Source organism: Pantherophis guttatus, chromosome 4 (assembly GCF_059756535.1).
Source record: "Pantherophis guttatus breed Tessera chromosome 4, ASM5975653v1, whole genome shotgun sequence".
In the NCBI taxonomy this organism is placed as follows: Eukaryota; Metazoa; Chordata; class Lepidosauria; order Squamata; family Colubridae; genus Pantherophis; species Pantherophis guttatus.
The window spans coordinates 136,463,671-136,521,241 of NC_142066.1; the positions used below are offsets into that span (position 1 = coordinate 136,463,671).

The following is a 57,571-nucleotide window of genomic DNA, read 5'->3' on the forward strand; positions in this document are numbered from 1 at the left end:
TATCAGAATCTCGATCATTATTCTGTTCTTTGCTAATATGTTCCTTACTTCACCAGCTAGGTGTGTTCTACTATTGCCATTTAAAGTCAGTGAAGATTCTCAAAACATACAGCCAAAATAAATGTTATTTGTTAAGTCTTTTAAAAAATCTGAAGCAGCCTTCTGTACTTTTACGATACATCATCTGTGCAAATATTTTTCTAGGGAGAGAACTAAGTAATCAACATTCAGTTGAACCACAAAAAATGGGCCCTGCACATGGAAAAACGCTAGGAAGGGGGGGGGCGGGAATGTAATACAGGCAATTGGGAATTTTTTATCAGAATTGCAGTATTGCTGGGGAAACAAGGATTAACCTTATTATGCCCGTGAATTATCATCACAATTAAATAATGTACATGTAGTTTCTTCTCATCTTTTCTTAAATGATGCCAGAATACCAGGTATATGTGAAAAATGTATTCATTACTCACCATCACTTTGTATATTATATTAAGAGTCCTCAGACAATGGAACATATATTATTATTTTGAATTATTTTCATATTTTACTTTATATTTGCAGTATTTAAATGCTTTTTGTAACAATTATTGCATAATAGATAATAAAATGTTTAAATAATTTTCTATCTTTAAAAACCAGTACTTGTTTGCTAGTATTGATATGGATGGCAAGAATAAAAAACTCCTTTTATTATTGCTATTATACCTATAGACTGGAAATTCATACAGATTAGAGATAGGATTGTTTAATTTGCTTTCTTCTGTTTTTAATAAAGCAGGACTGAATTCCTTAAAGCAGCAACATCTTTTTTTAGGTTTGAGCAATTGCTGTGCTCACATGATACTTAAGCACTTTTGAATCGTTGTTGATGGGTGCACAGCCATAACTACTAGACTGGTACTATGTTGCTATGTTACTATGTTGTAGGAAAGAGATTAAATAGGAAGCAGTGATTAACATAATTGTATATGAAACAGAAAGGGCTAAACTATTATCAATTAATTTGATTTTTGATTTTTAAATTAATTTTTGAGTATATTAACAGTCAAAACTCTAAAAAATTGAAGTGAAAAAAATGGTCCCCAAAAATTAAACAAGTCAATTTAAAGGGAAACTTTTAAATTCTTGTTTTTATCAGCCTTTTCTTCCATGATTTTTTTTCCTTTCCTTAGCCATGACTGACTTCTTGTATATGTTCTATACTTGGTATAATACTATATACTATATAATATACTATACCACATTTCAGGTGGTTGTTTCAATGCCTCTTAAATTTCACCATATTTAGAATATTAGATGTTAAAATATTTTACTCTTATAGTTGTGCCATAGCTGGCTTGAATCTAGGCAACCTATTAATATCAGTGGATCAGTTTTTGACTAAGTCTCAGATAAGCTCAAACATCCTTATTTGTTCACAACTTTCCTGCATTTTCTTTAAATATATTTAAAAAAATAATTAGAAATATGGTGAAAAAGTTGCAGAAAGGATTACCTACAGAAACATAAGTAAACTATCACCAAAAAATCCAAACAATTATCTTCCTAGTTATTAAATGACCTGAAACTATTTAGATTGTTTTCTAATATGATCTATCAAATACTTTTTATTCTGTTTCTTTCTGTTCTAACTATGAGTGGAGCAGCTAAACCTGAGTAAATCCTCAACATAATACAAAGTACATGTAACAACTATCAGTGCTGCCTCATCTTTGACCACTATGTAATGTTAGATATCTATAGTTATTATTAGACATAACAGGAATTTTTCAGGGTGCATTAGATTGAAATGAAGATAAACGTTTCTACTGTCCAGAGTCTATTACGGCTATAGCAAATTTAAATAAATCAATAAAATTCACAATGAAGGAAATTCCATCCCTGTAATTTCCAATAAAATTTATTAGTAAATTGTTGTTCCCCAAGAAGTACTATATGTTCCTTTGAATCAAGTAAGGCTTCTAAATAAATATATTTGGAATCAGATTGACTAGATTCTGTGAGCTGGTTTTCTATTATCAGATTCTCACAAGAAATATAAATACTTATGCTACAAAAGCTATTGCAAGTCCAGGATTTTTTATTTCCACTTGGTTGCAAATGCTCTGAAAATATTTTAACATTATATCACAGAATTTTTTAAGGAAAGTGTTCTTACAGAATTAAAAGCAGTTATTTTTCATATTAAAGAGAGATTAATTTATTTTAAATATACCAGATAATTAACTTGTATTTTTAGATAAAATAGCCACATTGAAATACAAATATGCTACATAGAATGTTATTACATATTGACTGCAGTTTTCAACCCACAAATGTACATTGTTTTTCATATGTACATGCCTTAAAAGCATACAAAGTAACAGAAGGATTGCAACCCAATTTATACAGTCAAAGTATATTTGACTTTAGTTCAAAGTCAAATATAGTTCAAAGCGAGTCCGTAGTATGACTCTAAGTTAACCAAAGTGTTCCTAGAATTAATACTTTTGCTAGATACTCAAATTTAATCGCCAAAATGTACATAACTAATTACTGTATACTATACTGTAAATACTGTATACTGTATACTGTATACTAATTATTATAAACTGTTCCTGCTCCAAGGTTATTTACCACAATGTGTTTGACTAAGAATGTGTTTTTGCTTAACAAAATAACAGAGTTGGAAGATACCTTAGAGCAGTGGTCCCCAACCTTTTTATCGCCGCGGCCCGCTGAGCGCGCGCAGGGGTGGGGACACGGCCCAGGAGCTTTTGCGCACGGCCCATTGCGCACGGCCCAGGAGCTTTTGCGCACGGCCCAGGAGTCTTTGCGCTGCAGCGTTCATGTCCCCCGGCCGCTGTGCGGCCCGGTGCCAGGTACTCCACGGCCCGGCACCGGTCCGCGGACCGGGGGTTGGGGACCACTGCCTTAGAGGTTTTCTAGTCCAACTCCCTGCTCCAGCAGGAAACTCTATACTGTTTCAGACAAATAGTTGTCCACTCTCTTCTTAATCTCTCTTAATTTCTTTTTACATATTCCTTATATTATTATATTCCTTATTTTTCTTATATTATGTGCTATTATAACAATTCCCAGGGCTTGTTAAGCTAATTTTGATTATATCTGACACAACCATTACCTTATAATATTGTCAAGCCATGATTTGTAGCTAAAGGACAATTTATTATAGCTTGTAAATTAATCTATTTTTTCCCCTTTGGATCTAACAGAAATGTGTGGAAATTTTCCATTATGCTGCGTGAAACGCAGGGAAGTACATAAGCAATTTAATATTCATACATTGCAGTATATGGGTCTAAGATCATTGTTAAACCAGGCCATTACACACACACACACACACACACCTGTCATTACCCAATATTTTCAATGAAACTAATATTATTGCCATATATTTTGAATTGAGTAAAAGCCATATAATAAATATAAATTGTTTATATACTTTTAGAAAACTTCAAATATTTTCGATTTCTAAAAATATAACTTTATTTCTCATTACAATGCATTATAATATTCTAACAGCGCTTAATGTATGTGTGATATTCAAAACAAAATTTCTATGCATAATATAATCCTTATAACTAACTTTGAATTTTAATTTTTCATAGCTGTAAATGATTGGTTTGTTTCATTCTGTGTTTAAACTGTGTCTTGATTAGTGTTATTCAACTCTTTTAATTTTGATTGTTATTTGTTTACTGCATCTAAAGAGTACATTAGAGTTGAATTTATGTCAGATAAATTGTTTTGTGATTCTACTGCATTTTATTAAATAGTGTCTATTTGATTGTACCAGTATAAATTCTGAAATGCGTGCCCATTCTTGAACAAATGTGTGATGTTACAATCATAATAAACTTCCTTTGTGAAACAGATTTTACATATTCAATATGCATTTGTAATTATTTACTATGGATTTATATTATGTTCAGTCCAATAATGTTGGAAGTAGTTTAATGCAACAAAAATTCAACATGAAAATAAAACATCGTATCAATAAAACACAGCAACATCATCCTAAGAAGTGGCTACTCATCCAATTTATAGCAGAAAGGTTCCTATCACTATTTTTTTGTTCTAAATCTCTCCATTCTGTAGAATACCAATACCTTCTGAATATGGCAATTTTTACAGGATTAGCTAGACATTATGGAGTGGAAGTGTTAAATTTGTTGAATGACATACGGATGTTGATATAAAACACAAATGTTCAGAAACATTCTAGGATGCACCAGGTCATGAAAGGAATTCTTGAATCCATCCTTCTAACAAGTTTCTTGTATTCTCTAAAGGTATAGCATGATCGAGGTAGAAGCAGAAATAAGAAGATCCTAATGCTGCTCACAAAGGTGAATGACCTCTGTAGATTAATGAATAATCATTAATCAATTACAGCTCAGGCTACGATGTTGGGATAATTTGACATTACCAATAACAGCTGAAGAAATATGTCTGATATATCTTTTCCGCTCCATTGAAGGTTGTTTCAGAGAGTTCTCACAGCCCATCCATCTCTGTTGTCTATCAGTCTATCAGAGATTTCATAGTGCATAAGGTTTGCTTGATCGAATGAACATGAGATAAATATGCTAAAGTTATGCTTTTAAAATCCACCAGTAGTCTGGTATTGTTGAGTGATGTTCACTTTGATCTAGTTTTGCATTTAAAAAAATTCCTAGCTATATTGCAATGGGCAAGCCTCGTGTAACAAATTTGTAGCAAAATCTTTTTGAAGACTCGTTTTAATGGCAAGTTTTCTAGGGCACATAAATTCTTAGATTTAAAAGAAGGAAATTGGAGGGTGACCTTTATTCCTAAATTGTGATTAGGAATGGATATCTATTCTGATTACTTGTGATCTGATGGAAGGTGTTTCATCAGGATTATCTATCGGTAAATGTGCATGAGACTCCCCATGTTTGGGTTTTTGTGTCCTCAATAATTTTTGTCTGCTTATTTTTATATGATTATACTTTTCCCCTTTTTGATTTATTGTGTTTATATTGTGTACTGTACTGAGCCACAGTTTGAGTTAGGTGAAAATAAATAAAGCCGAAATGACAAAGTATGGATTCACATTGCAAATCCCACCATTTCATATCTGCATTGCAATGGTGCGCAAAAGTAGGGATAGAAGAAGCTGTAGCCCCTTACACATTTATAGCCTGAAGCAACGAAATACCTAAAGAATAACTATAGAAAGAAAATACATATGCAGCATTTCTGAATAGGCCTGATGGTATTGCTGACATGTCATGAACCTATTCTGGAAAACGACTTAATTAGCATTTAGGACAAGTAAACACTGACATGGAAAACGTTGACACTCTTGAAGCAGAGGTTGAGGATCTTCAGGATTGAGAATCTTAACATTGCCTTAAATTACTTTGCACTATCAGAATCGGAGATTTTGAAACTTCAAGAGAAACTTTTCCTGATAAAGGCTTTCAGCGGGGAAGGGGGGGGGGGAACGGCTGCACAAATGCTTTTTAAAATTACGATGACGATTTCTCATGTTTGTATCCATTTCTAATAGCCAGGAACTGGATCGATGGGTGAGCTGGGACGAGCTTCTTCCTTTTTTAAAGCTGTCGACGACACTGCTAATGTCGCTAAGGTTACGGCGGGGTATTATTAGTGCAGTAATGTCGTTTTGGTGCCATTCCCTTGGGGTGCTTTTCTTACGGGCAATGAGCGTGCTTTGGCTCGAAGGGAGCCAAACTTTGGCTCCTTAGGGCCTTTCCCTTCCGCAAAACTATAAACACCTTAACCTAACGGCGTCTTCGTAGGGCATATGATAAATAACGAAGCAGCTGAGGTGGCGGGACGGAGCAATAATTTCGGGGTTGCAGCAGCCCGAGGCCTCTTCCCTGGGCAAGGGGACCCATCGCCCCAGCTGAGGGCTTTGGTCGAGGGCGGGCTGGGTTTCTTTTCTCTTCGTTTTTTCCTTTGCCTGCCGTCCGCTCCTCCCATGGGACCGCTAACGCTTCTCTCGCTCCCATGGCAACGGCGGCCGGTTTGTGTTTTCCTCAGTGGAAGCGGCAGCGCTGAAGCCTGAGTTGCCGATCCTTTTTCGGAGCCATGGCTTCTCCGGCTCTGCCGGAAGTTTCGCCGATTCTCATGGTTCCCTCTTTCAGCGAGAAACACAGGCATCTCTCCTCTTCCTCCAGGCTGGATAGCAAACTCAGCAACGGCCTCGAGCAGGTGAGAAAGTTAGAGATTCAATTCCCTCTGTTTCTGCCCAGTTCTGGAGCGTCTCCTCCTCCTCCTCTTCCTCCTCCTCTTCTTCTTCTCCTCCTCCTCCTCCTCCTTCTTTCTTCTTCTTCTTCTCCTCCTCCTTCTTACTCCTCCTCCTCCTCCTCCTTCCTCTTCTCCTCCTCCTCCTCCTCCTCCTCCTTCCTCTTCTCCTCCTCCTCCTCCTCCTCCTCCTCCTTCCTCTTCTTCTCCTCCTTCTCCTCCTCCTCCTCCTCCTCCTCCTTTTTTTCTCCTCCTCCTCCTCCTCTTCCTTCTCCTCCTCTTCCTCCTCCTCCTTTTTTCTTCTCCTCCTCCTCCTTCTCCTTTTTCTCCTCCTCCTCCTCCTTCTTCTTCTCCTCCTCCTTTCTTCTTCTTCTTCTCCTCCTCTTCCTTCTCCTCCTTCTCCTCCTCCTCCTTCTCTTTCTCCTCCTCCTCCTCCTTCTTTTTTTTCTTCTTCTCCTCCTCCTCCTCCTCCTCCTTCCTCCTCTTCTCCTCCTTCTCCTCCTCCTCGTCCTCCTCCTTTTTTTTCTTCTCCTCCTCCTCCTCCTCTTCCTTCTCCTCCTCCTCCTCCCCCTTCTCCTCCTCCTCCTCCTCCTCCTCCTTTTTTTTTTCCAATTATTTGGGCCATTTAGCCAGGACTGCCAGGCCTTGCGAAACGGGTCCTGTCAAATGCAAAAAGTGGCAGTCAAAAGAGCAAGTGTGTTTCTCTTTTTTCCCCCTATACCACTCTTGAAATGTGGGGTTTTTCTACTGCATTTATCAAAGAAGGGTTTGTTGCATTTGAATCTGCCTGAGGGGTGTTAAAATTTCCTGATGGTTAGAACAATTAATCAGTGGCAGGACTTGCCTCCAGAGGTTGTGGGTGCTCCCCACAGCTGGAGGTTTGTAAGAAAAGACTGAACAACCATTTCTCTTAAATGGTACAGGCTTTCCTGCCTGAGCAGGGGCTTGGACTAGAAGACTTCCAAGTCCCTTCCAATCCTGTTATTCTGTAATTAACAACGGCTACCCCTCTCTCTTTCTCCTGGGAATGGTTCTGGAGAAAACCATCCATGTTCTTCTCTGAGGAGACCCAAAACAGACAACAGACAGTGGAAGAAAATTTAGGCAAGGGTAAACAAAAGTGCACTTTTATTTTGTTGTGTACGATAGCACTTATGCAGGGTATAGGAACATAAAGTAGACCTTAAAAACATAAACTAAAAGTAACAAGTCAGAGTGGGCAGGATGTTGGTGCAGAAGCAAACTGAGGACCAATACTCATTTTTTGTGAGACAGAAACAACTGCAGGTAGTCCTCAATTTACAACTACAATTGAGCTCAAAAGTAGTCCTAGATTTATGATCACAATTGAGCGCAAAATGTTGCTAAATGAAACATTGGTTAAGTGAGTTTTGCCCCATTTTACAATTTTTCTTGCCATTGTTGTTAAGTGAATCATGCAATTGTTATGTTAGTAATCTGGTTGTTAAATGAATCTGACTTCCCCATTGCTTTTGCTTGTCAGAAGATCGCAAAAGCTGATCATGTGATCCCGGGACACTGCAATCGTCATAAATATGAACCATTTGCCAAGCTTCTGAATTTTGATCATGTAAATATAGGGATGCTGCAGCGGTCATAAGTGTGAAAAATGGTCATAAGTCACTTTTTCACTGCCTTTTTGAATGGTCACTAAATGAACTTCAAGGACTACCTGAATTTAATTTAAATGTGAGCATACATGTATTACAGAATGATACTTGTGTATATATACTTACAGATAAATTCCTTACAAGACTTTATTCTAAACACTGAAGCCTTTTATTTTTTAAATGCTGAGACCATATCTTTTTTTAAAAAAAATCTATAGGACATGACATACACAAACACAAAACATATATTCCCTTTTTACAACAATTTTGCAGCGGTAATCTTCTCTTATTTACATTTCCCCCTTACTCTTCTTTAAATATATTTTCCTTATTGTCCCATTATCCCATATTTCTATATATATTCCTTCACATATAATACTATAACTATCAATTATTTTACAGGCATTTATCCATTTGTGACCTTCCCTCATTAATTCTTATATACTATTTCTACTCTCCAGCCAATTATACCATTTGTTCCATACTGCATAGCAATCTATATCTTCTTTTTCTTTATCTCCTTTGTTAATTTATCCATCTCAGCACATTCCAGAATTTTCCTTATCAGTTCTTCTTCAGTTGGCATCTTATCATTTTTCCAGTTCTGTGCATATGATATTCTTGCAGCCATTATTATATGTAAAATTCGATATTGTATTTCAATATATTTCCTAGTAAATATTCCCAACAGAAATGTCTCCAGTTTCCAATCTGTGGGTTGGTCAATTATTTCTTCCAGCCATTTTCTGATTTTGGCCCATTTTTGCAAAAGGGCATGTCCACCATAGATGGTAATACATTCCATAAGCCTGTTTTTACTTGCAACATGTTGGTGAACTATTCAGAAACATCTTGGCAAGCCTTGCCTGAGGCAGATGCCATCTGTAAAACATCTTAAACTGGTTTTCTTTGAATGTCGCAGACATAGTCAATTTTATATTGTTTGCCACATTTTTCCCATCTCTCCAATTCTATATTATATCTAAAAAAGTTTGCCCATTTAATCATTGTTTCCTTGGCGACTTCCTCTTCCATCTTATCTCAATAAATATTTATATATTTACTAATTAATTTTTCCTCTGTTCCCTGTATAATTTTGTCCAATTCTTGCTGATCCATTTGTATTTCATATAGTTTTATGTCCTCTTTATATTTAGACTGAATTTGTGTGTATGTCCAATCTCCCTGCCTAAATCTTGTTCTAATTCTTGTTTTGTTTTCAAATTTCCCTGTTCATTTAACAAATAATTATATCTAATTACCTTTTCTATATTGATTAAATTTGGATGTTTCAATGCTTCTGTTGTGGATAGCCACATTGGAATTTTTGTATAATGCTGTTTTTTTTATTTTTTGCCAAATCTGTAAAAGTGCATTCCTTAATATATGCCTTTGAAAATAGCTATGTGTTTTATGTTTTTCATCCCATACGAAAGCATGCCATCCTACTGACAGGTCATGTCCTTCTATAGTTAAAACCCTTTTGTTCCTTAATTCCATCCAGTCTTTTAACCAAGTTAAAATAGATGCATGATAATATATTTCCCACTCCAGAAGTGCCAATCCCCCTTTGTTTTTCGTATCTTGTAAAAGTTTTAATTTAATCCTGAGTTTTTTCCCCTGCCATATAAATTTGGTAATTAATTTGTTTAAGGCTTCGAAAAATCTGAAACAGTATATTGTTATGCCTATTTAAGTTCTTATCTTTTTAACAAGACCAAAAGCATTTTTATTTTATTTATATTTGTTACAGCTGTGATTTGTGATCAAATGTATTTTGTAGTAAAAATAGATTAAAATCTTTTAGTTCCTAGAATTACTTAGTAAGAACTTTTGAAAACTTTTTAAAGATTAAATACAAAATACAAATTTCAAGAATAAAAGAATAAAACATGCGAAGAAAGAAAAACAAAACAAAAAGTAATTTGAAACTTATTTATTTACATTATTTGTGCTAAAATATTGCAGAGAGATTTGCCTTTGATTAAATAGAGATCAAACTACTTCAATGTTACTATACTAGGATAAGGCTTCTGGTAGCATAAATGAAGAATTCAACTATTCTTCAACAATATAGTTTGGTCATTATTCTCATTGAAGTACAAAATCCAGCTGTTAGAGATGACATCAGTCTTGCTCAAATTCAGGTAGTCTTTGAGTTATGGCTGAAATTGAGATCAGATTTGCTGTTCCTAAGAAGTGCATTCATAAAGTGCAGTGTCTTGTGACCACATCACTTTGCAGCAGCAGTCTAGATGTGAGAGCAGTCTGGGTATATACAAGCATGGGAAGGCCGAAGAAAGATATATGTTAGTGCAGCAGGGCTGGGGAAAGAGGATGGAGGGTGGCATGCTTTGGTGCAATCACAAGAACACTATACATTTGTAGTCATACCACAGGCTTTTTATAGTTTTATCTCAAAATAAGGTTCTGACATATCTTTGAATAAATGAACAAATACAGTTGGTATGAATTTATGGAATATTAAAATCTATGCATATTTATATTAGATGGGTGGGTGGGTGGATGGAAAGGTAGGTAGGTAGGTAGGTAGAATATTTTAACCCCATCCTTTGATTATTGTAGATCTTCTTTAATTGTTTACCTCCCCAGTTTAACTTCTAAGTTTTTATCTAGAGTTGCTTCATAATTATATCTGAAACCAAAACCATTCTCTGTTTGAATTTTATATTGAGACAACATGTAAAATTTACAAATACCATTTATTAAAAGTAAAAGAAACAAGTTTCTTTTCAGATTTTATAGGTAAACAAGTTAGAAATGGAAGAGCTGTTACCTTCATAGAAATTACTAACCATTACAATCTTATTTAAATGAATATTTTAGGGAAATCACTTCATATATGTGGACCTTAATCACGTGATCAAATTGCTTGAAGAAACTGACTCAGTAAGTATATTGGAGCAAATAATAAGTTTTAGAAATAAAACTTATTTCTATTTATTCCAGTAGAATTTAAAGCTAGTAATATATTCTGTATATATTGTATAGAGTGCTTAAAGAAATCTAGAAGATTCTTATTAGCTCTAGCATGATTGCAAATGCATACGTGCTGTTGTTGTTTTGGGATTATGCTTGCATGGTAAGCAAAACAGTAACTTTGTCTTGCTACTACTTAAAACTGATTGACATATTTTCCTCAAAACTAAGGGGAAAGCCACAAGACATGCAAAGCAATGCTGGTGACACATTGAATCTTCTATCTTCTTTGAAGAGCAGATTGTTGCAAATATTAAATACATGTTTTCCTTTTGCTACTCTCATTACTTTTTTTTAAGAATATAGAAGAACAAATCCAAGCATGTCAGAAGGTTGCAAAGCACTATGAATATGGAATCGTATCCTTTTCTCTTGTTTTGTTACATGCAAAATTAGAAGCCAAAAATACTTCTATTCCCTGAACAGAAAAAGACAAAATAATATTTATCAATTTTAAGTTTGTTTACTTTCTAAATTACATTGTAATATAATTATAATAATTATAATAATTAATAATTATATTGTAATCATTGTATAAAATAAAAATATATGAATAAAAATTGGATTACTACTAAAAAAATTAATCTGTACCACACCAATCTGGCTGTTCTGGGAATGGTCTAAGTCAGTAGGAACTGTTAAGCCTTCAAACCAAAGCCGATCCATATAGTTCATAATCTTAGTTAATACTCTTCGATATTAACACAAAAAGAGCCATCAACTTTATAAACCAATGTTCTTTATGAGTGTTTCAATGGGGTCTATGTTAACAATGTCCCCAGTATCTTGTACAGTACACAGATCTTCCTCTGAGATCTATTTCAGGAATTTTTTGTTCAAATCCATGTGCAGGATCTCATTTAAAGTCTTCCTGGTCAAGCTCGCCATTCTTTGGCTAAATGTCCAGCATTCAGTAGAAAGTGACAGAAATTAAATGTCTTGAACTGACAGTATTGTCATTGTATCAATTCATTTGCAACATTGTATTGTATATTCTCTCTTGTTTGAGAACATTTCTGTGAAGTGGTAAGATTGATGATAATGCCAGGTCTTTCAACTTCCTTGCTAGATCTTCAAAATCTATTATGATTTGACTATAATGTCATTTGCCATTTTACTTGTCCTGATGTATATTAGCAATAAAGGATTGTGGATTGGATCCGTCTTGACAGCTGCTATGTCACATTTCTAACCTATATTGCCAAGCAGCAAATTTCACAGGCTGGTAGGTTCAGTCACCACAGGCTTATTTCAGTTCTTCATTCTAATGAATTTGCCAAGTACTGCAAATCTTTTATATGTTGAAGGGCACAGCTGCGTCCCCTCTGCCCTTCAGGGCTCCTTCTTCCTGTCTTCTGTTCTGCAATGTGTGTGTTTGTAAATATATGTAAGTATGTTTTCTACTGAAGGCTGTTTCTTGTAAGCCCAGAGGTACAGAATATTTTATGTCTCTTATGTCTCTTACTTTTGGTAGCCTTTATCCATTGGGCTTTTTTCTTTGTATGATTCTTTTTTTCATGGACAATTGTTTTCTTAATCAGTTCCTATCATGCACTGCCAAATTCCTTTAGCATGCTCCCATTGTTTTATTTATATTCCCCTTACAATCTTTATGTAGGCTGTAAATCACTCTAATCCACAATTGGCATTTTCAGACACACCATTGCAATTAGCATTACTCTGGAGATTACCTTTTCAGCTCTCATTGTGAAGCTTCACACCAGAACATGTTAGTCTTAGCTCTCCAGACATTTAACTTTTCTAATTGGCCCAATTTTGCAGAAGATTGCCAGATATGAATAGTTTAAAATCTTTATTGCTAACAAGAATGAAGTCTTATATATAAGAAATGATCTGCCTTGCATAGTGCAGTCAATGCTTTATGGTTCAGAGTTCTTATCCAAATTAACAGTTCTCTGGTCATAGCCAGGGAAGACAGCTGAAATATTTTATAAAACACTTCTTATGAGTCTGAGTAATGTTGCTTAGTAGCTCACCAAATTTATCCTATATATTCAGCTGAACACACAGTTCCATAAAATATCCCGTTCTATGGTCATTTCCCTCTTTTTGTTGTGTCTTACTCCTTTTCATTGACAAAATCCTACTTGCTTTCTCTGTTCAATTGCTTGCATTATTTATATAGATTATCTCATAATATATCAAATAATGCAAGCAACTTCTATATATTGTGTGTAATGCAGAACAGAATAGGATCTACTTCTGCATATTTTATGTTAGGCAGAATCTCATATATGTAGTTATTTTATGATTGGTAATGGGGGAACATCATACAATCTAGGATTATTTTGCTACTATATGACCAATATGGCTAGTTTGGATGGCTGATGTCCATTAGAGCTGTCTCTTCCAATCTGGTGCACCTCAAATATATTAGATTATGGTTTGCAATTCCCAATAAGTATATTCAATGGACTGCTCTCTGAGAGCAATGAAAATTGTTTCTAGCTAATTTGGAAGGCACTAAATATATTTTAGAGTTGAGAGTCTACTCATCTATTTTCATTAATTATTAAAATATTATTTGGAAAAAAGGGTGTTACCCTGAGACTTGATATTAAGTAACTCTGAAAGATTTATTTATCTTCTTTACTATTAGAATTCTAGCACAGTTACCAACATAAAAATTGTTATTAATTTTACAACTAAAGTTTGGGATTTTGGTTTGTTTGTTTATTTTTAATTTGTTATGCAAAATGTTATGCAAAATTGTGCTTTCTGTAACCATTTTCCTTGACTGTTAATCATTATAAGCCTCTGAATGATTTAGCACAAATCTCTAAAATTTTAAACTTATGTGTGGAGAAAATTCAGACAATGGGCAATGTTTTTATAGAAATTACATGTGAAATTCTTAAATTGTATGGGTAAGTACTTAATTAATGCCTCTGTTTTATTCTGATATTAACAAGTCTTGTAGTTTTAGTGGCCAGAAATAATATGCATTTATTTTCATCTTAGCAAAAGCATATGACTTCAACATTTAGAATGTTATAATTATAATTTAGATATTGGGGAAAATATTCTCCACAAATTATGATTGTATTAAATAAACTGAGTAAAGATTATAATGTTACATTTCATTCAAAATTAATTTGAAAAAGAAAACCCTTCGTTTATATATCATTCAGATATATAAAACCTTTATCTAAATTTGTGGATTCAACTTTCATATAAAATTAATGAAAATCTAAGTAACAACAAATCAATAGAAAGTATTTCTAATCTATAAGACCCCATACTTTTATTAACTGTTGCAGGTATTTTAATAGGTTAAATGAATTTAATTAGCCCAACATCAAATATTTAGGAACTCAGTCAAGTAGTTCTGCTTGTTGTCCTATATATCACACTTAAACAGCAATTGTGTGCTAGTTTTCCTGAAACACAACCAATCATTCTTAGTAAATATTATGGATCTTAGTATAACTACTTATTAAAAGTGCTAAAGGTATTCTCAGTCTTGAATTTTTCAAATGTACTGAGATTATCCTTAAGTACCTTTAAGATTATGTCTTCTCCTCCACTTATATTGTTTAACTTTGCTGCCACATAGTGGGCATATACATATTCACTAATTATAATAATGCAGTTGCAAAATCTAAATATTTCATTGCTATTTCCTAAAGAGAGGAATGAACCAAAGTTTATTACTGTATGTTTTAAACATCTTAGTAGCATTAAAATATCCTTTAATGTTTTTCTTCAGTGCTTTTCAGGTTGTCCTTGATAGAACTGCTACACAGCTAGAGGATTGTACTATTTTAGAGTATTAGATTAAGATTGGAAAAGGCCATGGTCATATTCATAATCCAAACATGGATTAAGTTTATAATCCATATATAGTTGGCAGATCTATAAAATATTAAAATGAAATCAGTAGTTAGAAATAACATACATTTTTATCTTTTCATGAAAATTGTAGTCATCATTATTCAAGTATTTATCATTATTTCTCTCATGCTTTTTAAAAAACATCTGTAATAATTGATACATTTAATTCTGCAGGTTACCATTTTACAAAAAGAAGTTATCTGATGAAGGAAAGTATGCTAAAGAAGTTCAAGAATCAATTGCACAATTGGGTAATATTAGATGTTGACATACCTTCCTTATATAACTTGACCTCAAGTTAGGACCACAATTTGAAACTTGACTCATTGGGGTGATTGGACCCAATTATTTGACTTTTTGCAGTGTTCATGAGTGAATCATTGCAATGTTAAGAAAATCCATATTCATTAAACAAATGCAGTGCTTTTAATGTAAACCCATTCTTCTGAATTATGCCTTTTGCCAGAAATTGACAAAAAATGCTGGAAACTGGCAAAAAAACCTTCACAAATTTTGTTTATATGACCTCGGACATTGCAACCAGTTATAAAGATCAGCTAGTTGTTATTCTTCTGAATTAAGAGGCAGGGTGATGGCATTTTACAGTCAGAAATGCTATATGGGATGTACTGCACCTATTTGGAGCCCATCATATTTGGAATGACCATTAAATTATAATCATAAACTGAGGACTATACATCTTTCTGAACAGAATTCTCTTGATATATTGCATAATTGACTAATTGTTTTGAACTATCACAGCATATTGTAATAGAAGGAAACTTGTCAAGATACGTATGTCAAGAAAAATTTCCCAAAGAAAAAACCTGCATTCCTCAAATTATTAAGAAAGGCTGTGAGCTATGCTAACTGAATATCAAGGGAGTGGTAATCCAGCTCATCTAAGAAATACCAAATTGGATATGACAGTAGTAAGAATAGAATTTGCTTCTATTTAGGATTGTTTCATATTTTCAAATCAGTACTGATGATAAAAAGTGGAGAAGAGATTGAAAAAATAAAACTCCATTTTATGTACAGGTAGTCCTTGTTTACAATCACAATAGAGCTCAAAATTTCTGTTGCTAAGCATTAGAGTTATTAATTGACCAAGTCCCACTGTATGACCTTTTTAGAAATAGAAATAGAATAACAGAGTTGGAAGGGACCTTGTAAGTCTTCTAGTCCAACCCCCTGCCCAGGCAGGAAACTCTACACCACTTCAGACAAATGATTATCCAACATCTTCTTAAAAATTTCCAGTGATGGAGCATTCACAACTTCTGTAGGCAAGTTGTTCCACTTATTAATTGTTCTAATTGTCAGGAAATTTCTCCTTAGTTCTAAGTTTGTTTATTTATTTATTTATTTATTTATTTATTTATTTATTTATTATCAAATTTATATACCGCCCTTCTCCTGAAGGACTCAGAGCGGTGTACAGCCAAAGTAAAAAACATAGATACAAACATTAAAAACAATTTTAAAAGATATATATATGTTTGGCCCCATAATTAAAAGAACAATAACAAACCTATTAAAAACATTTTAAAAAGTGTTAAGCCAGCCCGGCTTGTTGAAAAAGAAAGGTCTTCAGGGCACGGTAGAAGGCACTGAGATCTTGAATTCTTCGTATCTCTGGGGGCAGTTGATTCCAGAGGGCAGGTGTCCCCACAGAGAAGGCCCTCCCCCTTGGGGCCACCAGTCTGCATTGCTTGGCCGATGGCACCCTGAGGAGGCTCTCTCTGTGGGAGCGCACAGGTCGATGGGAGGCCATTGATGGCAGCAGGCGGTCTCGAAGATATCCAGTCCTATGCCACGGAGCACTTTAAAGGTGATAAGCAACACCTGGAAGTGCACCTGGAAGACCACTGGGAGCCAGTGCAGCTCACGCAGGAGAGGTGTTATGTGGGAGCGACATGCAGCTCCCGTAACTACCCACGCGGCCGCATTCTGGACCAGCTGGAGTCTCCAAGTCCTCTTTAAGGGGAGCCCCATGTAGAAAGCATTGCCGTAGTCCAGGCGAGAGTGACGAGGGCATGGGTGACTGTGCACAAGGAATCCCGATCTAGGAAGGGCCGCAACTGGCGGATCAGGCGAACCTGATAAAAGGTCCCCCTGGCTACAGTCGTCAGATGTTCCTCCAAGGACAGCTGTGTATCCAGGAGGACACCCAAATTGCAAGCCCTCTCCATGGGGGCCAAGGACTCACCCCCAATAGTCAGTGATGGAGTCAACTGATTATATCGGGATTCCGGAAACCACAGCCACTCAGTCTTGGATGGGTTGAGTCTGAGCCTATTCCTCCCCATCCAGATCCGCATGGCCTCCAGGCACCGGGACATCACTTCAATGGCATCATTGGAGCGACCCGGGGTGGAGATGTACAGCTGGGTGTCATCAGCGTACTGGTGGTACTTCACCCCGAAGCCACGGATGATCTCACCCAGCGGCTTCACATAGATGTTGAACAAAAGGGGCGAGAAAACCAACCCCTGAGGCACCCCACATATGAGGCATCTTGAGGTCGACCTCTGCCCCCCTGCCAACACAAACTGCGACCGGTCCGAGAGAAAGGAGGAGAATCACCGTAACACGGTGCCCCCCATCCCCAACTCTTCCAACCGGTGCAGCATGATACCATGGTCGATGGTATCAAATGCCACTGAGAGGTCTAACAGGACCAGAACAGAGGAACAACCCCTGTCCCAAGCCCTCCAGAGATCATCTACCAATGTGACCAATGCCGTTTCCGTGCTGTATCCAGGCCTGAAGCCGACTGGAATGGATCTAGATAAGACGTTTCCTCCAGGTATTGTGGAAACTGTCATGCGACCACACTCTCAACAACCTTCGCCACAAAGCGAAGGTTGGAGACGGGACGGTAGTTGGCTAATACTGCTGGGTCCAGGGAAGGCTTCTTGAGGAGAGGCCTCATCACCGCCTCTTTCAAGGCTGTGGGGAGGTAACCCTCCTTCAATGAAGCGTTGATAATTCCCTGGAGCCAGCCTCGTGTAACCTCCTGGGAAGCCAGTACTAACCAGGAGGGACACGGATCCAGCAAACATGTGGCCACACTAAGTCTCCCCAAAATCTTGTCCACGTCATCAGGGGTCACAGAGTCAAACTCTTCCCAGATAACATTCTTAAGATTATTCCTCGCTACCCTGCCCGAATCTACCCAGTCAGAGTCCAAATCCCCCCAAATCTGTGCGATTTTGTCATATAGATATTTTCCGAATTCCTCGGCCCTGCCTTCCAGGGGGTCCTCCCGCACTCCCGGATGTAACAGGGAGTGGGTCACCCTGAACAGGGCGGCTGGACAATTATCTGATGACGCAATAAGGGCGGAAAAGTAATTAAACTTTGCTGCCTTTATCGCCACTAGGTAGGTCTTAATATGCGACCTTACCAGTGTTCGGTCAGATTCCGCGAGACTGGCCCTCCAACCGCTCTCTAGGCATCTTTTCTGGCGCTTCCTCTCCCTCAGCTCCTCGGTAAACCATGGAGCCCCACGGGATCGGCACTGGGTCAGAGGCCGCAAAGGCACGACTCGATCTAAAGCCCGCCCAGCCACCCGATCCCAGGCAGTACCAGGTCATCGACCGAGTCGTGTGCCAGGTCCTCAGGAAATGGCCCAAGCTCCGTCTGGAACCTATCCAGATCCATCAGGCACCTGGGGCAGACCCATCTTATTGGTTCCGCCTCCCTGCGATGGGGTGTAGCGGTTCGAAGGTCCAGGCGAAGGAGCGAGTGATCTGTCCATGACAAGGGTTCCATCTCTATATCCCCTATAAGAAGACCACCTAACCACTGGCCAGAGACAAAAATCAAGTCCAGAGTGTGTCCCCTCCCTGTGAGTGGGGCCATGAACTCCCGGGCCATCTTGGACATTTCACCAATGGATGGCAAGTTGAAATCACCCATGACCATAAGCCTGGGTGTATCAACTGCCACCGTGGCTATCATGTCGAGTAGCTCGGGTAGGGCCATTGCCACGTGGCAGGGAGCCAGGTATGTTAGCAACAAGCCCATCTGAACCCCCTGACCCCACCTCATAAAGAGGGACTCACATCTGGCAATCTGTGGCACAGTGGTCTCCCTCGGACCAAGACCTTCTTTAATAATAACCGCCACCCCACCCCTGCCCCTACCCTGGGCCCTTGGCTGATGGAATGCTCTGAAGCCTGGTGGGCACATCTCAACCAGAAGGACCCCTCCCTCTGGCCCAACCAGGTCTCCGTAATACCCGCCAGGTCCACTCCCCCCTCCTGTATAAGATCGTAGATGAGGGGGACTTATTTACCACGGACCTGACGTTGCACAGCATCAGCCGAAGGCCCGGTCCTGAGTATCTGTGCAACCTAGTACCCGAGAGGAGCATTGGGGACCGGGTTGCGCAAATGCTGTCAAACAGCAAGTGCACACCCCCGGCACATGGTATGGCCCCCTGCTCCCACCATATCTGCCCCTCCCATCCACCGTGCTGATAGAACAACCCTCATTAGGATGGACCTCCATCACCTCCCCAGACCCTCGTCCTGCACCCTCCAAACCGTTACCCCGTGCCGGGCTCGGCTCCGACCTTGGTGGATTACCTCCCCATCGCCCTTGGTCGTTCTCCCAGTTCCCCTTTAAAGATCATTAAAAGGCTGATTAAAAAACCCCTCAATCCCCGCTTTAGAACTTGCCACCTCTCGGGGCTCCAAAGCCCGTCCTTGAGGTAGGCCTTTGATAGAGTGGAAGGCCACCGCCGCGAGAGGGGAGCATCTCACAGTGCAAGCAGATCTGCCGAGGTGTAAGCCATATAAGTGTGATGAGGTAAGGGAGAGTAACTCTGGGTGTCAGTGATGGTCCTAGAGGCGTGAGATAGCAATACGGTTGGATATGAGCAAAGCTGGGGGCCCTCGCTCTCTCACAGCGATGGGGCATCTGGATCAAGTAGCTGCAGTGCAGGCAGATGGCCACAGCCATTCTTTCACAGCGGCTGGGTGACATAAAGCCAACAGAGTTCAACTCCTTTCCTGCAGATGGAGCAGCAGCCATTGTCCAGGACTCTCAGCTTCTCCCTCCAAACCTTTCCCCGAGCCAAGGCCAAAAGGCAGTAATTGGGAGGCAGGGATAAAACAACCAGCAACAAAGAAGACATAAAGATCAAACGGCACTAAGTCCAAAGAGGGTGGTAGTAAAGTCCCAGAGTCAGAGGTGATGGAAAAAATGACCCGACCACAAACAGAGAGTCTGGGCAGCAACAGGGGAAGAACATTTCATAAGGTGGAGAGTGAATCCAAGGGGGAGACCAGATGGCTATTCATTAATCCCCCTCTATCATTTCAACCTCCTTTCGATTTTCCGGACCAATTCACCCCCGAAATCATAATCAAGGAGAGAAGTTGCTTCTCTCCTTGATTAGTTTCCACCCATTGCTTCTTGTTCTACCCTCAGGTGCTTTGAAGAATAGTTTGACTCCCTCTTCTTTGTGGCAACCCCTGAGATATTGGAACACTGCTATCATGTCTCCCCTAGTCCTTCTTTTCATTAAACTAGACATACCCAGTTCCTGCAACCGTTCTTCATATGTTTTAGCCTCAAGTCCCCTAATCATCTTTGTTGCTCTTCTCTGCACTCTTTCTAGAGTCTCTACATCTTTTTTACATCGTGGCGACCAAAACTGGATGCAGTATTCCAAGTGTGGCCTTACCAAGGCATTATAAAGTGGTATTAATGCTTCACGTGATCTTGATTCTATCCCTCTGTTTTTTGCAATGGTTATTAAGCAAATCAGCACAGTTATTAACTGAATCATGCAGTTGTTAAGCAAATCTGTTCTCCCATTAACTTTGCTTGTCAGAAATTCCCTAGGAAAATTGCAAATGACAATTCCAGTACCCTCGGATGCTGCAACCATAATAAATACATGCCAATTGCCAAGCACTCGAACTTTGATCATATGACTGTGGGAATGCTGTAATGGTCATAAGCATGAGAAGAAGTCATAAGTCACTTTTTTCAGTACCATTGTAACTTTAAATAGTTATTAACCCAATGGTTATAATTTTAGAGAGAGAAAAAGAGAGAAATAGTATAATATAGTGGGATACTTTCTTCCTCCTTAGCTCTCGAAACAAAACATTGTAACATTGTAACTAAATACCGAGAAGAAATGCATATAATGTTCATATATAAATAAATGAATAAAACTCATGCAACAGAATGTCATAAAAGTATATTACAGTTTTCCTGTTGTTTCAGGTCACTTGATCAGAGTGCCATGCTCTCAAATAAGAATACAAATATGTAAGTGCATTATTAGCTTTTACCATGCTGAGCCATCAGTAAAAGAATTTGAAGGTAAGAATTATTTTATATTTTGATATATTTTAATAAAATTAGTTTACCACAATGTTAAAAATACGAACAGCCTATCTATATAGTAAATGAGAGAGCAACAAGTTGATTGAGGAAAATCTGTAACATATTGTAGAATACAGATATTTCATATGAAATCTTATATGCAAATGCAAGACGATAAATAGATACCACTTTGCTGGGAAGGTAACAGCGTTCTGTGCATGTCGGCATATAGTCATGTTGACCAATTATCATGGAAATTGTCTTTGGACAACATTGGCTCCCTCTGCTAAGAAGCAGAGATGAGCACTGCCCCCTAGAGTCAGATATGACTGGACAGAGGAAATATTTATCTTTACAAATATATTTCAACCACTATGCATCAGATGTCTGAATGAAATGTCACATAATATACTGTACTAGAAGTGTGATGAAGAAAATGTATGTAACCACTGTTTCTTTGCTATGGAGAAATGCTTATTTTGAGTAAAACTGAATTAGATCACAAACACATTTGTTACTTTGGTTTATAATAAAGTAATAAATTTAGTTTTACTTTACTAGACTACTTATCTTTCTCATATCTTGTTAAATTTAATTATTTCTAAAGAAGTTATTTTGTGTATTTTAAATATAATAGATCAGTCCTATTGAAAATCCATGTATTTCCAACATTGATGCATTGGATAGACAGATGCATTGGATAGTATTCATAATTTTATCTTTATGAAATATGCTGCTCATCTACAAGATGTCAGTCCCTGATTTCTAGAATCATTAATGTTTTTAATTATTAATTCTAATATTAAACAATTACTGGTAATTATTGTGCTGATTAACCTTAATAATGAGGTTCCTCCTATGTTACCATTTCTACATAGAAAACAATTATATGCACATTATTTGCACATAGGACTACATGAAAAAATCCTTGCGGTAGTGCTGTGCCCTGTTCCTAGGTTTTAATCCAGAGTAGGAAAGTACTATTAGTGAGAAATTTTTCATAGATTGGATTCCATATAATTCAATTATTTAGTGGTGTAGGTATCTGTAATAAACTGAAATTTCACCCCAAATTCATATTTAGTTGTCCTCTCTCAGTATAAAAAGTTCTGAGTATCAAAGAAGCGTAATTCCATATTTAGTGCTAATCTAACAGATCATGGAATATGGTATCCATGAAGAAGGAAATTTAATAACTGTTCCATAAATGCCAGCTTAGCCCTGAAAGGGCGGAAGGAATAAAACATAATAAGATTGCCTTGCCTTGACACTCTTTTGTATAAGAGGAATGAGAGAAAGACATTATATCTTTTAACAATAAAATAGAGTTCTAATAGTTCATGTAGTGCCAATTTCCTCTATCTTAAAGGGCTAAAAGATATATTAATGAATCACATGTGTATAAGGCTGTGAATTAACCATAGTTTACTTTCAGCATTGTGTTTACATGTATCCCTCTCTCCATTATTATCCTTCATTCTGTAAGGAATAAACAAGCTTAATATACTTCATGTTTAACCAAAACTAGTAATACAACTAGTAATACAATCAAGAAATAATATCCTAACTTTAATTAAGTAAAATACACTTTTGTTTATTCTGATAACATTTAATTATAAAATGTTTATAAAATTGTTTATTTGAAAACTAAGTTAATTATTATTGTCAGTGATCTTGATGCCTGGGAGTGCAGTGTGGTAGGTAAGGTGTTAAACTATAGGTAGTCCTTGACTTACAACAATCCATTTAGTGATTGTTCAAGGTTATAACAGCACTTTAAAAAGTGATTTAGCACTGTTTTTCACACAATCTTTGTAGCATCCCCATGTCACATAATCAAAATTCAGATGTTTAGCAACTGGTTCATAATAGTTGTAATATTCTGAAGTCATTTGATCAGCTTTTGTGACTTTCTGACAAGCAAAGTCAATGGGGAATTCACTTAACAACGTTACTAGCTTAATAACTACAATAATTCACTTAACTACTGTGGCAAGAAAGATTGTAAGTGGGGTAAAACTCACTTACAAATGTTTCAGTTAGCAACATAAATTTTGGGCTCAATAGTGGTCTCAGACATAGAAATTCATTTACCATGAATTCTTGGAGGACAGGAGGCTATACATCTAATGAATAAATAAAATCAGAAAAAAAATTAGTTTGTAATTAAAGTAATTTGATGGACTTCTTCCAATTTTCTTAATACAGGTTATCAACCTACAAGTGCAAATTATAAAAAGCAGATTGTAGAATTAGGAGGTTTAGCAGAGACTTTGGTTTTGTCACTAACACTTGTTGAAAATCATCTTTCTGAGAAATTATGGATCATTAAAACTTTGCAACATCTTTCTATTTCTGGTTAGTATGATTTATATTTTAAAAATATTGTAGCTAAGCCTTATCTATTTTACTTTCTTTTTCAGTAAAATGCTGGCAATTCAAAGGGAGCTAATTATCAATCCTTTTGTATTTCAGAAGCAAATTGTAAACTTATGATGAAAGCTCAAGCACCAAGAATATTATGTTCTCATCTGAATGATGTTGACTCCTCTGGGCAATTATTATTCCGTTCCTCAGAAATTCTTTGGAATTTATTAGAAAAAACCTCCAAGGACCAAATTGTTGAACAGCTCAGTAACTTGGAATGTGTACAGTTAAGCCTATTTAAACTACTATATATTAACCTAGATTTTACATGCTAGTTTATAAATTAGAAGCTGGCATTTTTATCTTCTACTTCTCATATACGTTAAAAACAAAGGTAGAACAAGCATTTTTTAAAACTAATGTTTCATTCTATTTGAATTATTTATTGATATAAAATAAATTATTTATTGCATTATTAAAATACTAAAATCAATAGATTATGGACTAACTACTTTCTGCCTTCTAAACCTTTGCTATGTAACATTTATTGGTTTGGTGTATATTAAACCAAAGAACAAAAATACAAAAAACATGACATGGAGATGCTGCAGTGACTGTAATTTAGAGGACTATAATTTAGAGGACAAGTGACTCTAAATTAGAGAACCTACCATTTGTTCAACACTGTCTTAAATTTGAACAGTCACTGAATAAATGTCTTTAAGTGAGTACTTAAAGTACTACTAAAGTACTGTTCAGAATTTCAGTATCTAGGAATGATATTATATATTCAATTAGAAAAGGTATAGGTATTAAAATATAGAATTGTGTTGTTTTACTTAGTGCTCTGAAGGAAGCATTTACAAATTTACTCATACACGGTTTCCGCCATTATGATCGTCAGTTAAGAAATGACATTTTGGTGATAGCTACCCTTGTTGCTCAGAACCCAGGAGCTCCAATGATTGTATGTATACTTGATTTTGAATTTTGGGCAATTAAAAGTAAATATTGAAAATTAGTTACATGTTCTGTTAACATCATTGTGCCAGCTTTTTTAATATAGCCACAGCCTTTCTTCCGTAAAACACATTGATCTTTTTCTAAATAATTATTTTTTGTCTTGGAATTCTATACTATAGAGAAAAACATATAATTATGTTTTCAGTTAAATATGGCAGGCATTATAAGGTCTTGCTTTACATTTTAAAAAAAGGTTTATTAAATGATAAGGTTTTAGAAGTTGTGACACAGAAGATAAGAAATTAACTCCTATGAAAATAGAATTAACACTGAAAAACTTGTAGAAGATATGGTAATCTTATAATCTTGACATTTTCTCTTACCTTAAAATGAGATTTAAATTTTACACCTAATAATTTTGCAAAATATCATTGGATCAAATATCAAGTTTTTCTTTTTTTTTCTTTATTACAAGTTTTTTATTTTTTTATTTTTTTACAAACATATCAATATGTGAACAATGTGGCATCTGGGTGTCATACATTCTAATACAAATAAAACTAGTAGAATTAATCATAGTTATTACATCCAATCAACATATATTTCTAATAATGATACACATTTATATTAAGTTGCAGTTTGTCGTTATTCAATTATTCCATATTTTCTCTTGTTATTGCTTTTATTTTATTATGTAAAGGTGTATACACTAATATTCCCCCTTCTATTATTTCTATCTCTTATTCTAACCTTAATTCATGTCACCCTATATTAAAAGACATTTTCTTTCTATCCTACCTAACTTCTAGTCATGTCACCTACCTAAAAAAAGAAAAGAAAGAGAAAGGAAAGGAAAAGCAAATCAGAACAACAACAAAAATAAATCATCTATCCATTGTCTCTTGCCCACTTCAATGCTTTAATTGCTATGCTTTTTTTGGCTTGCCTCCCACATTCCTCTCTTGAATCTTTATCTCTGTCTGCATGAAGATGTCTGCAAGATTCTGCATGAATCTTGGCTGTTCAATCTAGGTATTTCTCCCACCTCTACCTTCTTCCACTGCCTAGTTTCCAAAATTTCTGCCCAGGCTCCTATCTCTCTTTCAAAAGTATCTTCCAACTCTCTTAATGTATTTTCCCCATGATTTAATTCATCAGTCACTGTTATTTCCATTGTTGTCTGCTCTTTGTCTTCTTCTTCCTCCATTTCTTCTGTTGACTCCTCCCTTTTCTGGGAGTCTTGGTCTTTACTCATCATCCCTCATATGGTATTTTCCATTTTTTTCCCATAATCTCCTTAAATCCTTTCTCCGTGATGTCTTTTGTGTTTTGAAAAAGTAACACCATCTCCTTTGAAATTCCGGTCATTTCTTCCTTATAAAGCATCTTATTTTGTTTTAGAAAGTTCAACTTTTGTTCATCAGTCCAAGAACTGTTTATTCAGTCCTTAAATTGCCCTTCAAGGAGTACACTAGTCCCAGTTCTTTATATCTCATAGGTAAATGATCAGTTCCATTCAGATAATCCAGAGGTTATCAAAAGCCTCTTTGCGACCCTTATACAGATTTAATCTTCTAGCATAGCATTCAGGGGTCCCATTAATTAAATAGCTTCCTTATTTTCATATTTGAGTCTCCAGTAGTCATGGGGTAGTTAAGAATAATCCAATAGATATTTTCACAGTCTTTCATATAGGTATTCCCAGACTTGTAATTTTTTCTTTTGTCAGCAGGTAGCACTCTCAATTTAAATTTCAGTATTGCCACTAGTCAATCGTCATTTTAGTTGTAAATCAATTATAAAAGCAGAATAAGTTTTATAAGTAAATAATTCCAGCATTTTAAAATGCCTTCCCAGTACCACGTCTTCCCAGTTTAAGAGTCCAATTTTCTATATAGTTCAAAATTTACAAAAATTTACAAAAATTTACAAAAATTTACAAAAATTTACAAAAAAATGTAAATGTACATATTTTTCTCTCTTGTCCCTTCCCCTTCTGGTCTGATATTTTCTCAGAATGCTTAGATGCTGCTTTAACAGATAATTCTGAGCAAATAGTTCTGAATTATTCCTTGGGGTTAAATTTAAGGCAAAAAGAATCCTCTCCCCCAGTTCCAGCACTGATCACCTACTTCGCTCCAGCAGCAGTCTTATTTACTTCCTCGGTTGTCCCAGCTTTGTAGCAGCCATCTTTAGGCTGTCTCTTCTTCTTGCCATCGCTGAGAAGGAAAAGACTCTCCTTGACCTCTCAGGGCACCCCTCTTTGCTTCACTGCCACTACAGGGCAACTTTTGCTCCTCTCGGAGCCCACAAACGGAGAAGTCAGCACAGGGAACACGGAGACCTGTTCCTTGTGTCTGATATTGCCGCGATGTCAACCAGAAGTCTCATTTTTCTTTTTTTTCTTTTGTGTGTGTGTGTGTGTGATTTTACCTTCATACTTTTATCCTGTATTAAAAATATATTTTCCTGTATCATCTTATCAAAGTGCCCATATTTCTGCTACTGTGCATTAGTTTGCATATTAATATAATGGATACTACTCTGGAGTATCTGTTATTCACCTGATAAAGAAGAGGTTAATTTGCTGTAAAAAAAATGCTAAGAAGGTATGAATAATAAAAGCCTGAACCTGCATCATTTTTACTCTTCGGTGATTTATGAACTAGAGATTACTACTTCTATATTTGTTTCTTTTGTTTCTTTGTTATTCAGCTATCATTTTACACTGTCACATTTTGCCTTGGACAAACTCTGGCTGCAAGGTTATAACTTCTGGCCTAATATAAATCTTTTGATTAGGATCTCATGTTCCAATATCTCAGGGGCTGCCACAATGAAGAGGGAATCAAGCTATGCTCCAAAGCACCTGAGGGTATGACAAGAAGCAATGGGTGGAAACTAATCAAGGAGAGAAGCAACTTAGAACTAAGGAGAAATTTCCTGACAGTTAGAACAATTAATCAGTGGAACAATTTGCCTCCAGAAGTTGTAAATGCTCCAACACTGGAAGTTTTTAATAAGATGTTGAATAACCATTTGTCTGGTGTAGGGTTTCCTGCCTAAGCAGGGGGTTGAAATAGAAGACCTCCAAGGTCCCTTCCAACTCTGTTATTCTATTCTCTCTAACTTTTTAATAGGTGGCCCATTCCTCATTTATCATAAGAAAGCTTTATTGTAAGTCTACCTTTCCAACTAAGAGCAATAAAATGCCTAGTGGTTTTTTTTTTCTAATTAGTTCTGTATATAAAATTGTCTTTATGAAGACATTATCCATTTTTAAAGGATTTTGGAAATTATATTTCATCTTCAGAATTGGATCTACTCCTTTTCTTATCACAGTGCTCTGCCTTTTGTCATATCACTAAAATTAATAATTATGTTCCTTCTTAAGATCTGAACAAAAAATAATCCTAAATTGGTCCATTTCAAATATTTGTAAAGAACCACATTGATTTACAAATGCCATTTTATATTTTCTAAAAAGTAATTTCTATTCTATTTCATCCATTATTTAAAATATTTCCATGTGCTTTAGGGTATTATAAATTTTAAAATAGCACAAATATAAATATAACAGTTTTGTACATATCTTAACTTTATGTGTATATGTGTTTAGGAAACTGGATTTTCCAAGCAATTAATACTATTTGCTACTTTTGATGAAAGTAAGTATTTTAACCATTAATACTTTATCATGTAAATGTGAACTATGAATTTTTATTTATAAAATGTGTTTCATTTCATTCACAGTGAAAAGTCATAGTCCTTTGGTAAAAGGTCTTAAGCTTACTTCCTGTTATGAAGACTTTGAGCTGAAAAAGCTGCTGCTTAACATGCTTACTGTACTAGCAAAAGATTTATGTTCTGTTCAGGTAGGTCATAAAATAGTTGAAAAGAATAATAATTGCTCAAGACTTTTAATACTACATGTTTTCAAAGAGTTCTATTAATACATGTGTAAATATACATTTACACACTTGATCTTAACCAGAAGCGAGAAGCGATAAAAAAAAAGGCCGAGAAGCGATAAAAAAAAATACATTTATGTTGAAATTGACAGCACTGGAATACATTCTGCTACTAGCACCAAAAAGCTTCATGTCAGTTATGTCACTTCTAGATGTCAAAATAGATAGGCAAATATTTCCCCTCCCTCAGAAGAATGTTATTCTAAAATAACTTTAGTATATTCAGAGAGAAATTAACAGCCCAATAATTGTATAAATTCATAGAGTCAAGTAAGAACCTTTTATTGAATAACAATTTTAAATAGATTGTATCTTGCACACCCACTTCCCAAAGAAAATAATCAGAGGAATACAATAAAAGTACTTATTTTGTGTATTGGGGGTGGAGGCGTGGGGGAGAGAATAAGAATGTGGCTGGTGATTGTGGTTATGGTTGTGGTTGCGAATGATTGGTATCAGCAGATATAAATTTTACTCCTTTTCTACATTCATTGTGACATTTATCAAAAATGGCAAACCAGTAGTATACAGGGAGCATCACGTTTCAAATTTTACGTAAAACATAACTTTAAAAATGCTTTCTGCATGTACTAGCAAGAGAAGGTCAAAAGTATATTGTTATTGTTACCCTTTTACTATTAAAACGGATTTCTCTTTTCAAATTATGTTATATCTCCTTTCCTTGTTTAGCTGTTGCATGAGGGTAAGGTAATACTGGCTTTATTTCATTATTTAAAACCAAACGAAAAGGGAGGAGCACTTGATATGTCTGCAGCACAGTATGAAGAATTACAGCTTCTTGCTATTGCTACATTAGCAACAATGGCTCCGTTATTGATAGAAGACTATATGCTGTGCCAGGGAAATACTCGCCTTCTGCTGTTTCTGGAATGGTGTGTGAGCAATGGTGAGTCAATAAGGCAAGATAACTTTTAGCCATGGTGAATAGAATGCAGTATTGCAGGCTAACTTACTGCTCACTCTGGGGAGTTTGATTCTGACTGGCTCAAGGTTGAATCACTCTTCCATTCTTCCAAGGTCAGTAAAATGAGGACCTAGATTGTTGGGGAATATATGCTGAGTCTGTAAACTACTTAGTGAGGGCTGTTAAGCATTATGAAACTGTATATAAGTCTAGGTGGTATTGCTAATGAAATGCTGTGATTTTTGATATAGAGCTAAATTTGCTTTTCGGCTAAGAACTATTTGTTCCAGTTACATCCTGCTTGGTTTTCTACATAAACTCTATCCTTATAAGTGAGTAAGAGATGTCACATGACCGTGTATTTATGACAGCTGAAGGGTCCTGGGTCATGTGCCTTTTGACAAGCAAAGTCAAATCTATTTAATTATTTTAATTTTTAATTATTGTTGTGTCTTGTGTTTTTAAATTGGCTGTACACCGCCCTGAGTCCTTCGGGAGAAGGGCGGTATAGAAATAAAATTATTATTATTATTATTATTATTATTATTATTATTATTATTATTATTATTATTATTATTATTATTATTATTATTATTTGCCTTTTGACAAGCAAAGTCAACGGAGAAGCCAGATTCATTTAACAATCATGAACTACCTTAACAACTGCCATGATTCACTGAACAACTGTGGCAAGAAAGGTCATAAATGGGACAAAATTGTGGTTGTAAATTGAGGATTACTGTATGGGAAATTTTGAAATTAAAAAGTTTTACCATATTAAGTTACTACTGTTAAGTGCAATACATACCAACATACTCTGGGAACAAACTCAGCCAAATATTTTTTAAAAAATTCTTATATAAGTAGCAAGGAATTTCTGCATGTTCTCTGCCACCATGTAGCTTTGGAGACTGAAGCCCAAATGTACAGCATATTTCTTGCTAGAATATCAAAGAGCCATGATGATGTCTTCCTTTTTCCTATGAATATTATATGTTCAATTAAACTTTAGAATTATATAATTAGATATTTGATTAAGTATTAGGGAAATATCTATGTTACAGTAAAATAGTAGAGTGCTGACATTTACAGTAATGTTTCAAATGTTAATATGAAAAGCTTTATAGTCTAATTTGAAATAAAATGAATATTTTTTTTTCAGATCCTTTCTTTACTCAAGGTAATAGTTTCCATGGCGTAGGTGGTCGTGGCACCAAACTTGCACAGATGCGCTTCTGCTTGAGAGTCCTGAATCCAATTGTATCTCTCGATGATGATGCTGTGAATGTTGACCTTTGTGATCAAGGAGCAATTCATCAACTGTTGGGTAACACATCTGAAATTAATTCTGTTTCATTATGTCTGAATAAAAATAAAGCTCAGTTTTATTCTTACTATGCTTTAAAGCAATATAGTTTTTCCTCATTTTTTTCAAACTGACTGCAATGTCTTTTTAAGTGCTTTCTAATATACAAGACATTTAATAGCAGGGCAATCTTAAAAGGGCATCTCTGGAATCTTCTAGGGGTTTTGTTTGTTTGTTTATTTGTTTGTTTTATCTGTAAAACCAAATGCAGCCAGTTAGTTCAAAAGAAGCAGGAATTTACCGTATACTATAGAGGTAAAATATTAATTCTGCAATGATAGCAGAATTATATATTGTATATTTTATCTAAAACCGTGAATGCTATTTTTCACATACGGAGAGCATGATTATGACTTTATATTGCTTCCCTGGTATGTTTCATAGTATTCCATTCAAAGGAACTTTTGCAGTTGAATTATATTACTTTCTCTAGTCTCATAGCTTTGAGGATGAGAATTTGTATTTTTCAATATGAAGAATCTTGACTGAAATGCCCCTATCTCTGCCAAGGAATTATTTTTTTCCCACCAATGGAATAGTTTTTTGATTTGGAGCATTAAACTTCATTATCTTCCTTCATTTCCTTAACTGAAAAATAAGAATCCTCAGACAAATGATGTTTATATTGGGGAATTTGTTTTAGGGAGTGGGTAGTTCATAGGTTCTTTGCTCAAGGAGCTTCTATATATATATATATAGGCAATATGTATAGGTACATATAGGTAATATACAGTACATGGTATTTATTGTCAATGCTATAATTCTGTTTTGTTTAAGATTTAGAACATTGCAAAAGATAAAAATGTATATTACAAAAAGTAAAATGTTTGCTTTTTCTGAGAGTCTGAGTACGGAATTAATGGGCCTAGTTCTTGTTACCATTTGTGTGTTCAAAAAACATACTGAAGGAGGATTATCAGACTGACATCAGTCTCTTAAATGACATGACAGATTTCTCCAATAAATTGGACAAGAAATGATAATCACCATTTGATCTTTTGTTTCTTCTAATAAAAGTGCTGCATCCCAATAAGACACCCAACTTCCAGTAAGCTTTCCTTTTTGCATCTGAGTGTAAGGATGGATATACTTAAATATGTTAAAAGACAATATAGATAACTTTGAGATATATTAAATTTGCTTCTAGAGTTTAATTCTAGAATTAAAAGACAAGGAAGACTCAAAATATTTTATAGTATGGAATAGATGGTATAAGTGGATAAACCAAAGGAAAAAAGGGTAAAGATAAGAATGAGGGGAAATTCAAGCAATAAAGAATGCACCGTCAGTTAGATAGAATAGGTAAATAAGTCACTGTTTGTATATATGTGTTTATATAATCACATGTACAGTGGGGCAAAAAAGTATTTAGTCAGCCACCAATTGTGCAAGTTCTCCCACTTAAAAAGATGAGAGAGGCCTGTAATTGTCATCATAGGTAGACCTCAACTATGAGAGACAAAATGAGAAAACAAATCCAGACAATCACATTGTCTGATTTGGAAAGAATTTATTTGCAAATTATGGTGGAAAATAAGTATTTGGTCAATATCAAAAGTTCATCTCAATACTTTGTTATATATCCTTTGTTGGCAATAACAGAGATCAAACGTTTTCTGTAAGTCTTCACAAGGTTGGCACACACTGTTGCTGGTATGTTGGCCCATTCCTCCATGCAGATCTCCTCTAGAGCAGTGATGTTTTGGGGTTGTCGCTGGGCAACACGGATTTTCAACTCCCTCCAAAGGTTTTCTATGGGGTTGAGATCTGGAGACTGGCTAGGCCACTCCAGGACCTTGAAATACTTCTTACGAAGCCACTCCTTCGTTGCCTGGGCGGTGTGTTTGGGATCATTGTCATGCTGAAAGACCCAGCCACATTTCATCTTCAATGCCCTTGCTGATGGAAGGAGATTTGCACTCAAAATCTCATGATACATGGCCCCATTCATTCTTTCCTGTACACGGATCAGTCGTTCTGGTCCCTTTGCAGAGAAACAGCCCCAAAGCATGATGTTGCCACCCACATGCTTCACAGTAGGTATGGTGTTCTTTGGATGCAACTCAGCATTCTCTTTCCTCCAAACACGATGAGTTGTGTTTCTACCAAACAGTTCTACATTGGTTTCATCTGACCATATGACATTCTCCCAATCCTCTTCTGGATCATCCAAAATGCTCTCTAGCAAACTTCAGACTTCAGACATGTACTGGCTTAAACAGGGGGACACGTCTGGCACTGCAGGATCTGAATCCCTGGCGCCATAGTGTGTTACTGAGGTAACCTTTGTTACGTTGGTCCCAGCTCTCTGCAGGTCATTCACTAGGTCCCCCTGTGTGGTTCTGGAATTTTTGCTCACCGTTCTTGTGATCATTTTGACCCCATGGGGTGAGATCTTGCGTGGAGCCCCAGATCGAGGGAGATTATCAGTGGTCTTGTATGTCTTCCATTTTCTAATTATTGCTCCCACAGTTGATTTCTTCACACCAAGCTGCTTGCCTATTGCAGATTCAGTCTTCCCAGCCTGGTGCAGGTCTACAATTTTGTTTCTGGTGTCCTTCGACAGCTCTTTGGTCTTCACCATAGTGGAGTTTGGAGTGTGACTGTTTGAGGTTGTGGACAGGTGTCTTTTATACTGATAACAAGTTCAAACAAGTGCCATTAATACAAGTAATGAATGGAGGACAGAGGAGCCTCTTAAAGAAGAAGTTACAGGTCTGTGACAGCCAGAAATCTTGCTTGTTTGTAGGTGACCAAATACTTATTTTCCACCATAATTTGCAAATAAATTCTTTCCAAATCACACAATGTGATTGTCTGGATTTGTTTTCTCATTTTGTCTCTCATAGTTGAGGCCTCTCAATCTCTCAACTATACAGGCCTCTCTCATCTTTTTAAGTGGGAGAACTTGCACAATTGGTGGCTGACTAAATATTTTTTTGCCCCACTGTATTTAGTTTGTTAGTGTAATTATGGATTGAAAATGTAATTTTATGATTGAGAAAATTTGTATATTTTCTCTTTTTTAAAAAATATTTTTAAATTTAATAAAGTTTATTTTTTAAAATTAAAAAAAAGAGATATATTAAATTTGCAAAATAATGTATTATTATGTAATATATTCTACTGGTATAATAATTTCTAGTGTAGCAGCCATAATCATCTTTATTGCTGTTTTCCACTAGGTATCTTAAAATTTACCACAACTAATTATAAAGATTCTGCCCTTGTGATGGAGATTCAAAGTGATATCTTACTTATTCTGTCAACTCTTTGTGAAAGTAATATCCATAGAAAGGTTTGTATTTCCTCATGGATTTCAAAAGTTCGTTGTGTGAATTTCCAATGAATAAGAAAGTAAAAAAGTGAGCCTATGTTCAAATTTTATTTTATTTTATTTATTTTATTTTTTGATTCTGTAGTATCACTGTCCATTAAGATTCTAAACTGGCATTCCTGAGTTGCTTTTGATGTGATTAGATTTTCAGATAACTTGGCTTTGGGATTGCATTATAACATGAAGTAATAAAGATCAGGAGCAACCACATATAAATTGCAAAATACAGTACAGCTATTTCTATTTATGTAATTACTGTATATAAGTGTACAATAGAAAGTTTTAAAAGAATCTTGGAAATCCTGTAGTGCAATCTTATACCCATGCATAAATACATCAGTGATAGATGCGATCTAGCCTTTGTTTATAAACAAGGTCAGCAAAGAGAATCTACCACTTCCCAGGTAGAACATTCTGTTCCTTATTCTTTCTGATGTCCACTTGAAACCTTCTTCTATGTCCTGTTAAATCCATTGTTTCTTATTTTGTCTTCTGGAATAACTCTGAACAATTTTATTCATCTACAGAACAGGTATTCAGATACAGGTAGTCCACGACTTACAATCACAATGAAAGAATTGCCTCATGACTGTTTTTCACACTTATTACAGTTGCAGCCTCTGGTCTTCTTCTTCTTGTGCCAGCCATATCCCTCATCGGACATTGGCAATCATGTTGGCAATCCTATTTTTGTCAACAGCCGCTTGAAAAAGTGCTTCTGAGTTTTGTCCAAACCAGTCCCTTAGATTTTGAAGCCATAATGTTCTTCTTCTGCCTGGACATCGTTTGCCTTCAATTTTTCCCTGGAGGGTTAAGTGAAGGATGCTGTATTTTTCTGGGTGTTGCATCACATGTCCAAAATATTCTAACTTTTGCTTTGGTTCCAATAATCATATGATCAAAATTCGGCCATTTGGCAACTGAAATGCATTTATGACAGTTGCAGTGTCCCAGGGTCATGTGATCAGCTTTTTGCAACCTTTTAACAAGCAAAATCAATGAGGAAAGCACATTTATTTAACAACCCTGATACTAATTTAATAGTGATTCATTTAACAACTGTGGCAAGAAAGATCATAAAATGAGGCAAAATTCAATTAACAATTGTCTTGCTTAGCAACAGAAAATTTTGAGTTCAATTGTTATTAAGTCGAGGACTACGTTTATTATATTGCAGGTATATCTCCTTTCAATTTTCCCAGTTAAATATATGTTACAATTCTAATCTTTCTCTACTGAGTTTTATCTTCCAGATCCCTTATCATTTTGATTTCTCTTTTCTGAAAACGCTTCAGTATAGGTTGCAGTTTTCAAATCAGAAGCAGATAAAAATGTTTTGGATCAATTTATGTAATCTCTCTAAATCTACTGGAAGCTCTTTAAAGGAGCCCTTTCTTTTTCTGGCCTCAGGAAGATACATTCTTAAATTAAGGAAATGACACATGGTCACATCCTGTTGTCATCTCTATAGTCTCTTAAAGTCCCAAATGAATATTTTCCTGAGTCAGCGTAGCTATTGTGCAAGCCCAATAAAAGGCAAAGCTCTTATAAGAAACTGCCAGTGGATATGGAAAAGGTGGTTATTATGTTCCAACTGGACACAATATTTTAGATTCAAGATGACCAAAGTAGAACAGACAGGAACAATTATTTATAATTCTTACAAAATAATGTAAGTTTGACTATTAAACAGGAGCTCTTTGGATGGGAAGGAGTGGATACACTTATTCCATTTATGAAGATAGATGCCAAAAATTTCTATAGTGGATTGGGTCATAATCGTCTTCTTTTCTGTGCTCTGGACTGCTTATGGTAAATATAGCAATTTCAAACATTTTAATCTTTGAAAGAAGGGTGACAGACAGGTTAGGGTTAATTCAATGGATCACAAAAGCATTTTCTTGGTTTAGTCTTTAAGTGTTTAATTTTAAATGAACATAAATTTGTTTTAAAACTCTCCCCAACTTTAACCTTCTTGTTTACTCCCATACTGCAAATATTAAATTCACATGACTGCTTTGTACATGTGGTGGCAATATTTTGAAGATTCTTAATGAATAATCCTTCAATATACATCTTACATTGATCATACTAATAATTTGGCTTTATGGGAGAATTGGCCATAAATCAAGTGGAGCATGTACTTTGCATCTAGGAAGTCTCAAATGCTGGGCAAAAATTTCATGTATTAAACTGGAGTGCTTTTAAGAGTTATGTGAGAATATAGATGGAAGTATAGGTAAAGTAAAGGTTCCCCTCATACATATGTGCTAGTCGTTCCCGACTCTAGGGGGCAGTATTCATCTCTGTTTCAAAGCTGAAGAGCCAGCACTATATATTTTGGACTTTGTATATGACTAATTATATTAGAAATTCTTTCCATTTGCAGCTTATTAATGAAAATCATTCATTGACAGTATAAAGTTTAAATTGAAAGTATATCCTACACCCTAAAAATATTTTTATTTAAGGTGCTGTGTCATGGGTTGCACTATTTTAGAAGACTATTTTCTTGAAAAAGAAGGTCTCTTCACTCTATTAGATTTGCTTTTAGTAAGTACTATTATCTACTTAAAAGTGGACAAAAATATTAATTATATTGTTACTGAATTTTCTTAAAGTATTCTACAGCATCATTAAAATATTTTAATAAATTCATTATTTTTTCTTAATATTTCAATTAAGACTTTTTAATGTACATATATATGTTATCTATTTTAATATAGTACAAAAGTATATATTTTAAAGAAAATAGTTGACTATATAAAAAAATTACATAAAGGACTCTATAGCAAACTATGTAAGGAAAAGGGAAATAAAACAAAATGAACATAAAACCCCTTGCAAAAGAGCAAAACTAAACTAAACAGTCAGAAAAAGCACATGTGTAATTTATACCTAATTCTAAATATAAAAGGAAAAAACTCAAAGAAAAAATACATTGTTATACTGTTCAGTCAGGTCACTGCATCACAAATCTAGGGCTAAGGGATGAAAAATTTCAGTAAATCAGCTTTATAATTAGATAACAAGCTTCCTTCTAAATGCATAATCATGTGTTTTCAAACTATTTCTGCTCAAGATAATCAAGCAATGATATATAAAGATTATCAAGCAATGAATCTGCGAACACCTAGAGCAAGCAAAATCATAACCAAAAGCCAACATGGGTTTGTCAAAAATAGATCATGTCAGACAAATCTTATTGAATTCTTTGACAAAGTGACAAAATTAGTGGACCAGAGAAATACTATGGATATAATTTACTTGGTCTTCAGTAAGGCATTTGATTTAGTAGACCACAACCGACTACTTGATAAGATAGAAAAATTTGTATATTCTCTCTTTTCATTTTTGTTTGTTAATATTTTTAAATTCAATAAAGTTTGTTTTTAAACTGAAAAAAAAATGTGGGTTAGACAGCATCACCACCAGATGGATTCATAACTGACTAACCAATTGCACTCAACGTGTAGTCTTCAAGGGAACTGCATCTACAAGGAGGGAAGTATGCAGTGGGTAGTCCGAGATTCTGTCTTAGGCCCTTCTCTTCAATATCTTCATAAATGACATAGATGGGCAACTCATCAGATTTGCAGATGACCCCAAGCTGGCAGGAATAGCCAACACTCCAGAAGATAGGCTTAAGATACAGAAAGATCTTGACAGACTTGAATATTGGGTGCTATCTAACAAAATGAAATTCATTTGTGAAAAAAGTAAGGTTCTACATTTAGGCAAGAAAAACAAATGCACAGGTATAGTATAGGTGGTACCTGGCTCAATAGTAGTAATTGTTGGAGTCTTAGTGGATAATCACTTAAATATGAGCCAGCAGTGTGCAGCAGCTGCCAAAAAAGCCAACACAGTTCTAGGCTGCATAAACAAAAGGATAGAATCAAGGTCATGTGAAGTATTAATATCACTCTATAATGCCTTGGTAAGACCACACTTGGAATACTGCATCCAGTTTTGCTCACCATAATGTAAAAAAGATGTTGAGACTCTAGAAAGAGTGCAGAGAAGAGCAACAAAGATTATTAGGGGACTGGAGGCTAAAATATATAAAGAACAGTTGCTGGAATTAAGTATGTCTAGTTTAATGAAAAGAAAGACTAGGAGTAACATGATAGCAGTATTCCAATATTTAAGGGGTTGCCATAAAGAAGAGAGAGTCAACTTAATATCCAAAGTATCTGGAGGCAAGATAAGAAGCAGTGGATGGAAATTAATCAAGATGAGACACAAACTAGAACTAAGAAGAAATTTCCTGATAGAGCAATTAATCAGTAGAATGACTTGTCTCTGGAAGTTGTGTATGCTCCAACTCAATGCTTTTAAGAAGACCATTCGTCTGAAATGATATAGGATTTCCTGCCTGACCAAGGGGTTGGATTATAAAATCTCCAAGATCCCTTTTAACTCTGTTATTCTGTTAAATTCTTTATATATTAAAATATGCTAGTTTGTAGATATAGTTTAACAAAATATTAAGATTTTTAACCCTTAGGCTTTTTTTCTAAAAATACAATCATATCTAAATAATAAGGCATTACAAGAAATACTGTATATAAGCAAAGTAAAATAAATAATTACGTCAACACACTCATAGCGTTTACCAAAGTTAAAACTGACTCCATCTCTAATAAAGCTAACCTTTAGAAAGACCTAACCTTTTAAAAATGTCTTAGGCTTCCTTTGCTGAACTTATTTGAATTTTTAATCATAAGAAATATATCTAACATTGCTTTAAAGCCTAAAGCCATTTATTGGGAAATATAGATACTCTTGTATATTGTCTAAATTGAAGTTTGTTTTTCTTTTAAAAAAAAATCAGTAATAAATTGTCAGTTGTCTTAGTAAAGGCCTTCTCAAAAATCTTCATTGCCTCTGATGTTTCAGAGAATGCAAGGTAATTGAGTTCAAACAATGTATTTTATATTGTTTGAACCCAAAACTTTACAAAAATTTAACTTTATTACTTTTTCAACTATTTTAAATAAATTCTCAGTTAAGAAAATGTTTTCATTTAGAGACTCTATGAGCATTTTATATTAATCAGTAAAATCAATGGTAGTTTTTACAGTTAAAACTACCATCTTTCAATTGTGTATCACACTCCTACTTCAGGATAGTAAAAAGGGATGAAAAATTATTCCCTAAAATAAAGTAAAGGATGTAAGTAAAAATTTTGCTAGGATTTAAAATATGTACCACCTATTGTTGTCAGAGAAAAGAATACTACATATAAGATTTGGTGGGGGGCGGGGGGGAAGCATAAATGCAAAATACATAATCAGCACCTGAACTGATTTTTCATGGGATTATTTTCATAATTTTAAACATACTTGTAAAACAATGAAAGTTAGAAACTTTTAACTTATATAAAATTGGGACAAATGTTCTTTGGAGTTCAAATTTTCCAGATATTATGCATAATGACATGCCCTTAAAATTAAAAAAATGTTTTTTTTTAATTTTAAAGGCTTTATATGTAGTTTTGATAGTTTTTGTTCATTTTTCTTTACATGATATTAAATTAAAAATTTCAAAAATATTTGTTTCATATATCCCCAAAATCAGGGGTGGGTTCTACTTACCTTTACTAGCGGTTCGCAACAGGACTGCACACTCACACTCACTTCACTCGTGCCTGCGCTTCTGCGTAGATCACCCATGATGATGTCATGGCAGGTGGGCGAAGTCTCCCATCAGTTTTACTACCGGCTCTATAGAACCGGACTGAACCGGGAGCAACCCACCCCTGCCCAAAATACTTGTTTCATACTTCCCAAAATAAACACTGTTGTACATTTCAACATGAATTTAAAATTCAATTGTCTCTAATGTTCATAATTTCAAGTTACAAAGGGCTTCTCATACACTTCATTGTTTGGAGTTCTCTTATGTTAAAATCTGTCTATATATTTGAATTCCTGTAGCTAACATAAGAATTGGATGAAGGATAATTATTTTTAATAATATCTTAGGACTTTGGTTATTTCATTCATAATTTCTCTTCTTTCCTGTTTTTTTTTTCTGTGAAGTTAAATCAAAAGAATGTATGTAACCTAATTCTTGGAATATTAGTTGAATTTTGTGATAATCCTAAAACTGTGTCCCATATCAATGTATGGCGAGGGAAAAAAGACCAAACAGCAGCTAATTTATTAATAAACCTATGGAGACAAGAAGAAGAAGAGATGGGAGTGAAACATGATAAAGCTGGAAGAATTGTTGGTAAGTACTGGTTCATGCTATTTTATCTCATGAACAACCGTAGTTTGAAGACAATCTTAATTTTTCAGGGTTTTTTTAATCCTACATAGATAAATAATAATATACAAACAAAAGCAATCATCAAATCCATAAAATTTAAAAATTCTGATTAAACGGCAAAGAGGGGACACTAGGTATGAACAGGATAGAGGCACCTCAACAACTCACCTTACGTTTTTCACTATAAACCTTTATAGACATATGGACCATTATTAAAAAGTCATAGTTCATCTCTAAGGAAGATGGACAGCTACAAAATGTAAATAAATAAATATGCATGCATATGTACTTTATGTATTTATTTATCTATGACTGAACTTGAGAATCGTGCTGGGCTTTAACTATAGTTAGTTAAATCAGAAAGAAGCTGTACTTCCTGAAAATGTACCAGTATATTATTTAAAAAAGTAAGAACATGCTTTTTTTCCATGATTTGTTTACTATGAAATAGCATTTGAAACAGATTGTTTTTCATTAACATCAATTTCCTAGAAAATAATTATTTGTACCAATGAAGACACTATAGAGATCAGAATGTGATACAATAAATATTATTTCTTAACAAATGTTCTGTTGTTTTTCTGCAACTAAATTACATAGATTGAATATATATTCAATCATTAAAATAATACAATCTTCAAGATACCTCACTAATTAAAATACAAACAACATTGCTATAAATGTAATATAGCTATTTTTAAAAAAACTGGAAAGTTATTCAATAATATGAAATCTAGTAGAAGCAGATGTTAAGTAACTTCACAATGAAATATACATAAATAGTAGATCACTGCTGTAGTAATGGCTGAAAAAGTTTGATTGCAAGTATTTATAGTTCTTTGGCTATATACTATTAAGAAATGTGAACAGTTGTGAGAATTTTACTGCTTTTGTGGAATCTTCCATACTGATACATCTCACAAGAGTTTTTATACATAAAGCAATTCTAATTTTCATCATATATCTGCATTAAGGAATTATTATTTCTTAAACCTTTATTTTAAAAAAATTACAGGATGAAATTAATATTTCACTAAAATATTACAGTTGCTTTAGACCTTTTAATGAGATTTTTTTTTTTTTGATGCCATAGATACAAAGAAACCACTAGTTGGCCAGTTCCAAAAAACACAAGAAATAATTCCAATGCCTGCTAGCTGTCCCACTATTGCTGTCATGGATGTTGCTGAAAATATGAGAGCAAAGATTTATTGTCTAATATGTAAATTAGGTGAGCTTTTTTTTCAACAAATTGCTTTTCTATGTATTATTGATGGTGAACAAAAATAGCAGAATTTTTTTTTACAGAAGCCAACTTAAAAAAAAACCAAAACCCTGAATTGTAAGGATTATAGTTAAATTGCTGTTACAAAACATTAGTAATAAAATTATCAGCAATTGGTCTTTTTTTAAAAAAAAAAGTTTTTTATTTTTTAGACAAACATTTAATACATCAGTTTTCTCTTCCCTGTGACATCTCGGTGTTATCTTCCAAAGTTCTTTCTTTTTCTGTATAGCTGTCATTACTTCTATCTTGATCCTTATCCAATCCATTATATCAATTCATCACTAGCATAATATTCTACTCATCACATATTTATACATACTTATATAATTAGTCATTTATATCTCTTCTCCAACCAATAATAAAAATAGTTCCATATTTTATTTATTTTATTTATTTATTTATTTATTTATTTATTTATTAAATTTATATACCGCCCTATTCCTAAGGGACTCAGGGCGGTGAACAGCGAACGATAAAAATACATGTAATACAAACGTTAATAATAAAAAAAAAACCCAATTAAAATATACTAAACATTCTGGTCCTAGATAATTCAAGACATCCCAGTTTAAAATAAAATCAAAAAGTAATATAAAGGGAAAGTTAGGCCAGGCCGGCCTGCTGAAACAGGAATGTTTTGAGGGCACGGCGGAAAGTGCGCAGATCCGGAATCTTCTGTATCTCTGGGGGGAGCTCGTTCCAGATGGTGGGTGCCCTCACAGAAAAGGCTCTCCCCCTGGGGGCCGCCAGTCGACATTGTTTGGCTGACGGCACCCTGAGAAGCCCCTCTCTATGGGAGCGTACTGGGCGGTGAGAGGCTATTGGTGGCAGAAGGCGGTCTCGTAAGTACCCCGGTCCTAAGCCATGGAGCGCTCTAAAGGTGGTAACTAAGACCTTGAAGCGCACCCGGAAGACCACAGGGAGCCAGTGCAGCTCGCGCAGGAGGGGAGCCACATGGGAGCGCCCTGCTGGTCCCATAACTACCCGCACGGCCGCATTCTGGACCAGCTGGAGCCTCCGGGTGCTCCTCAAGGGGAGCCCCATGTAGAGAGCATTACAGTAGTCCAGGCGTGAAGTGATGAGGGCATGAGTGACCGTTTTTAACGAGTCCCGATCCAGAAAGGGACGCAACTGGCGAATCAGGCGAACCTGATAAAAAGACCTCCCGGCCACAGCCATCAAGTGTTCTTCTAAAGACAGCCGTGAGTCCAAGAGGATGCCTAAATTGCAAACCCTCTCCGTGGGGGGCAATGGCTCATCCCCAATAGTCAGTGATGGCACCAACTGACTATATCGGGACGTCGGAAACCACAGCCACTCGGTCTTGGATGGGTTGAGCCTGAGTCTGTTCCTCCCCATCCAGATCCGTACAGCCTCCAGGCACTGGGACATCACTTTAAGGGCATCATTGGGGTGGTCCGGGGTGGAGATGTATAGCTGAGTATCATCAGCATACTGATGATACTTCACCCCAAAACCACAGATGATCTCACCCAGCGGCTTCACATAAATGTTGAACAGAAGGGGTGAGAGAACCGACCCCTGTGGCACCCCACATACAAGCGGCCTCGGGGTTGACCTCTGCCCCCCTGTCAACACAGACTGCGACCGATTAGAGAGAAAGGAGAACCACCGCAACACGGTGCCCCCCACCCCTAACTCTTCCAACCGGTGAAGCATGATACCATGGTTGATGGTATCAAAAGCTGCTGAGAGGTCTAATAGGACCAGGATAGAGGAGCAACCCCTGTCCCGGGCCCTCCAGAGATCATCTACCAATGCGACCAATGCCGTTTCCGTGCTGTATCCAGGCCTGAAGCCCGACTGGAACGGATCTAGATAAGCCGATTCATCCAAGTACTGAGGAAGCTGTCCGCTACCACACTCTCAACAACCTTCGCAATGAAGCGAAGGTTGGAGACTGGACGGTAATTAGCCAACACTGCTGGGTCCAGGGAAGGCTTCTTGAGGAGAGGCCTCACCACCGCCTCCTTCAAGGCGGCAGGGAAGACACCCTCTCTCAAGGAAGCATTTATAATCCCCTGGAGCCAACCTCGTGTAACCTCCCGAGAGGCCAGCACCAGCCAGGAGGGACACGGGTCCAATAAACATGTGGCCGCACTTAGTCTGCCCAGTATCTTGTCCACGTTTTCCGGAGTCACAGAATCAAACTCTTCCCAGGTAATATTCTCAAGACTTGCCTCCATCCTCCCTCCCGAATCTACCCAGTCAGAGTCCAAATTTTCCCGAATCTGAGCGATTTTGTCATACAGATATTGTACAAAGTCCTTGGCTCTACCCTCCAAGGGGTCCTCCCGCGCTTCCTGGTGGAGCAGGGAGCGGGTCACCCTAAACAGGGCAGCCGGGCGATTATCTGATGATGCAATAAGAGCGGAAAAATAGTTACACTTTGCCGCTTTTATTGCCACCAGGTAGGTCTTAATATGAGACCTTACCAGTGTTCGGTCAGATTCAGAACGGCTGGCCCTCCAACTGCTCTCCAGGCGTCTTTTCCGGCGAATTTTAAAATATTCTGCGTCTTTTCTAGCCTTAATCATCAGGGTTAATCTATTGGTCTTGAAGATGCTTATGTACTGTATATAAATTATGTAAAAAAAGATTCTGCAAGTAAAGGTGGTTCACAGTTAACGATAGTAATTGGAACTGGAGTTTCCATTGCTAAATGATGTACTGTGTATCAAGTACGGATGTACAAGTATGGTGTCATGTAACTGCATTACTTAGTGACAGCAATCCCTATTCCAATGTTATCTGAATCCCACCAGTCATTGGACAAAGTTCCACTCCAACCTATGCCATTCCCAGCTTGATCCGTCTCAGTTCCGAATCTCAGTAAGGCAACAGACTGCCACCTCTTCAGCTCCCTCACCCACCTATATGTCTTATTTTTTTGTTACCCTATAGAATGGCATGCAGCACCGACAATGCTGATAGGACTGAGGCTGAAGTAGATGCCTAGAGCTTCAGCAATCTCAGCTGCACGCTGTTGTCTTTAAGCCTCTATTTCAGCCACAGCGTTACTACCATTGCTAGCTGCCTGAGCAGAAACCTAAGTCTGGAAATTTGGAAGGCATCAGAAGCATTGTGAAAAGTATTACAGGAAGATTGCACTCAATTTGGATAAGAATGCACAAGATTTGGAGAGGAACATGCACGGCCTTGCAAAAAAGGCCTGGCCAGGCCATCAGCTGTTCACACAGGGCCAGGCTGGGCATACCTTGTTATTAATGGGAGAAAGGAAATGAAAAAGGTAGGATGGGAGTAGCAAGGTCTGCAGAGCACACAGCATTGGGGGCAGCTGTTACTTTGTGCTTTGGCATTGGACTGAATGACCACAGTGTAAGGCCTGAGGAGGCACTCCTTGGTAGTAGCACTCCTTTCATGTTGGCTTGCGCTGGCAGTACTGAAGCTGATGTAGCAAGATTGCTGAAGGCCCTGGGTCTCTATGTCAGCTCTAGTGCCACTGTCACTGCCAAGAAGTCCACTTGCAGTGCAGTCAAAAAAGCAGAGATGTAGAGATAAGGGGTGGGGAAAGTTAAAACGGCTGTATCATTGTAAGAACAGGTAGACTGCTCAGCACCTGAGTTCTGATCACATGATTGTGCAGGTGCTGCAACAGCCATAACTTTAGGGACCAGACATTAAGTATCAGTCATCCAGTACTGCTTGGTGGGAATAACTTCATTTTGCTAATGTGTGTATGCTACATAGGTATTAGACAATGTGAATCAATTAAAAATAATGTTACTTTAAAAATAATAATTGATACATTACTTCAGGTTTTGAAAACTTGCCTGGGCTATCTGCAAGGGATTTTGTTACACTTGCTATTATACGCAGGTATCTAGACTTCAAGGTAAGTACCATAACTAGTCATTTATTGTTTCCTTGGTGCAGTTAGTAGATGTGGAGAAATATATGTTTATTTCCTAATTTTAACATTCCCAAAACTATTTTAACTTTAAAAAGTTAACTTAGTATTTGCTTCCTACATTTATTTATTTATTTATTTATTTATTTATTTATTTATTTATTTATTTATTTATTTATTTATTTATTTATTTATTTATTTATTTATTTATTTATTTATTTATTTATTTATTCAACCAACTTATATACCGTCCTTCTCCCCAGGGGGACTCAGGGCGGTGGACAGCCAAACTTAAAACACATATAGTACAAAAGTTAAGAAAAAACTAAAATAAATTAAATCATCGGCATTTCCAATTTAAAATCCCAGATCTGCAAAATCGAAAAGTTCCCAATTTAAAACCCAGAATCAATAAAATCAAAAATTTAAAAACCTCATTAAAACCATTTAAGCTAGGCCAGCTTGTTGGAATAAATAAGTCTTCAGGGCCTTTCGGAAAGCGCGGAGGTCTGGGATCAGTCGTATTCCAGAAGGTAGCTCATTCCACAGGTTGGGTGCCCCCACAGAGAAGGCTCTCCCCCTGGGTGCCGCCAGCCGACATTGCTTGGCGACGGCACCCTGAGGAGGCCCTCTCTGTGCGAGCGTACTGGCCGGTGGGAGGTTATCGGTAGCAGCAGGCGGTCTCGCAGGTATCCCGGCCCTATGCCATGGAGCGCTTTAAAGGTGAGAACCAACACCTTGAAGCACACCTGGAAGACCACTGGGAGCCAGTGCAGCTCACGCAGGAGAGTTGTTACGTGGGAGCGCCCTGTGGCTCCCATAATCACCCGCGCGGCTGCATTCTGGACCAGTTGGAGCCTCCGGGTGCACCTCAAGGGAAGCCCCATGTAGAGAGCGTTACAGTAGTCCAGGTGACGAGGGCATGGGTTACTGTGCATAAGGAGTCCCGATCCAGAAAGGGGCGCAACTGGCACATCAGGCGGACCTGATTGAAGGCCCCCCTGGCCACGTCCATCATATGCCCTTCCAAAGACAGCTGTGAATCCAGGAGGACAGCCAAGTTGCGAGCCCCCTCTGTGGGGGCCAGTAACTCACCCCCAATAGCCAGCAATGGCACCAGCTGGCTATACCGGGACGCCAGCATCCACAGCCACTCAGTCTTGGAAGGGTTGAGTCGAAGCCTGTTCCTCCCCATCCAGACCCGCACGGCTTCAAGGCACTGGGACATTACTTCGAGGGCATCATTGGGGTGGTCAGGGGTGGAGATGTACAGCTGAGTATCGTCAGCGTATAGTTGGCAACGCACCCCAAAACCACAGATCATCTCACCCAGCGGCTTCACATAAATGTTGAACAGGAGCGGCGAGAGGACCGACCCTTGCGGCACCCCGCTAACGAGGCACCTCGAGATCGATCTCTGCCCCCCTGTCAATAAATTATATTTATTAATATACAGAAATTTTCTTAGTGAATTAAAACCTGACCTATATTGTTTGAAAGTAGGATCATAATTTCATCAGTAAAAACTAGAAGATATTTTAATCAGGTTTTTTTTTACAAAGATTTCTAATTCTTGATATTAGACAACTGAGCCTGTTAGTTTCATATTTGATATTATAGTTTTTCAGGTGACCTGTAAAACATTTTTTAAAAAGCACATGTAGGTTAAAAGTGAATAGTTGATGCAAAGTAAAAATCTAATGATCTAATTAACCTGCAGAGATTTGATTAGTTAAAGGAATTGCCTACTTCATTGCATCTGCCAGTGCAGAGCAAGGAAGCAACATTGTTTTTTCATCTTTCATACCAATCTTAACAGCTCCTTGAGTTACAGTTGCACACAGGTTTTTAAAGAACTGCTGTTTTAAAAGAAATTTTGCTTTCCAAAATTTATTGGAAATTATTTCTTTACAAGTTTGTTCAATACTACTTGGATAGTGAATAGTTTATTGAGGTGGGATGGGAAATTAATATGATATTGATAGTCTTCTAAAATATCTTATTTGTTTATAACATATAAAGGTTGGTGAGATCTGGGATGAAGTATGTGCAGAACTTAAAAAAGAAAAATTTAGACCTGTGACACCTGACCAGGAAGCATTACAGCTTATTACTGAAGCCCTTGAAAATGTTGGAAAGATTGTAGTTTCTCTCCAAACTGAGATGCTAGAAAGCCAGCAGTTTCAGGAACTTCAGGAGGAGGAAAAATGTTATGGAAGGGTAAGTTTGTGCCACAATAATTTATTTAGAAATAACTATTATAACTACTATGGCTAGTTAGAACGTTACTTCTTTAATGCTGTGACACTTTTGTGGGACATATATATAATATACTATATGAACTTTAGAATAGAGAACATTTGCAGATATATAATGATTTGAACTTTACCCTTTGCTATACTATAAGCTAAGATTTTCTTTAAATTCTTTAGAATTAAGTATGTTTCCTTCTCCTGTTTTTCATTCTAGATTCATTCTCTCCATAAACAAAAGGAAATAGTCAATAAATCTTGGGAAAATTTCTTAGCTCGGACATCAAACTACGAGGCTTTGAAGGTAAGAAAGTATTCAGTAAACTTCACCAGGGATGACAGTATATTTCAAATTCGTATTTATCTAAATAACTGAATTAATAGTTTAGTAATGAAGCAGTTTCATTATTAATTGTTATTTATACTTTAAAAATAGATTGACTATTAAGAATATGAAAAAACATGTTAAGAATAGGCAGTGAATAAATAAGTGTATTGAGAATAAGCAATGAATAAATAATTTCTAAAATATGGACATAAGAATTCTTTTGAGTTTTATTATAGTTGTTGACAATGGGTGGTTATTTTATGTAGCATGCTTTATATGTAGCATAACTATTTACATCACTTTGGTTCAGGATTGACACTTAGAAAAGTATGGTTTGAAATATTCTCCTATGTATCATTCTGACATTAAATTTCTCATTAACAAAAGCTAATTTATGAATGAACCTAATTTTTTCAATTTTTTTGCTAGAAAGCAAAAAGACTTCGAGAAAAATCTATAGAAAACTCTAGACCAAAGATAAAACACTACAATGCAACTTTCCATCCAACTGACATTAAAGGCCTAAATACAACTGTAAGTAAAATTCTTAATTGTTCATTTCTAATCCAAATTAAAGCAATTAATTTTTTATTTTATTATTTATTTACATCCCACTTTTATTCTTTTTACCAATAACTCGAGACAGCGAACATATTTAACACACCTCCTCCTATTTTCCCTATCATAATAACCCTGTGAGGTGAGTTGGGCTAAGAGTGAGTGACTGGCCCATCCATCTGGCTTTCATGGCTAAGGCAAAACTTTGAACTCATGGTCTCCCGCTTTCTGTCTTGCTGCATTAATCACTAGACTAAACTGATTCAATCAAATATTTAAGATCTAAATCACTGTAAAAAAGTTTGTATTACATTACCATAAAGCAGGATATTCTATAAATAAAATATACAAACTTACACTGAAATGTAAGTTTTTTGTCTGTATGACAAAATCGCTCAGATTCGGGAAGGGCTGGCCTCTGACTGGGTATGTCCGGACGGGATGACTGAGGCAGGTCTTGAGAGTGTTATCTGGGGGGAGTTCGATCCTGTGGCTCCCGAGGACATGGACAGGGTCCTGGGACGGCTGAACGCGACCACATGTTTATTGGACCCGTGTCCCTCCTGGTTGGTACTGGCTTCCCGGGAGGTGACACGAGGCTGGCTCCAGAAGATTGTTAACGCTTCTTTGAGTGAGGGGGTCCTGCCGGCCGCTTTGAAAGAAGCGGTTGTGAGGCCCCTCCTCAAGAAGCCCTCTCTGGATCCGGCTGTTTTGGCTAACTATCGTCCAGTCTCCAACCTTCGCTTTGTTGCGAAGGTTGTTGAGAGTGTGGTAGCGCAACAGCTTCCCCGGTACCTGGATGAAACTGTCTATCTAGACCCGCTCCAGTCCGGCTTCCGGCCTGGGCACAGCACGGAAACGGCATTGGTCGCGTTGGTGGATGATCTCTGGAGGGCTCGGGATAGGGGTTGCTCCTCTATCCTGGTCCTGTTAGACCTCTCAGCGGCTTTTGATACCATCGACCATGGTATCATGTTGCACCGGTTGGCGGGGTTGGGGGTGGGGGGCACCGTTCTGCGGTGGTTCTCCTCCTACCTCTCTGACCGGTCGCAATCTGTGTTGACGGGGGGCAGCGGTCGACCCCGAGGCACCTTGCTTGTGGGGTGCCACAAGGGTCGGTCCTCTCGCCCCTTCTGTTCAACATTTATGTAAAGCCGCTGGGTGAGATCATCCGTGGCTTCGGGGTGGAGATCCATCAGTACGCTGATGACACCCAGCTGTACATCTCCACCCCAGGCCACCCCAACGATGCCCTTGAAGTGATGTCCCAGTGCCTGGAGGCCGTGTGGGCCTGGATGGGGAGAAACAGGCTCCGACTCAACCCCTCCAAGACCGAGTGGCTGTGGCTTCCAGCGTCCCGATATAGCCAGCTGACGCCATCGCTGGCTATTGGGGGCGAATCACTCGCCCCCACGGAGAGGGCTCGCAACTTGGGCGTCCTCCTGGATGCACGGCTGTCTCTAGAAGACCATCTGACGGCCGTGGCCAGGGGGGCTTTTTATCAGGTTCGCCTGATACGCCAGTTGCGCCCCTTTCTAGATCGGGACTCTCTACGCACAGTCACTCAGGCACTAGTCACTTCCCGCCTGGACTACTGCAACGCTCTCTACATGGGGCTCCCCCTGGGGTGCACCCGGAGGCTCCAGCTGGTCCAGAACGTGGCCGCGCGGGGGATTATGGGGGCGACGAGGCGCTCCCATGTGACACCGCTCCTGCGCGAGCTGCACTGGCTCCCGGTGGTCTTCCGGGTGCGCTTCAAGGTGTTGGTGACCACCTTTAAAGCGCTCCATGGCTTAGGGCCAGGGTACTTACGAGACCACCTTCTGCCACCAATAGCCTCCCACCGGCCAGTACGCTCGCACAGAGTGGGCCTCCTCAGGGTGCCGTCCGCCAGACAATGTCGGCTGGCGACCCCCAGGGGGAGAGCCTTCTCTGTGACGGCGCCACCCTCTGGAATAACCTTCCCCCAGAGTTATGTATAATAACAGACCTCCGGATTTTTCGTCGGGCCCTGAAAACCTATTTATTTCAACTAGCTGGGCTGGCTTGAGCTAAATTTTAAATTGATTTTAAATTGGGTTGTTTTAATTTACGGCCAGAATATTTAATTATTTTAATACTGTTTTTTAAATTTTGTATGCTTTGTTTTTACTTAGGCTGTGCACCGCCCTGAGTCCTATTTGGAGAAGGGCGGTATAGAAATTTAAACAAACAAACAAATAAATAAATAAATAAATGATTTTCTTTTCAGATATACCATAAATGTGCCAAAATATTAACTGTATTATTCTATTATGCTCATGGCCCTATGGATATTTAAGAGAAGCATATTTTCATTTTATCAATGACCTTTTTGAAACACAATAGTATGTATCTATGGAGATTCTCAGTCAGTCAGGTCATGATTGTCCCAAAGGTGCTTTTTTCAAGAGCAACTGGACTTTTTGGTTTTTCTTTGAAGAACAGAGCTGAAGAAGCTTCTTGAATGAGAAGCGAAACGTCTTTAAAGAAAAACCAGAAAGTCCAGTTGCCTCCTGAAAAAAGCACCTTTGGGACAGTAGTATGTAACTTTCTTTTAGGAAGGCATTTCCAATATACTATTTTAGTTTGTTAAAATTATTCCTTCAGGGAATAGAATTGGACTGGTGCTCTTATGCCCAGATCAGCTCTAAACATAAGAAAGACAAGGAACAAGGTGGCATAGATATGAACCAACAAGAAATAGACAATATTATACTAGGAAAGGAGGAAAGAATGTTATCCAAGATTTATAAACTCTTAATAAATTACAGGATAGGGGATGAGATTGTTAAAGATTCAATGATTGCCTGGGGGAGAAATATTGGTTACTCAATTAAGTTGGTAAAATGGGAAGAAATATGGACGAAACAATTGAAACTCCTGATGGCAACCACTTACAAAGAAAACTTGTATAAGATGGTGTATAGATGGCATCTCCCTCCTGCCCGATTATCCAAAATGTTCCCAGGACTCTCCCCAAACTGTTGGAAATGTGGGGAGATAGGTACTTATTTTCACGTATGGTGGACTTGCCCCAAGGTAATTGAGCTTTGGAGACTTATACAGGGATGGATATTAGAAATCACTGGATATAAATTACAATTGAAACCAGAATACTATTTATTAAATATCAGGCCAGATAAGATAGGCACGAATACATGGTGTCTGATTGTATATATCACAACTGCAACAAGAATATGTTTTGTTCAATATTGGAAGGGGAAAGACCTACCGGCTGAAGATTTGATTTTGGGAAAAATTACTGAATATGCGGAAGCTGACAGGTTAACAAAAATTTTGAGAGATCAAAAGGATTCCGCATATTTTCAATGCTGGGACCAATGGTATACTTGGTTGAATAATAGAATAAAAAGAAGATAAGATTAGTGTAGATTTTATATCTTATTTGTATATTTTGACTGAAGTTAATATATTGTGTAAAGCTCCCGTCATGATCTGTATGTGAATAAATACTTTGTTTGTAAATAAATAAAATAAAAAATTTTAAAAAATAATTGGCTTTGATACAAAAAAACCTCTAATATTTTCCTCCTGTCTGTGATTGTTGTAAAAGATTTTGATTTGAACATTAAATATAAATTAGGATATAGATGTGATTGTATGCATATGTAGCGGTACTTTTGATTCTTTCTAACATACACAGTCACACACATGAACACAAAAAATACAATCTATTGGATAATATACTATTAAAAGTAGAATTTAAAAGACCTTCCTTTATTAGAGTGAGGAAATAATGCTGATCGGTGACTGGAATAAAGATTCTACTATAGTGAGGAGAAGCAGTTCTTAGAAGTCCAGAAAAGATGTAGGGATAAATACATGTAACAACAGTAATTTACTGGTCTTAGCAAGTACAATACACAAATGAAGAGTTGGCTATCTATCTCTTACCTATTTGTCTATAGATTGCAAATGAAAGTTTACTTTTTAGTCAATATTGACTTTATAAATTATGCTTATATAAATAATACACTTTCAATAAATAACTCAAACCTAAGCTATAAAACAAGGATATATTTTTTAAACAAAAATGTAATTTTGATAAAGAAAATAGAAATGAATAAGAAACAAAGATTTTTAAAGTCAATTTAATCAAACTTTGCCTTTCATAATATTTTTTGTTTTAAAGCTTCCAATCTCAGTTTCCCAGGTTGGAAAAACAAAAATGAAACTGAAGTCTTGTTTTTGTTTTTTCCGATTATTGAGCAATTTTTATTTTTGCAGGTTGCATCTGGTCGCTTGGTAACAGTGGAAAGTACACCTTCTGAATTAATTGGAGGGCCACTAGCTGATACAGATCTTGCACTGAAAAAGCTTCCAATTCGTGGAGGAGCCTTAAAAAAATTCGAAGGAGTTAAAACAATAGATTCATTCAAGAAAAGTTCACTAACTGTAAAATAAATGTTGTCCAATACTGATATTGACAGTTCTGCATAGTTCTGTACTTAGAGTTTGTTTAATACATAAGTGCATCTTAATGGCCTATTTGGATCATTTGGAACCTTAGTAAAATGTTATCTTTAAATAGCATATATTTGTATCTATGGGTGCATATATACATATTCCTGTATAATAATCTGAAATAATGTGGATATCATTAATATTCTAACCAATAAATCTAATACATTATGAAGATCAGTTATGTCTAATCTTTGCCGAATTAACTCAATTTGCATTCTGTGACTGAGTACTAACTAAGATGCATTTAACTGTGTATTATACTATTTATGCTAAAAACATCTGAATCATAAAAAGAAGGAAAAAAGATGTTTTTTCTTCTTCTTCTTGTGCCATGTTCGTCATTGGACGCTGGCGATCATGTTGGCAATCCTATTTTTGTCAATAGCCGTATGAAAAAGTTCTGCTGAGTTTTGTCCAACCAGTCCCTTAGGTTTTGAAGCCATGAGGTTCTTCTGCCTGGGCCTCGTTTGCCTTCAATTTTTCCTTGTAGGATTAAGTGAAGGATTTTTCTGGGTGTTGCATCACATGTCCAAAATACTCTAACTTTCGCTTTTTAATGGCTTTGATTATTTCCCTTTGCTTTCCCAGGCGGCTTATCACCTCCTCATTTGTGATTTTGTTAATGCAGCTTATATGCAATAGCCATCTGTAAATCCGCATTTCAAATGCTTTTAATTTCTTCAAGTGGTTTTCCATCAGAGACCAACTCTACTCCGTAGAGCAGGATAGAAAAGATGTAACATCTGTCAAGCCTGTCAGTCTTATTTTCAGTCTTAGGCTGAAGATCTTTTTCATTTTGAAGAATGCTGTTTGAGCTTTCTCTATCCTTGTCTTTACTTCACTGATCATGTCCCAGTTTTCATGTAAATTAAAACCGAGGTACATGATCCTTTCAACTTTTTCTAATGGTATTCCTTCCAAATTTATCAGTGATAAATTAATGGGCTGCTTGCTGATGACCATGATCTTGGTTTTTCAGGTGTTAAGCTTCAAGCCATATTTTTCAGATATTTCTGAGACTCTGTTGAGGAGATGAAGGTCTTCATGCTTACTGGCAAGCAGAACTGTATCATCAGCATAATTTAAATTGTTGATCTGAACACCATTTACTTTGAGGCCAGCATCAATGTTTTCTAGTGCTTTGTTGAAAATTGACTCAGAGTAGATATTAAATAACAGCGGAGACAGATTTTTTTTTTTTAATTTGATTTATATGCCGCCCTTCTCCGGAGACTCAGGGCGGCTTACAATGTGCTCAGCAATAGCCTTCATCCTTTTGTATATTTATACAAAGTCAGCTTATTGCCCCCACAACTGGATCTTCAATTTACCTACCTTAGAAAGGATGGAAGGCTGAGTCAACCTTGAGCCTTGGCGAGATTCGAACCTGCAGTAATACAGCCTGTCTGACCCCTCTTCGTATTTCTGCATCATCTGAGTATTTTTGGCCTAGTCTCACATTTGCTACCTGATGCCAATATAGATTCTTTATGATTCGGATGTCTTTGTCATCTAGCCTCACTTGTTTCAGGATTTGTAATAGTTTGCTGTGTCTTATTTTATCAAATGCTTTTTTCAAAATCGATGAAGCACATGTAAACACTGTGACTGACATCTCTACAGCGCTGTACAAGAACTTGAATGCTGAATAGGACATCCCGTATATCAAGATTGTTTTTGAAACCAAATTGTGTGTTACTTAGACACTCCTCAATTTTGTTGTATATTCTTGTGTGAATTATTCTCAGGAAGATTTTCAGGGCATGACTCATTAAGATGTATTCGGTACACTTTGCATTTATTTTTTGGGGGATTGTCACAAAGATTGACTTTAGCCAATCATTTGGTATCTTTCCTGTTTCATATATTTGATTGAAGAGCTGCAGTAAAAATTTATTTCCATTATCTTCCAGCAATTTTAAAATTTCTACTGGGATATCATCAGGTTCTGTGGCTTTTCTTATTTTTGCTATTTTTATTGCATGTTCAACCTCCCCCATAGTGATGTTTGGTCCAGTTGTTATACTTCCCATATCAATATCATCCCTAGTGTCCTCAAAAAGTTCTTCAATATATTCCTTCCATCTTTTTAATTTTTCATCCTCATCCAAGATGATTTTCCCCTCGTCAACTAAGTTGTTGGCTTTCTTTTTGCAGATACCTGCTGCTTCTTTCATTTTTTGTGTAAATTGAAATTATCATGCATACGTTCTGTCTCTTCTATTTCTTTGCATCTCTTTGCAAACCACTTTTTCTTCTAATTGTTTTCTGCAATTCATTGTATTTTTCTTTGTTTTTTATTTTTATAAGAACATCTTTCATCCATGAGATGAAGAACTTCATCCATCATCCACTGTTGTTTCTTGTGGTACCTCTCTCTTTGTTTTGAGTTTGTTACCTCTACTATTGCATTTTTAAATTTATTCTAGTTCACTTCTACATCTTCATTATTTAGGTTGTTGGTTTCTCTTAAATGAATTTCTAGTTATTCTTTTATCTTATCTCTATGTTTAATGATGAAGTCACTATCAATTCTTGGTTTAGGAGGATTTGGGTTTTTCATCTTTTTTAGTTACAACTGGACTTCGGCAAGTACTAAATTATGATCGGATGGTACATCTGCGCCTGGGTATGTCTTTGCTGATTTTACTGAGTTTCTAAATCTTTTGTTTATTGTAAAATAGTCAATTTGGTTCCTTACTATATTATTTCGTGTATCTGCCGGTGATGTCCAAGTGTAAAAGCGTCTTTTTGGTAACTTGAAAAAAGTATTCATCACATATTGCCTATATTCCTTGCAGAAGTCTATAAATCTGTCACCTCTACCATATCTGGTTCCTAAGCCAAAGTTTCCAACTATAGGAGCATCACTTCCTTTTCCCACTTTTGCATTGAAGTCCCCCATGAGTATTGTGATATCATTACTTTTTAGGGTTTTCAATATACTGCTTATGTTTTCATAGAACTTCTCTAAATCCTCTTCATCACTGACAGCTGTGGGAGAGTAAACTTGTATAACATTCATATTTACTGGAGTACTATTTATTTGGATCATAATCACTCTATCGGATACAGGAATAAAGGACTTGATGCATTTATTTACAAGATTGTTTACTATTATAGCTACTCCATTTTGATGATGTTTACTATTTTCATCAGAGTAGTAGATAGTATAATCTCCTATTCTACACATTACATTTTCAGGCCAGTGCATTTCACTCACTCCCAGTATAGAGATATTGTATTTGAACATTTCTTGGATAGTGTGTGTTTTCCCAGATTCATACAGGCTTCTCAGGTTCCACGTTCCAATTCGTACTTTTGGGTTTATCATGCTTCTAGCGGACCAGGAGATTCTTAGCACCCCTGCCCCATTTAAGGGGTGCCCATACTCTGGGTCATTGTTAGGTTTTGCCACCATTAACATAATTTTCCTGGGAAATATATAGTGTAGTAGTCTTCCCTTTGCTTTCTACACCGCTGTGCACATGTTGTTCAAGTGGCTGCCACCACACTGTGTGCTGTTCTTCTGAAGCCGTTCTGATCAATGAGGTCTCTGCCTTCAGTCGATACTGATTAGCCAGCTGCCACTCACCGGATGTTTAAAAAATGTTAAAAGATGTTAAAAAAGATGTCTAAGGAATAAAATGAAAGTACCATTGGTAATCACTGTTATAATTCAGTAATTGCTTCCTAATAAGATGAATGGGAGAAATCCTGGAACATGATGTGTTGCAGAGATATTAGAAGTTTTAACTTTCATTAACAAAGTGGATGATTCATTGATTACCCTTATATGCATCTTAGTTCACTTTCAAATGTACATATTGGAATCAAGGACATCAAGAGTAATATCTTCTTTTCAGAGAAAATCATGATCAAAATAACCTCAAATACTGAGAACTATATTGCCTTTTCATGGAACTTGTTTTATGTCGAAATTCTGAGTCATAATTCACTCACAAACATTTCATTATTTTTCACTCTTGGACAATGAGTCATAGAAGAAAGTATTTATAAACTATCATATTTATTGATGAATTAGATCATAAGAACATGGTGAACGTTTAAAAATGTGGATAATGCAGTGTCTGCTAGCAAGGGATTTAATTTATTAGCAGACATCTTTTTATAGATACACACATGAATTTATACAAGTAGAGGTGTATCTTATAAACTTTGAGATATACAAGAATTTTGACATTAAATTTAGAAAATTAAACTGAATATTCACAATTGAAACATAAATAATACCACAAATATTTATACAAAGAAAATAATTAACTAACACACATATTCCAGCATGGAACTATCAGAATATTCATAATGGCAATTGATCAGAGAAAGGTGAACATAAAAAGTGATACCTTTCTCATCAGGAATGGAGAAGTCATTTGAGAAAAGTAAGGAAGTGGTAACCTAGGGAATATGAAGCACAAGGGATTCTTTTGAGTTT

At 36.6% G+C, this 57,571-nt stretch overlaps 2 protein-coding genes across 2 annotated transcripts; one reads left to right on the forward strand and one right to left on the reverse strand.

The window, feature by feature from the left end:
• Positions 1-5,582: 5,582 nt before the first annotated feature.
• Positions 5,583-53,287, forward strand: CFAP69 (cilia and flagella associated protein 69). The gene is made up of 23 exons (XM_034401828.3): positions 5,583-6,210; positions 10,722-10,784; positions 11,174-11,233; positions 13,650-13,762; positions 14,904-14,980; positions 20,982-21,080; positions 23,292-23,441; positions 23,559-23,736; positions 24,294-24,417; positions 28,033-28,081; positions 28,167-28,288; positions 29,075-29,291; positions 30,472-30,636; positions 33,861-33,973; positions 35,706-35,824; positions 36,484-36,565; positions 40,060-40,252; positions 41,385-41,522; positions 45,380-45,456; positions 47,494-47,691; positions 47,941-48,027; positions 48,481-48,585; positions 52,879-53,287. The coding sequence occupies exons 1-23, from the start codon at positions 6,088-6,090 to the stop codon at positions 53,053-53,055; spliced, it is 2,829 nt and encodes a 942-aa protein (XP_034257719.1). The 5' UTR covers positions 5,583-6,087; the 3' UTR covers positions 53,056-53,287.
• Positions 53,288-55,687: 2,400 nt separating this feature from the next.
• Positions 55,688-56,449, reverse strand: LOC148114364 (protein CFDP2-like). The gene has a single exon (XM_087893690.1). The coding sequence runs from the start codon at positions 56,447-56,449 to the stop codon at positions 55,688-55,690; it is 762 nt and encodes a 253-aa protein (XP_087749816.1).
• Between the last annotated feature and the right edge of the window lie 1,122 nt (positions 56,450-57,571).

What these genes read in the sequence shown, in the direction of transcription:
- LOC148114364 (XM_087893690.1), bottom strand. Translation starts at nt 56,449, where the DNA reads ATGATAAACCCAAAAGTACGAATTGGAACGTGGAACCTGAGAAGCCTG.
- CFAP69 (XM_034401828.3), top strand. Translation starts at nt 6,088, where the DNA reads ATGGCTTCTCCGGCTCTGCCGGAAGTTTCGCCGATTCTCATGGTTCCC. An exon ending in ATTTGCTACTTTTGATGAAA is followed by an intron (nt 28,082 to 28,166) that starts GTAAGTATTTTA and finishes TTTCATTCACAG; the next exon opens with TGAAAAGTCATAGTCCTTTG. An exon ending in AGCAATTCATCAACTGTTGG is followed by an intron (nt 30,637 to 33,860) that starts GTAACACATCTG and finishes GTTTTCCACTAG; the next exon opens with GTATCTTAAAATTTACCACA.